Source organism: Lygodium microphyllum, chromosome 24, assembly GCF_053477565.2.
Source record: "Lygodium microphyllum isolate KBCC chromosome 24, Lygodium_microphyllum_v1.1.10, whole genome shotgun sequence".
NCBI classification, from domain to species: Eukaryota; Viridiplantae; Streptophyta; class Polypodiopsida; order Schizaeales; family Lygodiaceae; genus Lygodium; species Lygodium microphyllum.
The window spans coordinates 69,397,229-69,469,317 of NC_141158.1; the positions used below are offsets into that span (position 1 = coordinate 69,397,229).

Below are 72,089 nucleotides of genomic sequence, written 5' to 3' on the forward strand. Positions count from 1 at the left end.
TAGCCCCCCGTGTATTACTACACTAACAGTACCTGCCACTATATACTGCAGGTGGTGGGAGCCCATCACCATCACTTTATTCTTTACTCTTTATTCTTTTAGTGATAGTTTGAATAAAGGAAGGCCCGGTCACACATTGTGACTGTTGGAGTTCCCATTTGTGTCTCTCTCTCTTCTTGCTCTTGCTCTCCGCCATAGCTCACTTCCAAGCAAGCTTCGATCCTTCTCACCTTTCAAATAGAATACATAGTATCTTGGAAAAAACTATGCAATGTTGATACTGAAACACATTGAGACAAAGGAAACTTGAACTACAAGGCTAACATATACAAAGACAAAGAGGCATGTTCCCTTTGTTGATGGTCTCCAAGGGCAATGAATGACACATGTGGTGCGCTAATCGAATGCTAGATGCGTACGTAGCGAGCGCTGGAAGATCCCCTCAAGAACAAAGAACTCTACTAAAACTCATAAAAAGCAAGAAGAGAGTTTGCATGACATGAGGCAAAAAGACAAATTGGGTACAATCTCCCCCCTGCCTTGTGTGAGCACTTCACAAGGCATGTATTTATAAATTTATTCTTTTCAAAGCTCAAAAATAGCCCAAATTTATAATTAGCATGCTTTGGCTTTTATGTTTGCTTTTTTCCAAATAAAGAATAAAACGGTTGGGCATCCCAAAAGTCAAGCTGTGCCCCAAATACAATATCCAATAATGAAATATTTAAACCGTGCACCCATGCACATACAAAATAATAAGTATTTGTCGAACGCTTCAATAAATAACCACACCTAAATAAATATTAGTACCACACATTTAATTATAAGATGCGCGCCCATCAAAAATGATAATTTATTCTAGGTAATCTGAATACACGCTATCGCCTAGTGCTTCCCAACACCACCACCACCTACTCTACACATCAACAATTGAATCATTCACAATTGTTAGAAAATAATAAAATTAAACCAATAAAAGTAAATACCTAGCAATTTTCAGCTACAAAATAAATAAATAGGTTGGAACTCTGTCCTAATCTTAATTTAATATGAGTGCACTTTAAACTCATAAATGTCCATTAATTTAAATATGTATTTTGCAAAATCACCCGTTGTGGAATCACCCACGTGCACATTAAATTAACATGACACCTGAAAATGACAAGTATCCCCATCAACTTCTCGCACAAGGAATCCACCTTGTGTACGAGCCCCAGCAAACAAATATAGTTTTACGAAATCCACCACAAAACCTCACGGATTCCACCGTGGAATAAAAAACTCACGAAATCCACCGTGGTCTCACGAAATCCACCGTGGAATATGCCTCCTGGCATGATATCCCCAAGGTGGAATAGCAATTGTCCTCAATTGCTATTAGCTCAATATGGAGCAAGCAGTGACAGTTAAGCACTTAGGTCACGGGAGTGCATCCATTGGGTTTCCTCAACAAGATGATTTTTAAACTTAACCAAATATCTAGAGTATCTTTGGCCAGTTCTAGTGGTCATAAAGTCGATATCTAGAATAGTTTCAAGTTCAAGGATTTCAATTTCTTCTTCTAACAAAGGAGGTTTTTCATAGACAGGGTCAACAGGTAATTGGCCTCTAAAACGTCATAACAAATTGATATGAAAAGTATTGTGGATTTTCTAGTGTTGGGGTAGTTCTAATTTAAATACATTGTCATTGATTTTGTAAATGATCTTGAAAGGTTCCTAAAATCTAGGGGCTAACTTAACAACAGGGTGTTTCTCAACACTTTGTAATCTTCTCTTTTCAATGCGTAACCAAACATGATCATCAACTTTGCAACTCATGGATTTTCTTCTCTTGTTAGCTTGTTTAATGTATGATTGCTGGGCTTTTGAAATCATATATTTAACTTCAGCAAAAATAGTAGCATGCGTATTGGCAATATGATCAGTAGCTTTAACTTTGTTTGACAATGATGTAATAGGTGTAGGCAATCTATGTCCATAAATGATTTCAAAATGTGTTTTCTGTGTAGCTGTGTGCAGTGTATTATTGTATGCAAATTGAAGTAGATGTAAATGTGTATCCCATGTTTGTGGTTTTGAAATTGTGTATACACTCAAAAGATCTAATATTGTATTGTTAGTAGCTTCTATTTGCCCATTAGTTCAAGATGAAATGTAGATGAGAAATCAATCTTAGTACCTAAATTATCAAACAAAGTAATCCAAAATTTATTGCAAAATCTAGAATTACGATCTGAAATAATAACTTTTGGCAAATCATGGTTAGTGAAAACACTCTTCAAAAACAATTGTGCAGCTTGAGATACAGTTAATGTTTTCTTGCATGGAATGAAATATGCTTGTTTGCTAAATCAATCTACAATAGTCCAAATCATATCATGATTAGCTTGGTGGGTGTTAGAAAAACCAGTTATAAAATCCATTGAAATATGTTCCCATGGTCATCCACGAATTGGTGAAGGCATTAATAAACCATATTGCTTACCATGGTGTCGCTTGACTCTTTGAAAAATTAAACACTTAGATACAAAGTTAGAAACATCAAATTCCATCTGTGGCTAGTAAAAATCTTCAACCAATGTACGTAAAGTAGAAATAATACCTCTATGGCCTCGATATAGGGGACAATGAATTTCGTGCAACACAAATGATCTAAATGGAATAGTTACACACAACCTTTTCCCATAAAACATAAATCCATCACAATAAGACAATGAATCGATTGGAATCCAGTTATTAGCAACTAATTTATTCCAATCAGCTTGAAAATTGGGGTCTTGGTCATAAGTATATTTCATAGGGATAAGGGAATCAAAAGATATAACGGAGATATTATGGATACTTGGTCTTCTACTTAAGGCATCGGCAACAACATTCTCTTTTTCAGGTTGATATTGGATAAGTGGAGGAAAACTTTGAATAAAAGCAGCCCATTTAATATGACGGTCAGAGATTTGTGATTGACTAAGGAGATGTTTGATACTTTGTTGGTCAGTTTTGATCATGAATTCAAATCCCATTAAATAGTGTTTCCATTGACGTAAGGCTTGTACTACATCTAGCAATTTCTTATCATAGGTAGAATACTTGATTTCAGAGAGTTTAAGTTTGCAGCTAGAATAGACTATGGGATGTGAATCTTGCATAAGGACAGCTCCTATTCCTGATCCGCTAGCATCAATGACTACTAAAAAGAATGGTCTATTAAATTCAAGTAATTGCAAAATAGGGGCATGTGTTAAAGCATGCTTCAATAAATCAAAAGACTTTTGCCGATTATCAAACCAATGATATACAATACCTTTCTTTAATAATTTTGTTAAAGGTAATGCAAGCAATGAAAAATTTCTCACAAATTTTCTGTAAAAGTTAGCAAGACCTAAGAAAGAACGCAACTCGTGCACATTTTTAAGAATTGCCCAATTCAAAATTGCTTCTATCTTTTTAGGATCAACTTGAATACCATCAGAAGAAATAATATGTCCTAAGTATTCAATGTGGGTTTGGAAAAATTCACTCTTTTCAGGGTTAGCATATAATTGATTCTCTTTCAATAATTTGAAAACCAAAGATAAATATGCATAATGCTCATTCTCATTCTTACTAAAAACCAATATGTCATCAAAGAAAACAATTACACAATGCTGATACTTCAAAAATATTCGATTCATCATACGACTGAATGTGGCTGGTGCATTAGTCAACCCAAAAGGCATAATAAGGAATTCATAATGACCAAATTGAGCTCTAAATGCAATTTTGAAAATGTCAGGTGTATCCCATCGTACTTGATGATATCCAGATTTAAGATCTATTTTGTTGAAAATAGTGGCCCCTTGTAGTTTATCCATGAGGTCGTCTACCCTAGGGATCGAATATCTATTCTTGACAGTGATCTTATTTAGGGCACGATAGTCAATGCACATCCTATAGGTATTATTTTTCTTCTTAACTAATAGGACAAGTGCACCAAAAAAAGAACTATTGTACCTAATGAGCCCTCAGGTTAACAATTCTTCAACTTGGGCTTGGATTTCTTTTTGTTCAATCTTATTGTGTCTATAAGGTGCTTTACATGGTCGTTGAGAACCAGGAATTAAATCTATTTTATGATCTTCAGGACGTGTAGGTGGTACACCAGGTGGTAAATCAACAGTAAACAATCTTTAAATTGTGAAAGAAATTATGCGTGCCTGGGATGCATCTAATTTTCCTTAGCTTCAATTTCATTCACCCATATACTAAGTATGATTTGCTACCTTTTCTTAATGCACATTTAGCATCTGTATGACTAAGAAATGGAAAATTATCTAAAATGTGCATACCATGTAATGTTATTTGTTTTCCATTAGAATGAATTTTCATTGAATGTGTGGAATAATATATATCGAGATTGTATTTATGACACCAAGGCATTCCTAAGATAATGTTACTAGCTTGGAAAGACACAACCAAGAAATTTTTACTCAATATAATCGCCAATTTTAATTTCTAAATCATGAAATTCTTGTGTACCATTGTATCTAGTGCCTAAGAATGCAGCTTTTACACGATAATGAGTTGGAATAGTATGTAAATTCAATTCTTTGATCAATTTTACATAAATAAAATCATGTGTACTCCCTTCATCATACAAAATAATCTTTTTGTGGCCATGCACAAGATATTTCATCGTTAATAATGAATGAGGATTTGGCATACCTGGTAAAGTATTTGAAGTAGTACCGATATCATCATCATCTTCCATAAAATCTGGCATTTTTTCATATGGTCTTCATCTTCAGTTGCTCCCAAGTAGTTGATGTGAACAATTGGCTTTTTGGATTGACAATTCACTACTAGGTGTCCAGGTTGGTGGCACTTGTAGAAGACTATAGGCTTGGCTTTGGAAACATTATTGGTAATGGCTGGGAGTTTAGGTATGTTGGGATTTGGTTGGAAAGATGGCTTAGGATTTGAATTTGTGTTTGATGGTAAAGCAGGGAGTCGTGTCTAAGGTTGATGGAAAGAAGAAGGAACAAAGCGATTTTGATTGAATCTTCGAAAGTTAGAATTGAATTACTGTGTACCGAAGTTACCGTTAGTTGAAAATTGTTGTGGTCGCTTCTCTCATCCACGAATTTTGTCTTCAGCATCATGGGCCAAAGAAATTGTATCCTCTAGAGTCGTTGGCGTGAACATGTTCACCTCCGCATAGAAGTGACCAAGCAAACCAGACATATACTTGTGCTTGTGGATCGCCTCAGGTACATCTTCAAGCATTTGAAGTTGCAACAAGGCATTCCAAAAATGCTCAGTGTATTGCGAAATAGGCTCACGATCTCTTTGTTGCAGAAGATCCCACTATTTGTGCTTTTTCATGGAATTGAGGTGGAAGAAAATTCTGTAAAATTTTCTTTTGAAAAGCCTCCCAAGTAGTAGGACAATCAATACTCTTGTGGACAACAATCCACCATAACAATGCTCTGTCCACTAAATGGTTAGTGACACATTTGAGTTTTTCTTTTTCGACATACTGTTCTTCATGGAAATAATCATCAAACTGACTGATAAAAGTGAGAATAGTTTTTTCGTCACGTTGCCCATTAAAAGTACGGAATTTGAATTTTCTTTTACTTATCTTGGCTTCTTCCTGATAGATTATGCTTCTAGTGTCGCATCGATCATATGTCGTATAACATCTTCGAGTTGTAGTCCATCTTGATCGACAGTAGATCGTTGAAGAGTAGCCAGTTGAGCTTGCAAAGTATGACGTGCTCTTCGTTCCTCTTGAAGTTGCATCATAATTAGGTCCAATTTTTGCTTCACCGTTGGTTCCGATAGATCACCTTCGACCATCAAATCTTCCATGTTTTGATCACACATCCTGCAAAATTTCAAACAACCTCACACACTCGAAATCTTGTTAGAGGGATGAGCATAGCTCAAGTTTGGGTTTACAAGGCTTGCTTCTTTTTTTTTTAATATGACTTTTGCGATCTTTCTTCTTTTACGGGTACGGTAGTTGATAAAGGTCTTCTTCCAAATGGAAAATAAACTGCACGTGTCAGTTTGCTTGCTGGAAACTGTCTCTATTAGAGTGCAGGTATGAACAGGGGCTTGCTAAGGATTTCGAGAGTAGTTTGGGGTAAATTTGGTGTGAACAACTGCTGAGAAGGGGATTTAGGATTGAGTTTTTAAGCCTTAGTAAGCTTAAACCTTAAGCTTTATAAAAGCTTAATGACTTTTTTTTAAAATCGACAAGACAAGAGGATATCGACAGCAGATTCGGCGCCTGTCAGTACATGCTGACACCACGGACGATAGAATTTGAAGGGTTAAGCTTTTTATAAAGCTTATTAAGCTTTATAATCTCCAATTGAATAATGACTAATAAAAGTCTATGCTTCTCTAAGAAAAAAATCGTCTTTATAAGGAAGCTTCCCAAGTGGTCCTCCGTCCTCGCCAGAGAGTGGTCCTTCGCAATCCAATAGCATAGCAGGGGATTCTTCACCACTAGGAACACATTGGTATTGACGGTTCGCTAGACTGTAGAGCCCGTTTGTTTCAGGAGGTTTGCCTTCGCCCGAGATGATAAGCAATTGTTGGAATCCCTTGATCAGCTTCGCTCTGATACCACTGGTGCGCAAATCGAATGCTAGATACGTATGTAGCAAGCGCCGGAAGGTCCCTAAGAACAAAGAACTCACCAAAACTCATAAAAATCAAGAAGAGAGTTTACAGGACATGAGGCAAAAAGACAAATTGGGTACAATCTCCCCCCATGCCTTGTGTGATCATTTCACAAGGTATGTATTTATAAATTTATTCTTCTCAAAGCTCAAAAATAGCCCAATTTTACAATTAGCATGCTTTGGCTTTTATGTTTGCTTTTGTCTAAATAAAGAATAAAACGGTTGGGTAGCCCAAAAGTCAGAATGTGCCCATTACAATGTCCAATAATGAAATATTTAAACCGTATGCTCATGCATATACAAAATAATAAATATTTGTCAGAGGCTTAAACAAATAAGCGCACCTAAATAGATATTAGCGCCATGCCTTTAATGATAAGACGTGCACCCATCAAAAATAATAATTTCTTCTAGGTAATCTGAATACACACTATCGCCTAGTGCTTCCCAATGCCACCGTCGCTCGCTCTACACATCAACTGAAGCATTCACAATTGTTAGAAAATAATAAAATTAAACCAACAAAAGTGAATACCTAGCAGTTTTCAGCTACAAAATAAATAAATAGGTTGGAACTCTGTCCTAACCTTAATTTAATGCAAGTGCACTCTAAACTCATAAATGTCCATTAATTTAAATATGTATTTTGTGGAATCGCTCGCTATGGAATCACCCATGTGCACATTAAATTAACGCCTGAAAAGGACAGGCGTCCCCGTCAGCTTCTCGCATAAGGAATCCACCTTGTGTACGAGCCCCGCCAAATAAGTATAGTTTTACAAAATCCACCACAAAACCTCACTGATTCCACCGTAGAATAAAAAAACTCACGGAATCCACCGTGGTCTCACGGAATCCACCATGAAATATGCCTCCTAGCATCAATAGGGACCTCTTTGCATAAAACACAAGACAAAGGAGATGCAAGGATGCATCGAAAGTGGAAGTTTTGAAAAATATAGTTCATAGACAATACAGGTGTCGCAAGCAATAGTTATTGACAAAGTGTTGAATAAAGCTATACAGAGGGCTCATTAGATCCATGATCTAACCAAATGAAAAGAGATACTTGCATGTGTGTATCTTGCCTTTGGTTGAAGTATGCATGCAAAAAGAAATACCATTCTATAATGTATCTCGCTACCAAAATTGCCACTTGATGATAGGTGCACTTTAATTTAGAAACAAATTGTAGTGCTTATGGCCTACTGATATATGATGAGGATATGCTTGCCTCGATCAAATTGCCATATGACCATAGTTATCACATTTATTGTTTATCCTAGAGAGCAGTGATAACAAGCAATATCATCTTCAATGTTGTTCAACAACTATGGTGTTGAAAAAAGCATCACATCAACTATGCTTCTAAGTTTTCCATTGAGCTAATTATAAGTCTTATCCATGATGATAAGAAGTCTTGAGATGGTAACTAGCAATCTCAAACTGATACCAAACAAGTAGCTAGATTATAGCTACCAATCTGGGGTTCTCACAATTGCCATTTTTTGGGACTACTAGCTACCAATCTACCATTACTAGACTAGTACCTAGTTGGTAGTTATCAATCCCATCCTAGTAGCATCTAATGTGTAGAGATCCTTGGCATGGTAGATATTAGTCTACTAGTTCCAAACTAGTAGCTAAATGGTAGCTATCAATCCATAGCTTGGTAGCTACCACTGGGACAAGTAGATACTATAGATAGACTAGTACTTACTAATTTAGAATTGTTAGTTATCTACCAATCACCAACCCGAGTTATGATTCTTAGTGGTAACTACCATTTCCAAACTGGTAGATTGGTAGCTACCAGTCCCACATTGATAGCTTTCAAATCCAAACCAATAGGCTAGTAGTTATCAATCCCACATTGATAGCTATCAACACCAAACCAATAGGCTAGTAGCCATTGTCCCAATCTAGGAGTCCCCAAAGTGGTAGATTAATAGTTCTTAGTCTAGGATGAATAGCTCCCAAAGTGTCAAACTAGTAAATTGGCAGCTATCAAAATACCAATCTTTAGACTAGTGGCTCAATCTTTAGACTAGTGGCTACCAATGGGACTACTAGCTCTTAATTTAGTTCTAGTAGCTACCATTGAGACTAGTAGCTCTCAATTTGGACTAGTAATCACCATATCTAGAACTAGTTTTTTCTAGGCTAGAATTGGTAGTTGTTTGCTAGCCACCATCCTTACTATTAGTTCTATATTGATAGACCATCCTAAACTGGTAGATATCCATCCTCTACTAGTATGCTAGTACCTACTAGTCATAAACTCATAGCTACCAATCCCAAACTAGTAGCTTGCCAAACCCAAATCGGTAGCTAGCGGTCCAAAATTGGTAGACTTATAACTACAAGTAGGTATTGGTATTGGACCCAAACCAACAGCTACCAAACCCAAACTAATAGATTGGTAGCTATCATTTCTAGACTAGTAGATACCCCCATCCCATGCTAGTAGGTTGGTAGCTACTAGTCCCAAACTAGTCAAACTTGTGACTTGTGACCACTAGTTGGTACTAGCCCCAAGCTAGTAAATGAAAATATCAAATTGGGTATCTTGAGAGACTAGTAACTACATGTCTTTACATTATTTCCACTTCTCTAATTGGTAATTTATTTATTACTACTTGTGGTCGAGTGAGGAACTTGAGATAATGAAGCTCATCTCTATGTCTTGATTACCTTGTCTTCTTGTCCATCTTGGTGCGAGAGAGTGAGGGACTCAATGAGACAAAGCTCTTCTAGTCCTCCTTCTTCTCTCAATAGTGGGCATGCTCAATGTGGATGCAAAGGAGATGAGGTGTTTACTTATGGAGAGCATATCACTTAGATCATGGAACCATCTTCGAGCCTTCAAGATTTCGATTACAGTGCAATAAGATAAGTTAGTGAGTTCACTATATCTCAAAGCTGGTCTTATGCTCATTGTTGTCTTAGGGTAGAGAGAAAGGATGTATTGTTGGTTTGGAGTTCCATTGTGAGACAACTAAGTGACAAATAGTTGATATGAGAAAATTGAAGCTCTTGAAAGAATAGGAGTTCCATCCAATGTCACAATTGTTGTGTTTTTAGTCCAACAATGTGTGTGTGTGTGTGTGTGTGGGGGGGGGGGGGGGGGGGGGGGAGGGGCGGGGCGGGGGCAAGGCAAAAAGGTTATTATACAATGGATTTCTAAAATCTTTAAAAGACTATAGTGGATTAAAAAAAAAGGTTAGGGGAATATATTCACCAAGTCATTTGATAGGCACCACCTCTTCCTAGTACCCAATTGCATGGAGCACTATGTTTACAAATGGAAAAGGTTTCGCACATCCTTTGGCAAGAAGAACTTACGAGTTTTTGGTTGTGAATTTTGTTTAGCAGCGTGCTTGAAATCGAATTTCCTAAATGCCATCTCTAAACAAGTTGCTTATACTCTCACATTTAACATTGAATGACTAAACACTTTCACAAAGTAGCACATGCAACATTTGTTCAAAGCACATCTATAAGGTGCTTTTTATTATATCAATAAGACATTTAAGTGTTATTGTTGATAGATTGTTGGAGTTGTTGGGGTTGTTGGGTGGGTGGGATAGGGGCTTTGGGGTTGGGGGTGGGGGTAGGGCTGTTGGTGGTGTGTGAGGGGAGGGAGAGAGGGGTGTGTGTGTGTGTGTGTGTGTGTGTGTGGGGGGGGGGGGGGGGGGGGGGGGGGCATTCTTGGTCGTATTTGGGTTCGCAAAGATGTCCATGGAAAGTTTTGGATACATATTCAACAACATGGCCCACCAAATGGGCCATGCTCCTCATCCATCAAACATGCTATAAGCTGATGATTTGTGACATGAAGTGCCTTCTACAACATTATTCTTCTATATGCTTTCAAATGCATTACTGTCTTAGGGGCATTACACATACTTAACAGACTATTGATGCACTAAAGCAAATAGTTCGTGATATGTAAGGATTTCTCCAACTCTCAAGAATGTCAAAATGTAGTTTTTATTAACAATATGGGTTGGAAAATGTGAAGTTTTGTTGCCAAATTGTTCTGAGTACTTGATGCATGAAAGAATTTTCAAATGATTTTTCATTGTTTGTGATTATGTGCATGATAGTGGACTCGTGCTTGTGAGAATTTGTTGTGTAGTATGTGAGGATGATTTGTATAAACTGAAGGCTTTAAAGATGTTCTAATAACCCCAATCAGTGTAGATCATATCACGATCTTGATTTTAGAGTAATTTGAAATGACAACAAGACGAGTGGACTCCCTCCCTCGAGAAAAGGATTAGAAAACTCCTCAACCTACCTCAACTACAACTAATGTTCCTCGAAAATCATGCTAACAACTAGTGATATAAACCAAATTTCAAACCTATAATGACATGCATTGAACATTGTTTGACATTTAGAGAAGTATTTAAAATAAGTAGTGGAATTTTTGAAGTTGCTTACTCTCATTCAAAGGGCCACCACACTCATGAGAGCATTCAAATCAAATTATAAAATGATACGAGACTATAGTGATTGGCTCCTTTCTTTTGGTAGTTGTTGCTGCTAACAAATTTTTGTCGAATTTCACTAGTTGTTCATAACTTTGTGTGTGTGTATGTTAGCAAAAGACATATTCAACTTATAACTATGATCATGTCAACTCAGTGTATAACCCCAAAAAAATTGTAGTTAGCATTTTTTTATTCCACATATGTTGTTCTTAAAGCTACAACACATATAGCAAACTAGCAAATAGAACATGCCCTCTGTGTGTGTGTGTGTGTGTGTGTGTGTGTGTGTGTGTGTGTGTGTGTGTGTGTGTGTGTGTGTGTGTGTGTGTGTGTGTGTGTGTGCGTGCGTGCGTGCGTGCGTGCGTGTGGGCGCACATGCGCGTGCATGTGCATGTGTGTGTGCGTGTGGGTGGGGAGGGGGGGTGTGTACGTGCGTGCGCGCACGCGCGAGTGCAACTCTATTGGTACAACATGATTTGTTTGTTCAACACTAGAAAAATGTTCAAGCTTTTAAGTACTTGTGAATGTTGCAATTGGAATTAACATCACATAGAGTGTGTACTAGTTAATGGTTGTACATATATGGAGAGATGTTGACTCATTCTTTATCAATGGAAAGGCTCTAAACATTGTCATGCTACATGAGAACATATGCAACCCCTATTGTGGCCACAAAAAGTCATGAGACATGCTGGCTTCATGCCAATGTGTGAAGCGAAAAGCAAAGTCCCATTAAAGAAAATGGTGCATTAATTTGTGATAGGCTAGTGTATCTAATATCTTTAAGGCATGGCTGATGTTTGAACTTGCACTAGCCCATGGGGAGGCTTTCTTTCCTCGAAGATACAATTGTAGCATGACTCATCTTCTTCTATTGGTCCTTGCTAGCAATAATACATTTTTTTTAAAACACGAGACTATATTAGAGGATAGCAGTATCTAAAGCTTATTAAATGCTCAAATGAGTTTTTAAGCTTTAAAATGTCCAAACATGAACTTTGCAATTCTTCAATCAAGTGTAAAATCCACTGAAATACTTTCTTGAGCCAATGAACTACATGACTAGAGAGCCAATAGTAAATTGTACTATATTGGGGTTGTTACATCAGTGAAGACTTTCTTTGCCCTAGACATGAAGGTTTCCCCATCTATACAAACATGTAGTTTCAACCAAGGCTACACCCAAAGAGGTCAATGTGAAACAACTCACAAGAAACTCCTATTTGTCAAATGTGCATGGGTAGAACTTCACGATGTTTGAATTTTCATTCATTTTGATGAAAATCGACTACAAAATGGAATGCAAAAACACATATCAAAACTAGTGAAAACTAGATATCAAGCAAACTAGTCCGATCTCAAGATCTTAATTAATTGGGAAAAATGTTTTTTTTTTGTGAGCCAGGTGTGAAAAGAGGCGAGTTATAGCGTGAGTGGTTTGAGTGTGGGTGTGTGCAAGCATGGGCGAGTGCAAAACCTTGAATAAGATATAGTGGCATATTTCAAAGTTCATATCTTATGTAACATTTTTAAAAAAGAGGTGCCTCCTCTCTCTCTCTCTCTCTCTCTCTCTCTCTCCAAGCAAGGTTCGGGAAAAGGCAGGTTCACTTCAACCTAGAACTTGTTCATCTTGACAAAAATCCTTCTCAACTCTTTGAAGTTTGGAAGAAGGAAACAAATCCTCTTCAAATTTCTCAAAATATAGTTATATTTGTTAAATTTATGTATAAGATACTGTCTCAATAGGGGATACTTCCTTCTCACATGAGGATGAAAAGGATTTACTCCCTCTTCCTCAATATTTTTACCCGGAACCCTCTCTCTCTCTCTCTCCCTCTCTCTTCAAAGTTCAAACTTCATATCTTCTTATTTTCTAAGAGGCCACTTGAAGTCCTAGGACCATGCGGTTCCCCCCCCCTCTCTTTCTCTCTCTCGTGTGTTGACCCTTCTATGCACCACCTGGAGGCTGGCACCTACTTCTATTCGTTTTCCTCTGGCACATTCGATCTTATTATTATCATTGTCGTTGTGCTTCTTGTTAGTTTTCTGCTGCTTTTTTGTTCTTGTGCTTTGTTGCTTCTCTAGTCCATTCAAACCCACCCTGGACAGTGTCAAAGAGCGATCCGTTTGTCTATCGACCTTCACCCACCCCTCGCAAGGCCCTCTTTGGGCGGTTGATCCGTCCTGCGACGACTCTGTCACTGCCAACTTCGCATCAAGCCGGCCTCTTTTTTGTCTCGATCTCCTGCAATTCTGCGGTCGCTTAATGCTACCTGCAACCGCTTGACTAATCCCAATTCCCAATTTCCCATCGGCTCATCATCAGATGTTATAATCATCATAACCCATCATCGTATACCAGCATCACCCATACAGAATCCCCTCCCCTGTTCCATGCCCAACCTCCCCTGTTCCATACCCCTGACAGGACCCTCCCTCATCATCAGACATTAAAAATTAAATCATATTAACCCATCATCATCATCGTCTACCCCTGCATCCCCATACAGAACCCCCTCCCCCCTTATGCCGAAGCTCCCCTGCCCCAGACCCCTGACAGTAGTACCACCTACCACCCGCCCCCCCTCCCATGAGGATGCCCCAGGACCGCGTCCGCCTCAATGTCGGCGGGAAAGTCTTCGTCACCAGCAGTACCACCCTCGGTAATGCCGGCCCCGACTCCATGCTATCCGCACTCATCGGCGAGAATTGGAGGGCTTCGTCCAGCAATTTGCCAAATGAAGACTTCTTCATCGACCGTAACCCTGCCTACTTCTCGGTCCTCCTCGATCTCCTGCGCACCGGGGAGCTTCATGTCCCTCCTGGCATGTCAGAGAAGGCCCTTCACAGAGAAGCCCTCTTTTATGGCATCCTTGATCATGTCAGAGCAGCCAAATGGGGTCCTTTGGATGGAAACCGGCTTGAATGCACTGCGTCCATAAGTGGAAGGGCTACAGGGGATGCAACCGCCATCAGAGCGTCTCCCGATGGCGGCTGCTGTGTTGCACATGGCCCTATGGTTCATGTATATGATTGGACCATGGAGGAACAGATGCCTCTCACACTCGATTTCGTCAATGTCAATGATGCGGGCTTTTTGAATCCTCAAAGGGTGGTTATCTGCACCTGTGAAAGAGGGGACACTTCTGGCGGGATGGCTTTGTTCAATGTTAAGACAGGGAAGTTAGAGCATAGATATCAGGTACGCCACAATGGTCAGTTCAAAAATTGTACAGCAGGTGCCCTAGAAAGCAGTGATGTGCATCTCTTCTCAAGCTGTCGAGGCCGGAGCAATGAGTATGGTGTTGGAGTCTGGGATCAGGTAACAGGGCAGGCAGTAGACTTCTTTTATGATGGCCCTTGTTGGCCTCTTGGAGATGCCTGCAAGCTTCAATGGCTTCCTCACAGCAATCTACTCATGGTTGCTACTCTTTACCCTCGCATTGATGATAGCTTCATTAGCCTTCTGGACTTGAGATCAAGAAATGTTGTGTGGACTTGGACGGACTCCGAATCTTCCCTTGTTCTCAATGAGAAGGTGGTTATGGATACTGTGGCTATGGATGAGTGTTTCACAGTATGTGTGGTGAATCAATATGATAATCTAGGTTTTATTGATATGAGGAACAGCAACCAAGGTGTCAGATGGAGGAACCGATACCAACCGACAAAAAATTCAGACCTTGAGGAGCGATGTTATTCAAAACTTGCTGTATGGAATTCTCAGTTGTTCTCAACCAAGAATGATAGTGTTTACGTTTATTGCACTCCTGAACTTGATGCTGCTAGAAGCGTACAGACAGCAAGGCTGAGAAAGGCAGATGGAGGTCCAATTTCTGACATTGCTGTTGGAGGAGATCGGCTTTTTGTTCTACACAGTGAGGAAGATGTGTTTGATGTATGGGAGACCCCATCTGCATCAAGCTATACTGACACATTGTAATGCATCAATGTTTATAAGGTGTGCAACATAGACATTACAGGAAAGTGATCATTCTTTTAGTTGTAAAATCAGGATCTCAAGATGTAGATCCTGGCAGTGTCCCTCCTTGGGATTACCAAAGTTTATACCCAATTGGCTTGTGACTGGAGCGTTCAAGAAGCTTAGCTCCACAGTTATTAAACACACATTGCAAAGTCACCTTCTATAATTATTGCAGCTGTTTGGCCGGCTGTTCAGTGGTATGGGATAGTGCACTAAGAGTATGCCATGGGAACAATACTTGCTACTATGTTTTAAACTCGTAAATGTATGCATGACAAGTTCATGCATCTGGTTTGCTTTGGGTTTTTACCCACTCATTGTTTTTGCTTCTTTGTATGCTGTAGATTGGACAGCTGAAGGTTATCTCAATACATGTTTTAAAGCCTTCAACAGACTTGTTGCATCACCCAAGTTCTGTCAGTTCCAATCTAGTACAAGCATGATCTTTACCTTCAACAATACATTGGGCATATTACAGTTTGGGACTAATTGTGACTACTGTGTCTGCATCTTTACATTTCTATGGTGACAGGTCAAATAAATTGATGAATGTCTAGTGGCTTGCATCTTCTGCACTGCACGACGACTGGCAAGTAAATTGGTGGTCGACTCAGCTTGTTTGAGACTACCTGTTTCATTCTGAAGAATCTAGAATTTCTTATGTGCAGAAGTTTGTTGTGCTCTATCTGTGGAAGCATTGATGATCTTTTGAAGATCTTGTTTGAAGAATCACCATCCAATGTGGAACAATTTCAAAGTTGCTAGACCTTCCTTGATTAAATTCCTAATGGGATAATTTCTGGTTGCCCTTAGGACACACCTAAATTCAGTATTGCAAATTAGAGCAAGCATCTAACCCCATCATCCAAATTATTCTAGCCCTTTACACAGCAAGGAATTGAAAATTGAAACATCAATGCCCCCACGTGTCATTATTATACTTTGTCTCTTGCTATGTATTTGAATTACTTATTTTTTCCTTACACACCCAAATGCTCCAGCTGGGCTCCAAATACTAGTTATGAAACAACATAGGCATCTCCTATGGACACCAAGGATAAGCCATTAGCTAGCTGAACGATGAAGCTTGATTGCAACTAGGATCATGCTCCTTGAGCTACTTGCCAAGGACGATTGACCAGAGTATTCAAGGGACCAAGAGCCTTGACCACACAAATACTCAATGAGAACATATGTATCCCTATCCATGATGTACCTTTCTTGAGCTTGAACCCACAACCACTAGGTTACAAAACACAAAACTTTACCATTAGGCCATCACTTTGAGGACTATTTGAATTACGTCCAATTATTGTATTCTATTTTTAATATCCCGGGGTACATACTTGAATACCCTTGTGGCTCCTTGGTAATGTATTGTACACTTGCTAGTGCTTGCACCGGGCTTGAAAGTATCTTTATTGGTTCTATTTGTAAAAGCACCAAGGAAATACTTTTTATTGCATATGTATTGGAGCAAGAAATGCATGTTAGCTCTTGGATGTGTTACAAAAATCAATTAAGTTGATTGTTACTAGCTTGTTCAATTCTCTATGTCTACATTGGAACAAGAAATGCACGTTAGCTCTTGGATGTGTTAGGAAAATCAATAAAGTTGATTGTTACTAGCTTGTTCGCTTCTCTATGTCTACATTGTGTTGCACTTTTGAGCAAGGTCATTTTACGTCGTGCCCAACGTCTCATATTGTGTATGGATTCACATGGCTCTTGCTTGACCTCAGCAACTTTTAAAGGGATAACCCTCCTCTCCTGAGTACTCTTATGTGTTTGGTTCTCTTGCATGTTTGGAAAACTAGTAAAGTTGATTGCTACCACCTTGTTTAATCCCTTCTCTATCATTGTCACACTAGCAGGCAAGGTCACTAGTGTTGTGCCTAGTGTCCCATTTCCTATATTGATTCAAAAGACACTTGCATAATCCTAGCTTAACTTTGAAAAGGGTAACAACTTTCTATGACATGTACTCTACTATGTTCTCCCAATGGTTGCATGCATTTTTGGGGGGGTTCTAAATCCTCTATTATTGGCTATTGATCAACAAGCCCGAAGCTAGTAAAGTTGATTGTTGCCACCTTGTTGAATTCTCTATCTACATTGTGTCATAGTTCAAGCAAGGTCATATATCGTGCCTTGCCAAACTTTGAAAGGGATAATAACCCTCTATTACATGTACTCTGTATGTCCTTGCAGTGGGGGTGCAATTTTTTTCTTTGGAGAGCAAGGTGTAAATCCTCTATTGTTGATCAACAAGCTCCCAACACTCCTCTATTTCTTGAAGTTCAATCTTATGCATGTGTTATGAGTTTCATTCCCTCTTGGTGGTTCTAAGAATATACATTGTTGTGGGCAAAACATTGGATTCAACTTTATGCTTGTTAAGACTACTTCACTCAATTCGAAAGAGCTCAACCAATCAACTAAAATAATTAAATGAATCACGCTTGTACTTTTTAGAACTAAAATAACAATTACCCATTTTCAATGGTTTGCATAGTGTCTAAACAATTAGCTCTATGCAATGGACTGGTTATATTTTAAACAATCAACTTGGAGAGCTTTTTGCATATGCATAGAGAGTTTTAGGGTTACCACAAGCAACATGGAAAAGCACCACCACTTCAACTAAGTGAATTTTCTTAGAAAATCACACACACACACACACTCTCTCTCTCTCTCTCTCTCTCTCTCTCTCTCTCTCTCTCTCATGTGAAGTTTATTGGCCTTCACCAAAGGAGTAGGAGGCCATATTATTATAAGGCCATTGTTAGCATCATGTCATATGATAGCTTTACCTTCCAAAATAAGGCATCCTATAGCCTCTCAATTCACATTTGATCATCTAGGAATGTGACATCCTTCACGAATAGTTCGTTCTTTCTTCCACAATGACACAATTCACATAGGTTGAATACTTTAACTTATTAATCAACTCATTAAATTTATGCAAGCAACATAAATACTCCAGGTGAGCCCATGAGCAAACAAGCGCTTAGCATGGATACATCTATAAACTTTGCAAAACAAGTAGTCCATGATATTTGCAACTTCCTATACAATAGTATCAACTCAAAGGAAGAAAACAAAAGCACCCACTACCAAGTGTTTTCAATTCATCCTTCTAAAAATGAAGGATCCTTCCCAAATTCTGCATGGTTGGGGGCCACTTCCCCATTAAATATCAAAGTTTATATAGAATTATAGTTTCTTAAAATACAAGATAGCCAATATATCTTGACGTATATGTGGTTACAAGGAAAAAGGCCAAAATTAGCTAGGGGATTGCTATGGCAAACATCCCAACATGATTAACCCAAGACTAGCCTTGCTTAAAGATGACCTTTCATAATTTATAGTTGCAAATTTTGATTGTGAAGCCCAAACAGTACATGAAAATTGCATTGTCATATATTGCCAGCAAACAATTAGCCAACCAATGAGTGAATTCTATACAATTGCATGCACCCACACTTGGACAAGATGTGATTTAAGATGACTTTTCTTGTTCTTTCACAATAATTGGTACTTGTCATCTGCCTCACTTTATTTTGAAAAATGGTTCACATATCTAGCATACTATCTTAACGATTCTCCTTCAAGCATAACAGTAATTAAGATGCATCTTGAGATAGTTACCAAATATAATCACTAACTAGATGTGAACCAGACTTTACATGGGCGTAAAAAATCCACAGGTTTTTCCTCCCTTTCATTTAATGATGAAGGCACAATGTTTAATATATAAAACCAACATTTTAAGTTCTTCAATCAAACCTGGGTCGATTATTCCAATAAGCATAAAGCTTATGGAAATAAAAAATCCAAGAGGATTAATCTGTTGAACAATACAAGGCAAATCATATAACCTTATTTCAAATTGGGAAATGATTTGAATTTAAGCTCCTTGTTCCTTCTGGAAGACATGACAAGTTTCTCCACACTCCTGCTTCAGCTACCACATTGCTTGCCATCAAAGTGTTATCGATGAACACCTGATACAACAGACCATTAATGAGATTTACTTTCAATTTAGAATAACAATGACTCCTCTTACTCCACCAATACCAAGAAAAGTGGAGTAAACTACCTAAATAAATGAAGTAAAATGACATTAATTATCAAATCAAAGAAAGGCATGTTTTTCTGGGAAGGTGTCCTTCATTAGGTCTATTGGGCAAAATCCAATATTTGTGTAGCTAACCAACCTGCAACGCCATGCAATTTCGCTTGATGGGGTTCTAACAAGGGATATCGTTTCGAATGAGGTGGCATTTTCGCCTTCCTACAAAAGGATTTGATCCAAAAGTTTTTCGACATGCTTGAATGAGACTAGAGTCCACTTCCACCCAAGACTAAGATTTATTTATCAGTTCACTTGAGGTCCAAATTCATAACAGATTGCAAACAATGTCACCAAGAGTCCATGAACAAGATTATCGGACCAGTTTCAGATGTGGAAACCAATTTTGCAGAGCTTTAGGAACAGCAAGAAACAAGTCTTGCACAAGATGTTATTAATATACGACAATTACGAAATACACTACCTAGGATTATAGAAATAAAGTACCTAGGTAGTCAACATAGACAACTTTCATGAGGACTTGGAAAACATATTTAAACTTGATTTAAGAAACATTGATCCCTAAACAAGATTCCAAAAACAGATCTAATTTCAGGAGAAATTTGTTAGGTTTATGAATCAAAAGAGTCCAATATCCATTGATCATGACTAATAAATGGATCATGACTTATGATCCCAAGCCAGTTCCGATCATACATCAAACATATAAATGGATTGCTTGTTTGTGCATGGTGAGATATATTAAGCGTACTTAATACTTATTCGTTTGGCTTACATTATGGTAACAGTTTGCTTTTGCAAGGGTACACTGACTCTGATTGGGTAGGATATCTTGACATCTGGCGTCTCCATGGTGGTTACATCATCACCCTACGTACCGCTCCCATTGTTTGGTCTAGCTGTAAACAAAATATGATAGCTACCTCCACTATTGAGCCTGAATATTGAGCTATCTATGATGGCACCACAGAGGCCATCTACAAGATGAAGCTTACTAATAGATGAAAGGTCCACCCAGGATCCAAACTCCACATGAGAGATGACACAAGATACATCCACGAACATAAAGGAACTACACATTAGACTCACCTCCAAATGGACTCATCCCCAAGCCTAGGAGCTAGGCAATACTCTAAGTCATGAGCATCTCCAAATGGGCTCATCCCCAAGCCTAGGAGCTAGTAGCACTTTGAGTCTAACCATGTCCCAAGGACTAGCATCCCATATCACCATCCCACTATATGAACGCATTTGCTTACAGGACGAGAATCCAAGAACTGGTGATCACACAAAGAATGTGCACAATAGGGCCTTGAGTTAAGTAAGACTATACTACCCTAAACCCAAAATGTCCTTGGTGCATTCGCACTAAGTCACTGTAGTGACCGAGAGGCACGAAGATCGAAAGAGTCGGTATTCGTTAGCAGCAGCGAGATAGAGAGTGAGAGAGAGCAAAGTAGAGAGTGTGCACGATTTGTGGGTACAATGATAAGTGTACCACTTTAGGTTTTTAGATAGATATATATGTGTAAGTACAAGTGCTAAGGGTGTGTTCACACCCAAGCACATTAAAAGGCACGAGGACCTTTACTCCCAACAACCTCCCACCTAAAGGCAATGTGCCTTAAGAGGAGAAAAGAATCAGCTAAGTCTAGGTATGTACAAAGCTGAAATACATATATCTATCCAACTCCCATCATCTATCAGCAATGAGCAAACCGCTCTGCTAGAAGACCCTTTGTGAGAAGGTCTGCAGGATTATCATCTGTATGCACTTTGACAAGCTCAATGCTCTTGCTGTCAAGTACATCTCTAATGAAGTGGTACTTCACCTGTATGTGCTTCCTCTTCGCATGAAGGACGGGATTCCGTGCTAGCATGATAGCACTCTGACTATCACAATGGAAAACAGCCACATACTCTACCTCTGTAGTAGACAATGCAACACACTTTTGTAGCCTAGAAATCCAAGAGATTGCTCCTCTTATGAAAGTAAACACATACCCAGAAGTGGACTTTCTGCAATCCGCATGACCAGTATAGTTCTGTAAAGCCAACAATAGATGCATTTTGCTTTCCAAAGCAGATGCACAACTCCTTTGTGCCTTTGAGGTATCTCATAATACCTTTCACTGCTTTCCAATGCTTTTTACCAGGATTTGCCATGTATCTACTAACCACTCCCACTGCAAAGGCAATGTCAGGACGTGTAGCAACCATAGCATACATTAAACTGCCAACCGTTGAAGCATATGGTATCTTGGCCATTTCAGCCTTCTCATCATCAGATGTAGGGCTGTCCTTTGCACTGAGTTTCACATATGGAGGCAATGGAACGCCAATTGTTTTCTCCCCCTCCATATTGAAACACTGCAAAACCTTGGAGATACACTCCTACTGAGATAGATAGAGTAATCCTTTTGACCTATCTCTGAGTATTCGCATGCGAAGAATGTGATTTGCATCACCCAAATCCTTCATGTCAAAGCTACCATGAAGACTTTGCTTCAATAAGTCCAAGGCATGAGTATCCCTGCCAGCAATCAGCATGTCATCAACACACAAAACCAAGATAATCAAGCTGTCATCTGTTGCCTTCTTAGTGTACAAGCAATGATCGACTTGACTTCTATGGAAACCTTGAGACTGCATGAATGTATCAAACTTATGATACCATTCTCTTGGTGCTTGTTTCAGCCCATACAAACTCCTTTTCATTTTACATGCCATCTTTTCTTTTTCTTTTTCAACAAACCCTTCAGGCTGCTGCATATATATGTCTTCATGCAAATCACCATGTAAGAATGCAGTCTTTACATCCATCTGTATGAGCTCCATATCTTCAGCTGCAACCAAGCCCAAAATGGTTTTCAAGGTAGTCATCTTGACTACAGGAGAGAAGATCTCATCAAAGTCAATTCCATGTTCCTACTTGTACCCCTTCGCAACCAATCTTGCTTTGTACTTTTGTGAGGAACTAGAAGGGACCTTCATCTTGTAAATCCATTTGCATGAAAGTGTTTTCTACCCTTTAGACAACTGCATGAAGTCCCAAGTGCCATTTTTTCCAAGAGATTCCATTTCTGACAACATGGCTTTATACCATTTCTTGCTGTCCTATTTGTCCATTGCTTCCTTAAAGCAAAACGGTTCACCACAATCTGTCAACATGACATAATAAGCCACATTGTTTGCACCAAGAATGAATCTATCAGGTTGTCCAATAGCCCTAGACGATCTCCTAACTATTCCTGCAAATTTCCATTTTCAGCATGTTGTCCTGGCATTTCAGCCTGCAAATCAGCATTAACAGCTTGCTGTCCTAGCTGTTTCTGCACATGTAGTGGCTCATTATCATGGGCAATAGCTGGCTGATCATTTCCAACATTATTTTCTGCATTTATTGGTTCATTTCCAACAGGTATTTGCTGTTGTACAACGGGCACATTTTGCTGTCCAAAAGGTATTTCTTCCCGGAATACAACCCTACGGACGTCCTCAGTCTTTTCGGGTTGTTTATGCATGCAATCTTCCCGGAAGATAACTAAAAGGTGAGAAGGATAGAAGCTTGCACTTGAGAGCTATGGCGGGAGAGCAAGAGCAAAAAAGAGAGAGACAAGAAATGGGAACTCCAACAGTCACAATGTGTGACCGGGCCTTCCTTTATTCAAATTGTCACTAAAAGAATAAAGAATAAAGTGACGGTGACGGGTGCCCGCCACCTGCAATGTGCAATGGCAGTGACTGTCAGTGTAGTAATACATGGGCGGCTAGGCGGAGGCGCCTTTACCCCCAATAACCTCCCACTTAAAGGCGAATCTGCCCTATTGAGGAGTGAAAAGAAAAATAAAAAAGATAGTACAACATGTACACATGTACAACAGGATGAGGAAAGACGTCATCTCATCCCACGCCCATCAACCTCCTAAGAAAGGCAAAGCGCTCTGTAGAGAGGCTTTTCGTGAGCAGATCTGCAAGATTTTGGTCAATCGAGATCTTGACAAGATCAACAAACTTGTCCTCAACAACCCCACGTATGAAGTGATACCTCATCTCAATGTGTTTCGTCTTCATATAAAAGACCGGATTCTTGGCTAACTGAATAGCACTCATAGAATCCGAATGCAGTGTAGGGGTAGCATCAATACCAAGGTCAGCAACCAAACGACCCAACCAAATGGCCTCCTTGCAAGCCTCAATGGCTGCAACATACTCGGCCTCTGTAGTGGAAAGGGCCGTGCATTTCTGCACCCTGGACATCCAAGAAACAGCACCTCCAGCATAAGTAAAGACATAGCCGGAAGTGGACTTTCTACTATCTGCATGTCCTGCATAATCAGAGCCAGTGTACCCCACGACTCCTGTATCCTGGCTGCCATAGCATATGCACATATCTACAGTGCCTTTCAGGTACCTCATAATACCCTTCACAGCATCCCAATGCTTCTTGCCAGATGTAGCCATAAAGCATGCCACAACACCAACTGCAAAGGCAATATCTGGATGAGTGGCGATCATGGCATACATAAGACTACCCACTACGGATGCATAGGGAATCTTGGCCATCTCGGCCCGCTACTCATCTGTCTGCGGACAATCAGCCTGTAATATCTTCACATAAAAAGGCAATGGACAGCCAATAGGCTTTACATCCTGCATGCGGAAGCGCTCAAGGACTTTATGAATGTACTCCCTCTGTGACAAATAGAGAAGTCCCTGATGCCTATCGCGTCTAATGCGCATACCAAGTATGTGAGAGACCTGTCCCAGATCTTTGATCTCAAAGCTCTTTTTGAGATGAGCCTTAAGAGCATCTAGCTCATCATGAGCTTTCCCTGCTATTAGCATATCATCCACATAGAGTACCAAAATCAATAAAGAACCATCACCGACTTTCTTCGTGTAAAAACACGGATCCATAGCACTCCTGCTGTAGCCCTGTGATTGCATAAAGGCATCAAACTTATGATACCACTCCCTAGATGCCTGTTTTAAGCCATAAAGACTTTTCTTCAATTTGCACACTAGGTGCTCCCTGCCAGGTTTTGCAAAGCCCTTAGGCTACTCCATATGAATCTCATCATGCAAGGAAGCATCTGCTGCAGCTGTAGGTTGTCCAACTGGCCGTGCGGGAGTTCTCGGCTCCTCCTGAAATATGACCCTGCGGATCTCAACAACTCTCTCAAGCTGCCTGTGCATCTTGTCTTCATGAAAGACTACATCATGACTACGGATGACTTTCCGCGCCTGCGGATTCCAGAGACGGTAACCCATCTCGTCTGTATCCCCATAACCAAGGAAAATGCATTTGACATTCTTAGGATCCAGCTTACTTCTCTTGTCCCTGGACACATGGCAAAATGCCTCACATCCAAAGACACGGAGATGCGCATAAGAGGGAGGTTTTCCAATCCATACCTCCTCGACAACCTGAAAATCCGAACCACTAGAAGGTGATCTGTTTATGATATGCACAGCTGTACTAATTGCCTCAGCCCAAAAGTTCTGTGGTAGGCCTGCATGGCTAAGCATACTACGTACACGCTCCTGGATAGTTCTATTCATCCGCTTAGCCAAACCATTCTGGCGGGGAATGTAGGGGGCGGTCAACTAACGCTTAATACCCCTCTTATCACATAACTACTCAAAAGCACGTGAGACATACTCACCCCCATTATCTGTCCTTAGGCATTTTAGCATATACCCAGACTGGTTCTCAACCAATGGAAGCCATCTCTGAAACACAGCCAAGACATCGGATTTCTGCTTAATGGGATAAGCCCAAACTTTCCGTGAAAAATCATCTATGAAAGTAACAAAATACTTGGCACCACCCATAGACTGACAAGTCATGGGCCCGCAAACATCCGAATGCACCAATGCCAAGGGCTCACTCATGCGTGGCCTACCAGACTTCTTATGCGTAGACCTAGTTTGCCTGCCATAAAGACAATGCTCACATGAATCAAAATATGCATAATCAAGGGGTGGTAAGTACTGCAAACCAGAAAGCATTTTCATTCCCTTCAAAGATATATGGCCCAAACGGGCATGCCAAAGAGATACATGTGGGATAGAACCCACAGACAAAACATGATCAAGGGAAGAAGCGGATACAATCAAGGGATAAAGGCTACCAGCCTTGGCACCTCTCGCAATCACAAATCTACCATGAGCAATCTTCCATGCAGAGTCTCCAAAAGATACATGATAACATGCGTCATCAAGCTGTCCAACTGACAGGAGACTGCGTGTCAAAGCAAGTACATGACGTACATCCTGCATAACAAAACTACTATCAGAAGGAAACTGCAACTTAACATCACCAATGCCCACAATATCAAGAGAGCTGTCATCACCCAAGCACATAGAGCCCGAAACAGTACGATATGAATAAAACCACTCTTGACAAGGTGTCACACGAAAGAACACACCTGAGTCCAAGAGCCAACACTGTGCATACATGAAAGGCCCTTTTTCCCACAATGGTGACAAGTAACATATGCATTCCTGCCACGGGATTTGCTACCTGACTTCCCACGAGACTTGGACCGAGATTTCTGAGAATCCCTTCCACGGCCACTGTCATTGTCATGCTTTCCATATCCATCATTCCTGCCTCTAACTATCATAGCGTGCGACACACGACAGGCATCCAAATTCTTACGGTTAACCTCTTCCTGCAGAAGAGCACTCTCAACATCAGATAATTTCAAAGTAGCAATAGAGGCACATAATGCAGTGCGGAATATATCCCATGACTCATTAAGAGTACCAAGCAAGAAAAGAGGAGTGACATCCTCTGCAAAAGTGATATCCTGCAAAGTCAAGTTCTTGAGTATAGCATGGAACTGGCTCAAGTAAGCAAACATAGTCACATTCTCCTTCATGCACAGATCCATAAGCTGCTTCAGCCAATACATCTAACTCGCTGGACTTTTCTTGTCATAGAGATTCTTGATTTTATCCCACAACTGCCATGCACTCTGTTCTTTCTCAAATACATTGTAATGAATCTGTTCTGTGAGAGAAAATACAATAGTGAACTTGCATAACTCATCAAGCTCAAGCCATTCCTCATCTGGCATAGTTACAAGCGGATGCCCACTCAACCTCAAAGGTTTGATCTGCGATTTCTACACCACCACCTGCCAAATCTTGCTCTTCCAATAAGAGTAATTCGTACCATCAAGCTTAGTGATGTTGAAAATAACATGATCACTGGACGAACTCGTCATAATGCAGGCTGGAAGACTGCAAACAGTTTTAAACTGCTTGTTTACTGCAGAAAATGACCAAAAAATCACCAAAATCGAGAGAAAAATGACGAGAAAAGTGTAACCAAAGCTGCTGCCTACCAAGTACTAGTGAAAGTACATCATTTCAGAATATTTCAGCATGAAAAATCCATGTCAATCCGGACTTATATGCTTGCTGTAATAAAAGACAGCAGGGTACTGTGAGAGTCAATTGCTGATCAAATCACTGCACCAAGTCAATAAATGACAACCAAGACATGACCAGCCATAAACGGGCATAAATCAACACCAAACAATCATCAAGACCCTGAGCAAACACCCAAACATGTCACCAAAGCATTCGTCAGTGGGTAGGCAACACTTGTGAAATTTGGCAACATAATAGTACAATTACTGACCCAAATCAAGTTGACCAGGAGAGGAAACTCTGCCCAAGTGTGAAACTTCTGGTTGGAGTGCAGAATTGACCATTTCAGCCTGCTGAAATTACTAGTTCAAACCTGCAACTCTGCTGTAATCACTGGTTCTGACCTGCAATTCTGCTGTAATTACTGGTTCTGACCTGCAATTCTGCTGTAATCCAAGATATCAGTGCATGAACCATGCAACATTTAAGTGTAAGAGATCCCAAAGTCTCAAGTATCTGCAAAATGCTCAAAATAGCACAAACCTCCTGCTCAATGTCGGTCAAGCATACAAGATGCTCCCACTGGCTCAAAAGGCGGATAAACGAGCTCAACAGCTCAAGCAAACCAAGTTAAAGTACCAAAGGCATGTAACCAAGACAATGCCTCAATAGCATCCAAGGTCGTAATGGAAAAAGCCAAGTCGTAACGGAAAAATCCAAGTCAATGTCCAACTGCTCAAGGGAATACTCAAATGAATGTTGAAACGAGCTCAAACAACTGTCATCCACAGCCAAAGCATAAAGCATTCACCAAGACATCATAACCCGTACTGGGTAGCCTAGGCATAAACCATGTCACAAATGAAATGCCAGCTGCAAAGAAGTGACAGTCAAAGCCAAATCGAGCTCTAATCTCAGTTCAAAAGCATTCCGGAGCATAAACAAGACATGTGGCATAGTCCAAATACATCATGACATCATACCGAGTAGCCAGGAGCACCCCGTGACCAATAGGCATAACCCAACTGTAGCATAAATAGCTTCAGCCCTGAAGTTTCCAGCAGCATATAACCTCTATAAACTGAGCAAATCAGTGCTCAATCCAAGCTCAAATCCATAGGCAAACCATAGACATACATTCCCGTATGTATAGGCAGCAACCGGACATAATTGAGCATCAAATGCCAAGACCTGTAAGCATAAAATTGAAGTAACAGGTGGCTGCCCTGTTTTAAACAGATCTGGGATTGTTCAAAACAGTCAATGGCTGAGCTAAATCAGCTCCAAATGCGTCTCACATAATAGGCATAACATCCACAAGTGATCCGGTATCAATAGACATCAGTAAAAGCATCACATAAGCCATAGGCATACAAATACATGCTGTCTCAGACCTGAAATCTGTTGCAGAATATTTTGTCATCAGAATTTGACAAATCCGACATCACCATCGCATCCGGAGCGTGCCAAAACCCCAACTTAGACTCTTATCTTGCCTGAATCGGGTTCCGAATGCCCGAGATATAACAAAAAGAGTGATTTTTGGGTTAGATTTTGAAGCAGGCGCAAAAAAAACATGAGCTGGCTGGGGGGATCTGCTATCCCACGTGTCAACAATGGGGCACAAATGGGGGCCAAAGAAGGCCTACACCAAGCCTCAGCAAGCCTTGATAGGCTGGAAGCAAGATCCACGTGAAGGAAGCTCCAAGAGGTGTGAGCTATGGTTGCCCACAACCTGTGAAAACCCTGTTTACCTAGACCTGTGGACTAAAGTAAAACTCTGAAATAATGAAGCAATACCTCAATGTCAATGCCCTAATGGTGCCTCAATAGGCCGGGAAGAAGCTCGGGAAGCCGGGAGTGACGGGAGCTCAAGAGAATGAGCTATGGCTGCCGAGAAGGAGACCCAATGCGAGTGGAGAGTCAATGGGAAGCTGAGAATGCCATGAGCCAAGCTCAAGAGTCGAGAAGTTGTGCTCTGATACTAGTTGAAAGGTGAGAATGATCGAAGCTTGCACTCGAGAGCTATGGCGGGAGAGCAAGAGCAAAAAAGAGAGAGACAAGAAATCAGAACTCCAACTGTCACAATGTGTGATCGAGCCTTCCTTTATTCAAACTGTCACTAAAAGAATAAATAATAAAGTGACGGTGACGGGCATCCGCCACCTGCAATGTGCAATGGCGGTGACTGTCAGTGTAGTAATACACGGGCGGCTAGGCGGAGGCGCCTTTACTCCCAACAATAACATCATTGTTGCATACTACTTTCCTTTTCTTAAGATCCCATAATCTATACCCCATTTCACCCTCGTCACCATATCCTAGGAAAATGCATTTCAGGACTTTGGCTCAAGTTTGCTGCATTTTTCTTTACAAATGTACACAAAGGCCTCGTAGCCAAACACTTTCAAATGAGCATATGAAGGTGGCTTGGCCGACCACGCTTCTTGAGGATCCCCCTCCTAAAAAGATATGTTTGGTGATCGATTAATCAAGTGTACAGCTGTCATAACAGCCTCTATCCAAAAACATGGGATAATGTAGCATGAGACAGCATCGTACGGACCTTACCTTGTATGGTCCGATTCATACGCTCTGCAACTCCATTTTGGGGTGGATTTTGAGGGACAGTGAGCTCCCTCTTTATCCCTTTGCTATCACAAAATGCCTGAAAGGCCTTGGATGCATATTCCCCACCATTATCAGAGCAAAGACACTTAAGTGTCTTACCTATCTGATTTTCAGTATTCTTGGCATTGACTGAAAATCAGATAGGATAAACCCATACCTTCCGTGTAGCATCATCGACAAAGGTGATAAAATATTTCTTTCCCCCTAAAGATAATCCTGGCATCTGACATACATCTGAATGTACTAACTCTAGAGGAGAAGATTTCAACGAAAGAGACTTTTTATGAGACGTCTGTGCATGTTTACCATAAACACAATGATCACAATGCTCAAAATCAGTATAACGAAAACAAGGCAAGTAATCCAAACGAGAAAGCACTTTCATTCCTGTTTGACTCATGTGTCCCAACCGGCCATGCCACAAAGAAACACTTGGCTGCTCAGTCACGGCAACAACATAGTCACGCATACTAGATACATGAAGTGGATAGAGAGTATCACTCTTGCAACCTCTGGCAATAACTCTAGATCCCTTACAGATCTTCCATTTCCCATCACCAAAGGTGGTATGAAAACCATCGTCATCTAGCTGCCCTGTGCTAATCAAGCTCTTCTTGAGCTGAGGTACATGCCATACATTCTGAAGTGTGAAGACAGAACCATGCTGGAACCGCAACTGCACGCTGCCAATACCTGCAACAATGTCACATGCATAGTTGCCCCCAAGATAGATAACACCATGTCAACCCCCTGTATAAGCAAAGAACCACTCACGATGACAGGTGGCATGAATGGAAGCACCTGAATCAAAAATTCAGGTATGCATGTCATCATCTGTATCTACAAGTAAAGCATATGCACCAAAGTGTGAAGAGACCAAGAGTACGTCATTCCTACTGTCACTGTCATGAGTGACTACATTCACCTCTTCAATTTTGACACTGCTCTTCTTAGGTTGACCCTCTTTCTTCTCTTTCTTGCTATCATCTATCTTCTTGTCCTTTCCTTTTTGTTTCTTCCATTTGTATTAGTCATGTTTAAAGTGACTCTTCTTGCCACAATGATGGCATTCAACATCTTTGCCATGTGATTTACTGCGTCCCTTGCTATCAGATTTGCCTTTCTGCTGTAATCTCCCCCTAGAATGCAAAGCACTAGAAGACTTACTAGATGCATTGTTCTGCTGATTCATTTCTTCCATGAGTAGAGCACTCTCTACATCAGCATACAAAAGAATCGCATTAGAATTGCTCATACCAGTCCTGAATGTATCCCAACTCTCTGGAAGAGTGCAAAGCAAAAACGTAGCTTTAAATTCTTCATCAATCAAGAACTTCAAGGCAACCAGCTGGCTGAAAATGGAGTTAATGGAGTTAAACTCACTCAAGTGAGTAGACATTGTTGTACCCTCTTTTATACGCAAATCCATAAGCTTTTTCAGCCCACTTTGCTTACAGCACTCTTCTGTGCATACAGTTCCAGTCGAGTCCAAATAGCATATGCAAAATCCAAACCTTCAATGTTGAACAACAAGGCATCAGAAATCGATAGCTCGATGGTTGAGCGTGGAAGCTCATTTAACTCATCCCAATCGTCATGTTCCGTATCTGCAGGCTTTGCCTCTTTGGTTTTAATCGGTTTTGCCTGTTTCTTTTGCAACAAGATATTGTAGCACTGTTTTTGCCAAACTACGAAGTTATGTGCTCCTTCAAGCTTCTTTATATGCATGAGATTACTGCTGTCATTGATGCCAGCCATGATTTTCAGCCCAAATGTGACTGAAAATTCAGCAAATGCAAGCCCAAACTATCACACAAGTGACCAAGGTACAAACAAGTACCAACCAGCAATAAATGACCATGTAAAAGCAGAGATTTCAGATCTGTGATTAAATTATCAGAAGCGTCAAACCATGTGCTACAGCATTCCACAACTGATTACAGCTGGTCCAAGGGCAAATGCATCACATTACATGAGAAATCCCAAATTTTAGCTGCAATTTCTGTCGTACATGTACCCACGGGCATAAAATTTGACACGCACGGTCAAAAGCCCCAAAATTTTTGTGCTCAAAGCATCGACCACAAATCTGCATTGTCTCTGGCATGTATAGAACAAGCCAATTTTGCCAAAATAGAACAATTTCAGCAAAACCCCCAAATTTTTCCAAGTGTTAGATGTCCAAATTGCATGGAATTAAACCCGCATGTGCATAAAATAACCAAATGGCGCACAAATTTTTCCCAAACTGCAAAAGCCCCAAATTGCATGGGGTCCATTGTGCATCAATGTCGAGAAATTGGGTAAATTTCAGCCCAATTTTTGCATGTACATGAAAAGCCCCAAATGTCGAAGGTAAAATGTCACAAATTCCTGCAAATTCTGAGACAGATATCACTGTTGTGTCTTGCTCATACAAAATCTAGACAAATCCCCAAATTTCTCAGGTCCGGTTTGCACAAATTTCAGTGAAATTGAAAGAATTTCACTAAAATATGAAAAGCCCCAAAATTCCCCAGCAAATGTGCACTGATTTTGCAATTTCTAAGTCAGATTGTCTAGTTCTACGTTAAGGTTCTCAAATCAGGGAAAAGCCCCAAATTTCTAGCACAAACCTGCCCAAAATCCTGGCTGTGCTTACACACACAAACGCTCGTCAGTGAGCAAAAGGCTTGTTTGCAAGGAACCTTTGAAAAAATTAAAAATTTTGTAAAGGAAAAATGACAAATCTGCCCCGTTGACCCGTTGTCACGACTAACGGACCGTCCGCCACATGCCTGTTGCTCATCTCGTCGACCGTCAGGCCCTGGCTGCCATCACGTCCGCTGTTCGCCACACTACCATGCCTACTCCCTGCTAATCGCCGTTGGTCGTTCGTCCTGCAGTCGCTTCTGTACCAGTCGACTGCTTCTTCTACACTTGTTGATTGTCAATTGCTGCTCGTCAAGTCCACCTCGGACTTCTGCAACACCTATCATCTGCTTCGTCCCGAGAAGCGTGCACTCCTTGTTGCTCTGATACCAATTTGTAGTGACCAGGAGGCACAAAAATCAAGATAGTCAGTGTTCATTAGCAACAGCAAGACAAAGTGAGAGAGAGCAGAGTAGAGAGTGTGCACGATTTGTGGGTACAATGACGAGTGTACCACTTTAGGTTTTTAGATAGATATATATGTGTAAGTACAAGTGCTAAGGGTGTGTTCACACCCGAGCACATTAAAAGGCACGAGGGCCTTTATTCCCAACAGTCACTTCAGGACTGTAACCAATGCTACTAGTGACCATCTGGATGTCAAGGATGTAACAATAGAGCTATAGTTTCCATGTGGCATACCAATTGTTGTCTTCTACGACAACCAATGTGCTATTGCACTAGCTAGCAAACCGATCATTAGTCTGAAGCCAAAACTGTTAGCTTGCCTATTTTAGGGTTGTCAGTCGATCACCTCCTCATTGTGAACTCTTGTCAAAGTCTGACAAAGACATGGAGCTCTAGCATTTTAGTGTGCATTTCTTCTGTATTGGCCACATTTCCTATGCTTGTCAATTGGACCTCCTACTAGTGCTTGCCTATCTCTGGACTACCCAAGATGCCACATCATCATTTTTCCGATTTTTGTGCAATCAGACTGCATGTATTGCAATTACATGCCAACTTATGCAGGTCACTTGCATTTAGGGGCCATTATGGCAAGTCGGCCAATTTTGGGGATTTGCAACTATACATAGCTCACCCTCCTCACTTAGTAGACACATTCTTCTACAAGTTGATTCGATCCTCTATCTCCAACGTTCTTCTGCGTCTCTGATGCTATTGCTGCCATTATCATTCTCAGCCTCATCTAGTGCCCTCACTGACACCTTGAGCTATGTGCAAGGACTGATCAAGCCACACTATTGTATTCAACAGTCATTTTCAGTCTGTGCAGATTTCTTCCTTCTTCCTCTTGTTGTCTCTCTCCTCCTTTCTCTCCGTGTTCATTTTTTTCTTTCATTGTGCACTCTCACGAAAACATATTGGTGTACCATTTCACCAGAGAGCAAGTTGAGCTACGTACCATCTCCCTCAAGTTTGTGTCTTCATCTCACAATTTTACAAATATTTTCACCAACCCAATCAACAAACCCATTCTTCAGTATTTGCTTCATGGATCGACATGGGTAATCATTTCCCCCTACTTCCAACCTGCTAGGAAGAGGAGATCCCTTACAACTTTTCCTTCCACCATCCGATGGTGAGACCATGACAGGGAGCAACTTCTCTTCATGCTTATAGGTTTTTAGCCACCATTTCTCCAATGACATATGTACTTTTTATCATCATCCATTTGGACAAGTGAACAATTCCCCTTCAGGAACATTGTCCAAGTAGCATTGTTGCATAGCATTTTGCTTGAGCATGACACTCTTCATTGCCCCTTGCATTACCCCATGCATCGGCATTTTGTTCTTGTAAACATGCATCTGTGCATATTTATCCCTTTTCTTTCAATCAAAGACTAGTAGACTTGGATCCACCATATTCATGGCAGCTAACATTGCAATCTCCATGACAAGACTATTAAGCTTTAAAAATGCATTATAAACCGATTAGCTCTTTACTACAATCCCAAAACTCAATTATTATCAAACTTTCATTAAAAAACACATTCCTAGAGAGTGACTTGTGTCTCACAAGATAAACTCTAATTTGGGAGGATCCCTCATCTATAAATAGACAAGCTATCCATCACTCAGCCCATCCTTGTTTTTAAGATTGTTGGCACTTGACTCTGCTATCCACACCCCATCCTAGTATATATCTCAGTTTGAGGTTGTTGTCCATCAACTAGCACCTACATCCAATCCTCTATTAGCTGGCAGCTGTTTTCTACCCTCCAAGACTGCATTTACTAGTATGCAGCCATCAAGCACCAATTTCCAGCCATCATCCACTACCTCTGAGATACCAGACTACTGCACTTGTTGTTGATCAGAATCTGCAGACTACATTCTCAATCCAGCAGCTGTTGCTGGAATACCATGTCATCGTTACTACTATGTTTTGCTGTCTACAGCAGTCACATGCATCATTCTAATAATTTCTACCCTGCTACCTACTCTTCCAAGTTGTCCAAACCTGTCCAACATTCATCTAGACTCTCTAGATCTGTGTTTGCTACTATCACGAACGATGTCCGAGAGATGAGAGAGAATGTTGTAGAGAGAAATTTCGGAGTTTCATTACGAGAAATGTTGAAAAATTGTTGTTGCCTTGCTCAAACAGCCATGAAAGTTGTCACCTAGAGCTTAGGATCACTAAAAAGATTATTGCCATCTCTTGTATGCTGTTACCATAATACAAAGAAACACATTTTTTTTGAGTTTGAAACTTACGAAATGTTTCTTAAAGTAAGAAACGTTTCTAATAGTAAAAAACATGGTTTTTTTTTTTTTGAGGGAAAACCTAAGAACATGGGTTTTTTTAACAAAAATTGTTGGGTAATGTTAAACATGATCATGATGATGAGTAATGATGGGTGAAGACTCAAGATTTTGGATGACACACTTACTTTTTTGGGATTTTGTTTAGTTATTAAACTCTATCTAATCTTGTCTTGAGAGTTGATTATCATACGACTTTAGTCTTATTTATAAGTTGTTTATGATATATTACGATTCATTTTGGATTTTGATATTTTGTCAACTTGTTTTGGAATGAGAATCATGATGTTGCAACTTAACTCAATCCATATTGTACATGAGCTATTTACATATTTATTTCAATTTTCTTTTTGTGATATGTATGAATCATAATTTTTGAGGTTTGAACCATAGTATAGCTTGTCTAAAGACTAACTTTGGCATAAGTCAATAATGAATCATGGATATGTAACATATTATTCTCAATTGACTCTCATGTATTATCACTCAAGCTCAATTAGCATTTCTTTGTTTAAGAGAGAGTTCCATAGAGGTTCAAAACCTCTTTCCCTAGTTAAAACTATTAAAAAATCCCTATATAAAAAAACGCGTGTTTCTTATTTTAACCCCTCTTGAAAGAAACTTACGACACACATTTCTGACGTTTTTGGCTGCTACAACTATCACCTGCACTAAAAGGACCTTAGGTTGGTGGCAGGTGCTCTTAAAGGGCTCCAAATTGTTGTCACTTGGTGTAGGACTGGTCCATGGTGGTTGCAAATCACATCAAGAGTATCTCCTTGGTCACCAATAGTTGCCTTCTCTCTTACAATGGCTATAATAGACTTCCACCAGCCCCTAAAAACGTTTTTTCCACTTGGATGGGCAAGTTTTGCCAAGTAGCACCCTTCTAATCCTATTTTTCAGCATTATCCAACTTATTAAATTAATATTTAGAATATTTTTTAAAATTAATTTAATAATTATTCTAGTGCATAGAAAATCAATTCCATGAACCAATAATTAAATTGGCTAAGCCAATTTGTCTTTCAAGTATCCTTGAGCACTTATTGACCCTTAGACCAACATTAATTAATTAATTAATGCCTAGTCTCGAATCTCACCACTGACATTAGTGGCCAATAAATTGTTCTAGGCTGAAATCTAACATTGGGTATCACCTAGTACCTGTTGCCTTTGATATCCACTATAGCCTCGAGGTCCTTGGCCTGTTACTATGAAATAATTGCCATGTGCATCACATGTGCTAAACAGCCTTGCACAATTGATTAATATATCTAAATCAAATATCATTGGCAAGATTAGAGCAATCTCAGCAGTTTCTAGCTTTTCGAGCTATCAGAGGAAGAGATTTCAGAGAATCTCAATATAAATTAGGGTTTTGATAACCACCTTGAGATGAATGCTCAATATTGAGAGCTTAGGACTTGAATTCTAGCTATTGAAATTGAGGAATTTCAAAGAGATTCAAGAAGCCAGTCAACCAATATCAAATTTGGAGCTGAATTTGTCCACCGCACTTTCCTCAGTTTGCTTTAGTTATCTAATTACCTAACACATTACGTTTTGACATGCAAAATCAGCTCCCTTAATTAAACAAATTAATCAAAGGTTCCTTCACGTAACTTAGGCACTGACACAAAAACAATGTCAAGCAAGTTCCTTTTTCTCAAACATCTGTTCTTTATTTAACATAATTCCGGATTACATCCAACATCATGCCCGAAGGCCATCCCAGCAATCTACAGGATCGCTGCTCCAAGTTCTGCCCGTAGAATAGTACATGGGCCTCAAGATTCCATCTCGAGTCACGTCGACCTCTTGTACGGGATCCGAAGGCAAGGGATTTACAGCCAGAGCCTCCCCTGGCACCCAAGCGTCCTCCCGCTCCAAGCAGTACCCACGGAGAGACCTCTCGCAGCAGAGGTCTATATACCCGGCGCGGCTAACATCCCCCTTGGATAGAGCCAGGCAGACAGTCGGAGGTAACTGTTCCTGCCTCTCCCTCCAGGCTTTCAACCTGAAGCATTAAGTGTTTTCCTTGAATTAGTTTCTTGAGCAAAGAAATCAAATAATGTATCTAAGTACAAGCACGAACATTTCGGAGGTCGTTTGTGCGACCAACTGCTAAGATATGACTCTCTTTTTTCCCCGAACGCTCCCAGCACCCGATCTTGGGTCTTTTCGCAACTTGGCGAGATCCCAATAATTTCAACAAGAGCAAATGGTCTTGGCAAGTTGGCTTATACTTGCCCTTTTTTCCTTGGGGCTTTTTTTCTTAGGGTATCTTAGTCCCTAACTCGAGCATTAGCTGGTCAGTCAAGGCAATGGACATGCCTTATTCACAACCCAACCTAGGGTCTTTTAATCTCTAATTCTAGCCAAGCTCAGTTAACACACATGGCAACACATGATTTCTCATTTAAACTTCCAAGATGCGGTTTAGATGCATACGATTCTTCCAATTCTCTTAGTGCGGTTCTATGCAGGATTTCCCAACCATCATGCACGTTGTGCATCTAGTATAGTTGTCCCCTAAACGGCTTTTCTCTCTCTTTATTCCTGGCAATGAGTACTCATCTCTAATGCACCGGATCACATGTGACTTGCGTCTATGAAAGTCGGGTTTTTTTTCCCTAACGAAGCAAGTGTATCTTATGAACAAAAATTAACATTTCATGCGTTTCTTTTAACCATGATTGCGCAACGTGAATTCTAAATGACTATTCATGCACTGAACTCGTTGAAAAAACTAACATTTTATGTGAAATAAGGCGATAACCCTATAATTTTGTGTGTGTAGAAGCTATCATTTCATGAGAGGTAAGGTGTTAACCTTATCATTTTACCTGCGTAAAATCTTATGTGAGGTAAGGTGTTAACCTTATCATTTTACGTGCATAAAATCTTATTTGGTGTTAACGACTCCTTGATGATTGATCATTATTTTACGTGCGTAGAATAATGATCAATCATCAAGGAGTCGTTAACACCAAATAATTACATGTGTAAAAGTTAAACAAAAACTTATTTGTATTAAGACAAAAACCTGTTGTGAAACAAGGACTTGCCAATTTTATCCATATACTCATATAGAAGGCCCAAAGAACTCCCCTCCATATCAGTGATACGCAATACAATGTAAATAGGAGTAAGACTTTTTATCAATGCCTCTACCTCAATCCACCAACTCTCATTTAAAATACTATGCCTAAAAGCAAGAGCCTTCGAAGACTCTCTCACTCCATGTGAGCCATTCTTGGCATACAATGGTCCGTATCAAATTTGGATGGCAATACAATAAACATATAAGCAAATCTAGTGGTAGAGGACTTCAATAGCTCAAGTGTGCTATTAGCTCGAAACATGCTTGTGGCAAATGGTCTTTTCTTCACAAATCTTACCATGCTTGTTGCCGTCTTGAAAATATCATCAACCTAAGATATTTACCCAACATCTTCAATAAGCAAGTCAAGGCAATGGGATGCACATGGAGTCCATACTATGCTAGAAAACTCCTCCTCAAGCATACGTCCCATAACCACACAATTGCTTCAATTATCTATCGCCACCTACACCACATTTTGGACTCCTACATCCATGTAACCGATCGCATGTACTCCCAAATGAAAGCTTCTGTAATGATAAGACATGAGACAGAGGCATCGATGGCCTTAATAAGCATGGTACCTTTACAGGAAGATACCAAAACATTATAAATATTCCTTTGGTGCATATCTGACCATCTACCGCATAATATTGTGCATCCATATTTTACCCATGTCTCCTTCGAGGGCTCCAATTGAGCCTCTATGGATGCTTTTTCATTTCGAAGCTCCTGTGTGCGTAATACATCCACGGATGGGCCTTGCCACTAACACCCTATGCAACTCACTGCCCTGATTGTCTTCTTCCATTGATGTGTAGTGGCCACATTAAAAAGGGATAGCACACCAAATAAATAAGCATGTGAGTTCCCTAGTTGCCTCCATAATTTCCTGTCTCTGAAGTCTTGCATGGACACTTGCACCATGCACGGAGCCCTTTTGCCCACCACCACTAGAAGATGACAATGGGGTCTTTTTACACTTAGACCCGATACAGATATGGATGCACTTCTTTTTTATGGGCCACTGGCACCTCCAATTTGACTAGTATCACTAAGCCCACTAACTTCTTGCTCCATTTGTGCTTCATTAGTCCGATGTGGTGTTGAATGAGAGGATTCATCCTCTTCTAGCTCAATATCCATACGCTTTCGGTGCCAAAGATGGAGACTTATCGTTACTTCTGTCAGTGCATTTGCGTAAGGCCCGATGTCTTTGTTTGAAACGCATGCCAAGTGGTCTTTCACGCGCGTTACACTCCCTAAATTCTCCAATCCACTTCTTTGATCTGCCAGAGCCTCGTATCCCCCTTGATTGGAGTAACATGCCTCCAATATGGATCCGACACCATGATATTATGATTAGCCTTTAGGTAATGGATTATGGGAAGAAGAAGAAAAAGAGGAGGAGGAGGAGGAGGGGGGCCACGGAAGCTGGAGTGTACGCACTACGGACTGGGATCGCAATTCGAACGTGATCAGCCCTTGGATAACGCAGCCTGAAACAAACCCCAGGATGCTAAAACAATGGTCTACTATTTTCGTTTCAGTCCGAAACAGCTGGTCTATTTCAATATCCCCAAAATGCCGTTTTGGGGTACTATGCCACATACAGAGATGTATGGCACTACTCGTTAATAATATGCTGCAGCCAATGCATGGTGTGCAAGGCCCAATGTATCCAGGTATCGCTGGTAATATGTATAACCCCATGTTGCATATATACAACCCACTATGTTTGGGACTCATGGTATTAATGTTGGTCCTGCAAAATCTCCGTATAGCATTGGTCATAAGGAAAAATGTAACTAGTAATGTATGCAATGTATGGAAAAATATATGTTGGTATAGCTAGTAGTATGCAAATTCCCATGCACAATCACATTGCAATGGTCCAAAGTATGCAAACAAAAATGTTTCCTAATGCATCTAATGCTCCTAGCGTGTCAAGTACACACGAGGGGCTAATCAACTAGATGCATTGTTGCATATTAGTTGAGTTGGAATTGCAGCAATTATAATAGTATAAAGCATTGCAATGCTTAAGGAGAAGAAAGGCCTACAACCTAGTGGAGATTTACTCAAGTAAAGTTAGAGATAAAGTTTTATATGCTTCTTCGTCAAGCTCCAGCATTGTTTCACCAATAGATACAAAGTAGATGAAAAATGATGACTTGACAGACCGTCCTCACATGTTGCAAATTTACCAAGATGCCTTTCAGCTAGAGCCAACTTTGGTCGAACTTGGATAGGTTCAATAGAGCAAGTGTTCGGAGCGTTGCCCGATACTCAAGGAAAAGGCAGCAATTCCAATCCTCCAATTGTGGACAACTCTCATATGTAGCGCACCTTGGATATATTCAACATGCATCCATGGTACTCTGCTGACAATATGTTGGCCATGGGATCACTACGCAATGTAAAAGTCACTGTGAGTTATATGTAGATGAGTATGGGTATTACCGCAACTCTGAGACTATACTTTTGAATTAGTTTGAAATGAGTTTATGATTAGTTAGACATGAGCTTTTTGCCTCAATTTTGAGATAAATTTCTGATCAGTTTCAACTCAGTTTTTTATTAATTTGAAAACCGTGTATGGTCACTTTTTGGATCAATTTTTGCATCAATTGCTCATCAGCTTTTGCAATCGGTTTGTGATCAGTTTGGGATCACAATTATAGTAGTTTGTGATCAATTCTCCGATCAGCAAGTAATCAATTTATGATAAGATTATGCTCAATTTTCAATGGTTTACAGCTAGTTCCATGGACAGCAACATATTAGTAAATACCACTAATAGCTTCAGCCATGGTTTATGCTGAGAATATGCTTTACTATGGTTCTGAAGTCAAAACTATTGAGAAACATGAGTTATGGATGTATCAAAGGGTTTCTAGCAACAGTTCTAGATTATTTTTCAGATTTATGTCATATTTATGCTAGCTGGAAATTTTCAGTAAGATTTGGGGCACGTGGCATGGTACTTTACCACATTGGCACTGTAGGGGGTTGTTAGAATTTGCCAATTCTTTGGGCAGTGCCCAATGTTTTAGTGTTTAGTTCTTTTTCAGTTCTTAGTTCTTGGTTCTTAGTGTGAACACAACTTAAGTCATAAGTTGGGTCACCACTCTTAGAGTTATTAGAGTTATTTAACTCCAGCTGAGTTAGAGCTAGATCTATCTTAGACCTATCTTGTACCTTTCATTCTCATTCTTTCAGTTCAACAAGTACACTTTACTCTTTTGCTTCAGCACACTCTCATTGTCTCTCTTTTCTCTCCTCCATAGCTGGCTGTCATTTTCCAACAATCTTTTGTAATATGTCGGCCACATCTCTTAGATCATTGTTATTTATTTTCCTCTTCACAAGTTCATAGATATAGTATTGTATTCTTCATTTTCTGTCATTGTATCATGCTATTCTAACAAAATACACAGGTAACAATGGCTTCTAAATAGAAGCTATTCACAACTGTATGATGATTCACTGGAAACTCAATGCTTTCTTACCTCTTAAGTACACTGAATTACAGTATAAGCCTTATGTAGAATGCATGAGTCTCTAGCTCCTTTAGCAGCGGCCCAAGCATATAACAATAATAAGAGCCAGCTTCCTTCCTTTGATATTGAATCATGCCCTGCTTTCAAGTAGAAAACGATGTTACTTATGTCAGCTCACTATTGAATACTTCAAAGTACAAGCTTGCAATAAATTCTTCTGCAGAGGTTAAGCACCTTGCAGCAATACCAACTCTGCTTATATTAAATTAATATAACACTGCACCATACTGAAGTCCTGGCTATGAGAATGTCTGCTTTCATGTATAAAATGATGTTACTTATGAAAGCTCACTATCAATACTTTGAGCTTGCAACAAATTCTTTTACAATGCTTATGTACCTTGCAGCAGTACCAACGCTCCTTTTTTTTAAATAGACACTGCACTGTATTGAAGCCCTAGCTGCGATAGCATGTCTCTGATAATGTGCATCCTGAGACGCTCACAAAAGAAACATTTGTCAGCATTGCAGGAACGTATGTTGATGCAACAAGGCACTCTTTAATACCTGCTGAATTACAGAAACATCATCAACTTAAATGTAAAAGCACCTTCTAAAAGATTACCCAGGTTGCTGCTTTGGTATAGTGACGTCAACTTCGTGTATATTGCTGATCAATCATCAGACGCTGTCCTACATCACCTTACTCTGCACGGATCTTAATAAACCAATCTTTGTATTGCTTAAGAACCATGGGATGAAACAGCAGGCACGACCAAGTAAATATCCGTTCATGCCCCTGTTCAGCACAAAACCATGACTCTTCAATCTCCACTTCTTGATGACAGATTGCTTTCCAAAATTTACTCTAATCATGTGTTTGAGGATAACATAAGAGCTGAAAAGTTCTCTGGTTCGAGCTCAAGTATATGACTTGCAATTCGCTCTGTAAAGACCTTATCTCCAAACATCCTGCAGGCACTGAGCAATACCATCCAACAAGCAGCAGTAGGCTGAAGTGGCATGTTGTCAATAAATTTCAGAGTTTCATTGAAGCATCCTGTACGGCTGAGAAGATCTGCCATGCACATAAAGTGTTCAATATTTTGTACCGTCTTATGGTCTGCCAACATTATCTTGAAATACTCATAAGCTGCATGCAACAGACCAGCATGGCTGCAGACTGACAAAAGAAAAAGAAAGGTGATGTGATCTATTTCCAGGCCTTCCTGTTGCATCTCTTGAAACAGTTCAAACGCCTTTGTAGCTTTTCCATGCTGGGCATATGCTCCTAACATCACATTCCATGACACCAAAGTTCTGGAAGGCATTATTTTGAAAATGTTCATTGAATCCTCCAAACTTCCACACTTCGAATACATGTCAACAAGGGTGCTCAATACAAGCACATCTGTACCAACAGCAATTTCAACAACATGCGAGTGGAATAGTTTGCCTTGATCCAGCATTCCTAGAGCAGCAGAAGCCTTGAGCATACTAATCAAGGTAACCTCATTGGGCTTGAAATGATATTGCATCATTTGTCCAAAGAGTTTCAATGCCTCATCTGCAATCCCATACTGTGTATAGCCATCAATTATTGAACTCCAAAAGATAATATTTTGTTTGCCTGATCTGTCAAATAGATTCCGTGCCTGCTCTAAATCACCACACTTCACATGGAGCTCAATCAAACTACATTGTAGAAAGATATCAAAACCAAGCCCAAGTTTGAGGGCATAGCTGTAAAGCTTCTTACCATCCTCCAGACGATTGAGTCTGGCACAAGACTTGATGGCATAGGAAATAATAACAGCATCTGGCCTCCAGCCTTCCTTCAACATTAGCCAAAATAGCTGCAATGCCTCATCATCGTCCCCATTGTTGACACAGCCTGTGATCATGGTCGTCCATGAGAAAAGATCTGGACAGTCTGTTGTGAAGAAGATCTTCCAAGCATCCACCATACTACCGCATTTACAGTACATGTTGATAAGCATGTTCACTAATTGGATGCTTGACTCAGCACCACTTTTCAATAAGTGAGCATGAACCCTTCTGCCTTCAGATAGGGCTTGTTGGTTTATGCAAGCATGCAACAAGTTCAGAAAGATGTCAATGTGTGCCTCAATTCCACGCTCTTCCATGATACTCATAATGTTAAGTGACTCCTTGACTCGACCATTTCTGCAAAACTTTCTCAATTTATGACTGATGTTGTTGGTGCTCAGATTGCCGCAATCATTCAAGACAACATCTTCCCAGAGAAATTCCTGATGAGGATCCTCTTGCTTTTCAGGAATTGTTCGAAGCTGATTGAATCTGCAGAATTGGCTGAACAGAGTTTGCACCTTCCTTCCGGTCAGAGAACAATTTACCTTATGAAAAGATGTCAAAATATGACAACATTAAGAAAGAAAACATATTTCCCTGATCGAAAATGTATACTTTGCAACAAAGACTACCAAAACCGAGAGACAACCTAGAATGACATGCAGAAACGATTCTTCTTTCAATATGTATTTGAGATAGGTGTTTCGAGACCTCTAACCAGGTTAACGTTTCAAAGTTTCAACCTGAAAAACTATTAAAACACACGCTACAATGATCATACACAGACCTTGGAATGAAACAAAGAAACCGTTCCTTTCTTTTTCAGGATACAAAGTAGAGCACAATCGAAAAAACAGGAATCCACTGTGGGTGTAACCTGGACTTCTTATGATCTCCATCGTTGGGATTGAGTGTTGCCGTGCTCATTACTGCATCGGTTGACAGCGCTGCACAGAAGCTTAGTAGGTATGAGCTAGTCTGTTCATGTACAGCAAGGAAAAGAAAGTTAATGCCATGAAAGTACACAGGATGCATGCGACTGTGTGTGTGTGTGTGTGTGTGTGTGTGTGTGTGTGTGAGAGAGAGAGAGACCTTCGCAATTTTGTCAGCGATAACAACACGCCACATTTTTACTGACAAGATTTCTCCCTTCTTCACAGATTACTTCCATACTATAAAATCACACATCCTAGAAGCACATGTAGACACAAATGGAGCTTTGGATAAACTGTTAGGGCACATGCTTTTACAATCGTGCTAGGATGACAATAGGATGGTACATTGAATTGAATCATTACAAGTTGAGCTGATGGAGCTTCTCTTTTTTTTCTCTCATTTTTTCATGTAAAAATTCAAAAATCTATTTTGCACTCACATAAATATCCATAGATATGAAGAGAACACTTACTATTGTGTGTTAGCATTGCCATTTAAGGCATATGCTTATATTGTAGTGCGGTGACAAGGTGGTACAAATCCCCAAAAAATTACCCGATACACTTAACTTTAGTTAAGTGATTCACTTGGCCTTGAAATGTATGAATATCTTATTTTTTAAGAAATAATAGTTTTTTTAGAGAACATTAAAGAAAAGGGTTCTCTCTTTTTTTTCTGTAAAAAAGGGCTCTCTCTCTCTCTCTCTCTCTCTCTCTCTCTCTCTCTCTCTCTCTCTCTCTCTCTCTCTCTCTCTCTCTCTCTCTCTCTCTCTCTCTCTCTCTCTCTCTCTCTCTCTCTCTCTCTCTCTCTCTCTAAAAGGGCAATGCTCTTATTCACAATAGTGTACCCTTGTTTACTTTAAACTCGAAATGGAACAATTGTTGCTACTTTTGTTGCTGAATGGAGCGCTTGTTGCTTTTGTTGCTGGAACGCGCAAAGAGAATCAAAATGTTGCTACTTTGAAACACTTGTAGCTGCCTTTGTTGTTGGAACACACAAAAAGAATTGGAAGAATTGCAACATGTAAAAACCGAGACAACAAGTGACACATGAGTAACAAATACATGAGCGAGATGCAAGTAATAGAGTATAGTAAAAGCAAGATGACAATAAGAATGACAGAAGAGTTGAGATGATGAGCAAGACAACGACGAGGAGCACGCTTGTAGGTACACACCAGTCTAGCTAGTCAATGACAATGCAAGAACAGGAGTGTGGTGCCTTCCCCTATAATTATAGAAAAACAAAGAGACCAGTACCAACTATTTGGCATGCTACTTGTATAGCATGTTTATCTATTTATTTTTTGAATTACTTTTTTTCAAATTTCTAAGTCGAGTGTTAAAAAAAAGAATTAGTAAAATCTAAGACCCACCAATTCTCAATTTTTGACCAACCAAACTTTTCTTCTTCAATTTTATCTCTTGCAATGTATTGCTTATCAACATCACATCTCAAGCTATCAAACAAGTTCCTAGCGAAATCCAACTAACTTCAAAAACTTATGAGGATCTAAACTCAATCAATGCTTCTTTAAGTTGTAACTTTTCTAATATAGAAAGTAAGATCGACAAGTACATTTAATGATAGAAATGTATTTTGCTAATAAAATACACAACAATAATGGACTCTATGCAAATGTGAAATCGCAAGGCCTTAGTAAAGTTGCATGTGCACGCACACACATTGGATAACCAATTGTACAAGCATCATTGGGCTACTAACAATGTGCACATGTTGGAATAGTCACTAATATGGAAAATCCACTTTACTTGTCATTTTGTATGTTGCCAAGTTGATCATGTGATAAATCTAACATCCCAAATATTAAATACAAACAACGTTATTAAAACATAAAAGAATAAAATAAGGTCACAAATTCAAAAAGAATAAAAGAAAACGCATGATAGGGCTCAACCTCCCCGTGACAAAACCCATGGTTTGCCATCCTCTATCATGAAATGTTGATTACACAACTATCATATATCTAACTTTAAAGAAAATACAAATATCATTCATATTGCTAAGTATTATGAATTAAGGGGTTTCCTGTAGCTTGTTGCAATTGTTGCAAAAAATTTATGTGTTGAATTATGCCTTTTTAACATCACTATCATGGTTGAAATGTGTCAAAACCATTTAAACAAACTCTGAAAGCTCTAAATTTTGACTCTTAATAAGGGAGAGATAATAAAACTAAGTTTTTTTTGTATTCTCGTGTTTTGTGCGTGACCTTGTTGCTTTTTTAAAGAAAACTTGGAAAGCTTTCTAAAAATAAAGCACATAAGAAAAATGGCAAAGCTTCCTATAGATAAAATTTATTTTAATAAAAATGTATCTTAAATTAAATATTATAATATTATTTCTACTAAACAGATTAAATTAAATAAATTAATGATATTAAATATCCATATTTTAGTTAAATTTATCATAAATAAAGCTTAAACTTGTAATTCACAAATAAACTAATACAATATCATATAAATATATATTATTATACATTAGGCTTATTATATAGATTCACCTTAAGATAATTTATACGTAATAATTCTTTTAAAATATTAATTTATTTAATTTTACCTAATAATCTACTCACTATAACACTAAACATATTAGTTTCCTACCATCTATCTACTAAACACAATATGACCAATGTTCGCCATTGGCCATCTTATTCCACAAAGTGAAACATAACATCCCAATCTACGATGCATCCCTCAAAGTATTATCAATGAGGTACCTCAATCTCTACCCTTAGCCCACTTTCACATAGCGTAGGGCTCTCTCCCTCAATCATAAGGAACTACAAAACTAGTTTCAATAATCATTCGATTAACTATTCTCTAATTCAAAGTTTATATCCACACACACAAAGCATACACACATTGTGTACGTGTGTGCGTGCGTGTGTGTGTGTGTGTGTGTGTGTGTGTGTGTGTGCGCGCATAATCACGCGCACGCGTATGCATGTGCTTTTTTAACATACTAAAATTGAAACTTTCACAACTAAGATTGTAGCACACTACAATCTCGAGCTCTCTCAACTACAATAAGCAATACAAAAAGGCACAACCTCAACATGCAATCTTGAACTCTCAACCACAACTAGTAATAACCATAACATGTGATTTGCTCAAACAACCTAACACATACTAAACAATATGAAAATCCAGACTTACCCTTGAGAATTAAACAAGTTGATCAACTTAAATATTCCCCAACCAACACAAAACCAAACATTCACTTCAACAAGTAAATAAAATATTCCCCAACCAACACATAGCCAAACATTCACTTCAAATAAGCAAGAAAGTGAGATTCATTGCTAGTCATTCAACAGCAACAAAACTTAAACAAAACAAAGCACAAAAGAACATGATTTTTTTACAAAAGGCATTGGAAAAGGATGAATCCATATTGTAGGATTAAACTCGAGTCATGGTGACATTAGATATATCTATAAATGTTTCGATGCTTTCTTTGGTGGTAAGGTAGCACTCGTGTAGTGTCCTTCTTCTTGTGTAGTGAAGTTGCCCTTCCTTTTATAGCTTCTCTTTTTATTGCTCTCCCAAAAATTGGCATTGCTTCTCATAGCTTTCATTTGAAACCACTCCCCTTCTCTTCTCTCCAGCTTTTGCTCCAATTCTCCACAAGCATGGGCCAATTCTTTTGCTACCCATTCTTTTTTTGTAGGTCTTTCTCGGGTCTTTTAGCTACACAAGCTATTTTTATGCCCTAGGACATTGCCGTTGATAATTGTCAATGCTTAGGAGATTAGTAACCTTGCCAAAATTTATATGTCTAGCTTGCCACCTTTCACATCCTCTTACCATTAATATTGGCCTATTTACAATCACTTGGGGATTGCATAATGTGTGAGCAACATAGATTGTTGTGCTACCATATCAAACCATACAATATGTTATCTCACAAATTTAATTTTTCTACTTAGCTAATGAGGCCTATGGACTCACGTATGAAGTGTAAGCCTATTTATGTGAGGCTCCATGTGTCTCAATAGGTAGAAAGAGATGTCCAAGGAGAAAATGGCACAATGCATATGTCAATGTCACACAATGATCGAAGCACCATCATGCAATGGAAATGCACCCATCCATTGTACTCAATGTAGCATAAGACGGAGTGTATCCTTATGCAAGGCAATGTATGTGCCATTTTGAACATAACGATTCATGTAAAAATCATTGTTTTTCTCATATATATATACATACATGCATGTATATATATATATACCTTACACATCACACTAAAGGTTATGTGTTAACCACAAGCAACAAGTAGCCTAAGGAACATACCTTTAAGATCCAATCATGCCATGACAAATCAAGGATTAATTGGTGTAATGTACACAAGGTAGTTGCACAATTAAATCGCAGAGTGGTTACCCCATCTCTATTAATTTGTCACGAAAAATCACAAGTAGAGGCTTGTGACCCCGTGCAATTTGTAACAGTAGTGTAGGCTCCTAAGAACTAAGAGCTTCTATCCACTTCTCACCATAGGAAAATCATGCAATAAAAGATTATCGATCAATTGGGTCATCTATACTATTAGTTAACGAGAGGTGGGGGCGGGGGCCACGTGGCAGCCCCCCACCTCCCCCACAAGAAGAAAAAGAGAACGTGGGGCGGGTGCCACACGTCCAGCACCCGCCCTTGCCCGCAAAAATTGCACCCACCCCCGCGCGAAGAGCCGGGGCGAGACTAGGCGCGGAGCGCCTAGTTGGACTATTAAAAGACCTGGATGTCTGAGGGGGATGAGGAAACCCTAACCTTGGAATTTGTGCATAAAGAGAATGAGCATGACTAGAACAAGCTATTCATGTGGGTGCAAAATTATTGTACTTGCTCTTTTCCTTCTTATCATTGAGAAAGAGTGTATGTGAGGGATAGGAAATGAAGGAGTGCATTGTGAGTCATGGAGTGTACAAAGAGCATCTTTCATGGGATTGAAGCCCGATCATGTCACTCACTACAAATGAATAGTTGCATTCATATGCAAGAGGTTACATGAGAGGTAGTCATTGATAACGTGATAGAAGCTCCTAAAATTATAGGAGTATGTCCAAACAGCCCAAATACATTGAGCACATGTAGCCCAATATTTTGATTTCATTATCAAGACAAAAGGACACTTAGACTAGGAAGCCGCTTGTATGGTTCCTTGTTGCGGAATAGAAGAGATACTAATGTATTGACTCCAAAACATACACAAGGAGTAGTTAGGTTTTTTTAATTTGTTCTTTTGTTGTGGAATGCAAGAAACACGAACATGCTAACCGTGAAACACTTGCGACAAGTAGGTATAAGTAATAATAATAATATTATTTACTCCCTTGAATTTGATTTAAAAACCAAAAAAGAAGAGATTAAAAGAAAGAGAAAAGAAGAAGAAGAAAGGTTGGGGTAAGTAAGGAGAAGTACAAGAAGAAGAAGAAGAAGTAGGAAAAAAGAGGAGGGTTAGTGTAAGAGAGAAGAAGATAAAAAAAGGATTTGGGGGGGGGGGAACGTGTGCAGGGAGGAGCAGCCCTCCCTCCGCCGTTATCTCTCCACCTCCATCTCCGACGCCCTCCTCCCCCATCTCCACCGCCTCCCTTCCTCCATCCTCCATCTCCCCCACCTCCTCTGTCTCCCTTTTCCTCCCGCCTGGCTGCCCAGCAGCGGGCAGTTGCGCATCGCCTGTGCTCCCGCCCGGCCGTCTCCACAGGCCTTGCCACTGCCTCAGGCTCCATCGCCACGCCATCTTCGTACCCTGCTTCTGCCACAGGCTTTGCCGCCATGCCGTCTTCGTGCCTCGCCACCATGCAAAACTAGGCCACATGCTCCACCATCAACGGCCTCTCCTACCAATCGCCTACTCCATAGGGCCGCTGCGCGCCGCCTATGCTCCCGCTTAGCTCCACAATCCCACCGCCTCCACAAGCTCCACCAACACCCATCGCCATGCTTGCATGCCACCCCGCTGTGCCACTCCACCCATCACCACACCTGCGTGCCACCTCGCTACTCTGTGCGATCGCCGTCGGTTGTCCACCCGCCACTCATATCCGCCAGCGTTATCCCAGCTGCTTTCCTCGCCTGTGCTCCTGCCCTGTCGTCCACCTGCTGCACCTACACACACACACACACACACACACGGACACTACTCACGCATACACACGCACCTCACACCACGGTACACACGAACTAACTCACACACTAAATACACAACACACACCTTGCGCACTATACACTAGCTTGAATCACATCCCTCCTAGATTTAAGCATTGTCATGGATGAAAATATTAGGCTCATGATCTCAAAAGGATTGAATCACATCCCTTCTAGAAATTGTAATGTGAAGGAGGCTCATGTCACTCTTTTTGCAGGTTTTATAGAATTATTACACTATCTTTGTATTGAGAGTAGTGAGTACCATGACAAATTCTCGTGCTATATAACGAATAAATTAGACTCAACAACTTCTTCTATTAGGTTTGTCCATGTTCGTAGATTCAATCCCAAAGATATCTCTAAATTACTTGAGGATTTCTATATAGTTGTAATTGACCTAAAATGAACACATTGAGATGCTGTGGAACCACAAGAAGACCACCAAGAGGAGGAGGAGGAGGTCAATGCCCTAGGAGGGAGTTCAGGGGAGTGGAGTGTAATTCAAGTGATGCTGCTACAGCCAAAGATCCATCCGATGCCTAAGGGGTGAGCGAGGAACACAATAAAAATACAATTCAATCGCTAAAATCTCCAACTATTGTGCTTCCACTACAAGGGATTTTGCTCTACTCGAACCACATCTAAATTCTCCTCTGTATACTATATATGAGCATCACGTTCAAAGACTCTCACCTCAAGGCCATAAATCAACATTAGGCGTTTAGAAGCTAGTGTTTTCGATTGAGTGAGATGGCCTCAAAGCAATGCAACTTCAGCCTTCAACTTAATATCAGCCTCCACTTGATCCTCCTTTTTTGACTTTGGGCCCTTTGGTCTAGAGAGTTCATCTTGCCGCTAAACTTCTTCATATAGACTTATTGGTTGCACCCTTTCTTAGAGCCTTGCCAATGCAAAATCTGAGTCCTTGTAGTTCAGAAGGCGATGGAGTTGGACCATAAGAATCTTAAAGCATAGGGACAAGTCCTCTTTGCTGCCTCTTGCTCTCTAGCCTCACTTGAGACACATGTGGAATGTGCTTCTAGAGATATTGCACATCAACCTTCCACTCTTCCAAGACTTAGTGGAGATCATTTGTAGCACATCCACTCTTCCCAAGGCATCGTCCTGTTGAACCATAACAACTTTATAGTTCTCTAGTAGGAGTAACCACTTGGGGTCATCCAAATTTTTAGCAACTAAGAAATCAAAGAAATCAGGCACAAGGGGCTTGGGAGAGGGGTCATTATCATTGATGAAGGGAGAAGCCCAAGTGGAAGCATGAGCAAGCGGAAGTAAGAGAGGTGTGAGCTATGGTGGATGGAGCAAGAAAGCAAGAGAGAGAGACAGAGAGAGAGAGACTCAAGATATGGGAACTCCAATAGTCACAATGTGTGTCCGGCCTTCCCTTTATTCAAATGTCACTGAAAGAATAAAAAATGAAGTGACAGTGATGAGCCCTCATTGCCTATAGTATGCATGTGTGGGTGCTGTCAACATAGTAATACACGGGTAGCTAGGCCTAGGCACCTTTACCCCCAACAACCTCCCACTTAAAGGTGAATGTGCCTCGAGTGAAGAGGGAATAAGAAAAAAAAAAGTGACAAAGGACAATGTGTACATAGAGCACAATAGGATGAGGAATAGAGGTCATCTCATCCAATGCAGGACTTTGGTCTGTTGAGACTTTTTGTGAGTAGATTTACAAGATTTTGGTCAGTTGAGAGCTTGAAAATATCAATAGACTTGTCCTCAATGACCTCTCTAATAAAGTGGTACCATACCTCAATGTGCTTTGTCTTCGCATGGAAGACCTGATTCTTGGCTAATTGGATAGCACTCATAGAATCCGAATGTAGTGTATGAACCATGTCAGTCATACCAAGGTTTGCCACCAGATGGCCTAACCAAAGAGCCTCCTTGCAAGCCTCAGTTGGCTCCAACATACTCGACCTCTAAAATAGTAAAGAGTTCTGTGTATTTCTACACCTTAGACATCCAAGAGACAACACCCTCAACAAAGGTAAACACATAGCTAGAGGTGGATTTTCTATTGTCTACATGTCCTCCATACTTAGAGTCACTGTACCCCATGACTCCTATATCTTGGTAACCATAACATATGCACATATCTGTTGTGCCCTTCAGGTACCTCATGATACCCTTAACGATATTCCAATGTTGCCTACCAGGGTGTAGCCATATAGCATGCCACAAGTCCCACTGCAAAAGCTATATCAGGATGAGTGGCTATTATGGCATACATCAAACTACCCATTATGGATGCATGAGGGATCTTGGCCATCTTGGCATTTTGCTCATCAGACTGTGGACAATTGGCTAGGCTTACCTTCACATGAGAAGGAAAAGGACAACCAATAGGCTTAACATCTTGCATATGAAACCGCTCAATGATCTTTTGGATATACTCCTTTTGTGACAAGTAAAGTGTAACGTGCCCGCCTATTGGCTGTCCAGGGACGTTTTTAACAGTCTATTGAGAGACGAGTCTAGGCGACGCCGCTCGATACTCCCATGGAATGTCACAAGGTTTGTCACTTAGGGTTTCCCGAGTCCGCCTTGCAATGGAATGTTCGTGGTCAAACCCACTAGGATCGACCTATAATTTGGGTCCCTATCACTCAAGGTCTCCTGATGGCATTCTAGCGAGTGGGTCTTGGACGTCCTACTTTACGTAGAGATACCCAAGCCAAAGTAGACCTATGCCACACTTGGTTCAAAGAGAATGGGAAATGAGAGGGATGCGTCGCTCAACCTCTCTACCTGTAGGGCATAGTCCCATTCCGGTCCCCTAAAACAACATGAATCTGGTTCTAACTTAACATTATCTAGAGGTCGTAAAACCTTGTGAGAAGCCTCCCAGTTCTCTGGGACCACCCTACCATAGGATGACGAACCCATCGGGGATTCTGCCCACTCGCTTCCCTCAATATGTGTTCTTTAGTTATCTAATTAGGTCCTATCACATTTATGTGTGACACTTAAAATCAGCTTCCTTAATTAAGCCCTTTAGGGAACATGGTTAATTCACATAATTTATGGCACAAACATGAATACAGAGCAAGCAATCCTTTGATAAACAAGCTCAAACATATTCCTTAACTTATCTTCATGTTAATCTTTATCTCCTGTCCATACAAGAGAAAATATACTTCCATTCTGCCTCGTAGAAGTAACTAGTCCAAATCACATGGCATCACAAATTCCATTCTTTATCTAGAATAGGATCTTCCAACGCCACAGATGTTGGGTCCACGGCTGTCTTCAACTCCGTTTCGAACTTGGCAAGGGGTGTCCAGAGCTCCACCTGACCCTAAGCGCCCTAGGAGTGAGACATCATTTCCGTGGTTGGCCTTTTCACCACTCGACCTTCAACCTATGAATCGAGCAGTGCCCTTCTCGAGTTGAAGTATGATGTGACCTTGGAGATGATCCACACTCGCAAAATATCATTTCCTTAATTAATCCAGTTAAGAATCAAGCACAAACAAGGCAATCAGCATAATATCATCTTCCAAGAAAACATTCCTTTATCCCCATGGCAACTTGTCATCATAGACCCCTACCATGAATTTACCACCAATCACAAGCACTTGGAATAACCATCCAGACAACAATCCAACAATTAGTTGAATGTAAAAGTATTTAGGACATTGTTTGATCAACAAAACAATGGTATTATTTTCCAAACATTGCAAGAATAGTCGTGATAACCTTTCCATTGTATATTTACTATCCCCCTTGGGATCTAAGTGATTTTATGCAAAATTTACTTAACACTTCCTCCCTTCGACTAGAGCATATATCAAAGTTTCAAATGTTGCACAAGACATAAGTTCTAATAATCACTTACTTTGATTGTTAACCGAACCTTCTTCCCAACAAGTACAAAAGCATCAGTCTTTCCTTTGACTTAGGGTTTCCTAATTCCTTGAGCTCTTCATTTGTCCTTGAGTTGTTGTTTGCATCTAGCCCAACCCCGAATAGGATTGATAAACATAGTAGCTATTGGACGGATCTCAAAGCATCTACTTTTATTCCTTATGGTCGTTGTTTGTATTAACTACGCACATCATCAAGACCCCAATGAACTAACGGATTCGTGATATTAGCGAGAGCTTGGGCAAAGATCTTAGAGATTCAAGATTGAATTTGTCCTAGGCTAGATTACTTACTATGCAATCCATCAAGTGTGCAAGCTACAATATACTTTCAGTGTGGGGAAATACATATCTATTATTTTCATGAAAAGAAGAGTCAACAATACCTTGGAATGCTATTATGCTATGTATAAATTTGTCGCATAACATCTAGATGCAATTTACTTCTCTTGATACCCGCGCTTTGCAACTCTATCTTTCGAATGTATGAGATGAAACCTATCCCTTTCCATGATCTATTCTCGTGCGGCATCTAATGTACCTCATGCGGGAATCAAAATAAGCATCTTATTAATTTGGAAATACATTACTTATGACCGGTATCGCAATTGGATTGGTAGTGATGCCCTCGCCCAAGGCTTCATTACTTGTTGTGGGGTTGCCATCCGCGTGTGATATTTTTCGCTAAGGGCCCATTTTCGATCTTCGTCTCCCTTAGACGTGAATTGCACAAGACTTTTGCACCTTGCACTCAATTAGTGGAGGCCAATTGGGGAGTGAAATGAGCTTGTGATTGAAGGATAATTTTGCGGAAACAGGGTATGGATTCGCGGCCTCGGGAAAAGAAAGGACACGTGTGGAGACCCTCTAAAGAGGGAAAGAGAAGGAGATATTTCAGAGAGACTCTCTCTCTATCTCTCCCTCTTCTTCTTCTTCTTGTGTCTCTCTCTCCCTCTCCCTCTCTCTCTCTCACACACACACTCTGCATAGCGGCGGGAGCATCATCATTTCCATCTTCAACTTCATCGTCTCCTTCTTCTTGTCATAATCACTTCCTTCCCCTTCACGTCAACATGTTCTTCCTCCCATTCGTCATCACTCACATCAACTTCCTTGTCAGTGTCGTTTTTCTTCTTTCTGTTGATGTCAGCACACTGCCCCCCCCTCCTCGCCACCTATTTGGCGTCGATGGGGGGGGGGGAATATTAAAAAAATTTCAAATGACTTAATTTGTTTAGGGGGGTGGTTTCTATGCGTGAGTGGAACAGAATCTTACATAAATGGAATCTTATATAAAGAAGCCCCTAAGAGCAATCACACATAATGTGCATCCCAAGAATATGTGGGACTGGTCCCATGTCTTTCATCTCAAAGCTCTTATTGAGCTTACTTTTTAGAGCATCCACCGTGTTAGGAGCTCTCCTAGCAATCAACATGTCATCCACATAGAGTGCCAAAATCAAAAGGCTGCCATCATGAGCCTTCTTCTGTATAAACATGGATCCATATCGCTGCGTATATAGCATTGTGAATGCATAAAAGCATCAAACTTATGGTACCATTCCCTAGGTGTCTGCTTAAGGCTATAAAGGCTCTTTCTCAATATGCACACTAGGTGTTCCCCACCTTTTTCCTCAAAGCCCTTAGGCTGCTGGATATAAATCTCCTCATGCAAGTCCCCAGGTAAGAAAGCTGACTTAACATCCATTTGATAAAGGTCCAGATTTAAGTGAGCAACTAATGCTAGTACCAGACGTAGGGTAGTCATCTTGACTACATGAGAGAATACTTCCTCCAAGTTAATACCATGCTCATATTTAAAACTCTTAGCAACCAATCTAGCCTTATAGGCAGGCTTGGGGCGTCTAGGGGTGCTCTTCAACTTGTACACCCACTTGCATCGCAATGCACAATTTCCACCAGGCAAAGGAACCAACTCCCATGTACAATTTTTCTATAAACAGTCAAACTATGACTGCATAGCCCTCTCCCAAGAGTGACTATCACCACGATGCACGGCCTCATCATAAGTGAGAGCTTCACTTGCATTTGTCACCATCACATAATCAATGGAGGCCTCAAGCCGCTCAAGAGGATGTCTGACTCTTAGCAAAGCATCTCAAGGCAAGCTAAGGAGCCTACACATTTTGTCTAACATCATGGTCATGGGCTATTGGAGCATCAGTTGCTACTGTAGGTTGTCTAGCTGGTTGTACGTGAGCAAGAGGCGCCTCCTGAAAGATAACCCTATGTATCTCGACTATTCGCTCAGGTTGCTTATGCATCTTTTTCTCATGAAAAACTACATCATGGCCGGATGACTTTCTGAGCATGTGGAACCCATAGGTGATAGCCTATCTCACTTGCATCCCCATAACCAAGAAAGATGCATTTCATGGACTTAGGATCAAGCTTTGTGCGCTTGTCCTTGGGTACATGGCAAAAAGCCTCACAACCAAAGACATGCAAATGATCATATGAGGGAGGTTTTCTAGACCACACCTCCTTTGCAACGTGAAAGTTAATAGAACTACAAGGAGATTGATTGACCAAGTGTACAACAATAGTCATTGCCTCAGCCCGAACTGTTATGGTAAGCTTGCTCGGCTAAGCATACTACGGACCCTTTCCTGTATTGTCATGTTCATGCGCTCAGCCATACCATTCTTGTTAAAATATAGGCATAGGAATCCACCCTAAGCAAGGGTCTATGAGGGTAGATGTATGTGAATGACCTTAAGGGGAAGGGAAAACCCTAACCCTAGCTTGGTAGAGGCTATATAATAGCCTATGGGTCACTATCATGAGTGAGAGAGTGTACCCAAGTTGTACTCTAAGCAACTTAGTAAGCAAGATTTTGTTCTCATACTTTGAGCTCTCTTCTCCCTCTTGTGCACATTCTTCTTGCTGCAAACTCTGATTCTCCACATGGTATCAAAGCCTCCTCTGATCCTTTCAGCTTCCTCTATCCTTAGCTTCACTAACTGCACAGGAGTATTCATCATCTTCATCTTTTCCTTCTTACCTCCATAGCCAAACCTTGACCCCCTGACCTTGGAGGGCTTGGGGAGAATAAACGAGGAGGTTTCAGCTCAAGAGTTTTTCAAAGAAACTCTTCCTCAGCTCAAGGCGACCTGGCGTGGCACATTAGAGGGCAACATAAGGCATCATGAAGGGCAGCATTACACAAATCGCAAAATCTGGTGTAGAGTTGTGACTAATATGAGCCAAAGCACGATCTAGAGAAGGTGCAATCATGGCGGGCTTCTTTGGGCAATGGTAGCCCCCCAAGTGGGCTTCCTAACCCTAAAAGGGTTTAACAAAATTCCTTCTCTGCTAGCCACACAAAGGCAAACCCTAACTGCCTGTTTCCTGGCAGCCATAGCCAAATCTCAAGTTTTCTTTATATTTCAATTTTTTCACACTATTGCTATCACTAACAGTGATTCTAATCATTGATTGATCTTCTCCAAAGTTAGTTGAAGATTTGAAAGCTCTATTTCAAAGTCTCTTACCCTCGGTGGACCTCCTTAATTCATCAAACAACCCACATTTCACATCTCAAGTGGCATAAACTTTGAGATGAGTGCTTGTAAGTACTAATGTTGCATTTTACAATCATGATGCTAGCTGGATATTGACTCAATCATCTGGTGTTTTTATCAGAAAATTAAATCCATCAAGTGCTTTATGTCATTAACCTCTTCTTGCTTGGTTGTAAGGCTATGTGTACAACTATAAAAACATAGAACATATCCCAATATTAGTTTACTGCTGGTAAATCAAAGATATGAGTATTATTGTACTCTCCTCTGATTCATCCCAGAGTATAGAGTTGATTGATAAGCCGTGCTCCACCAAGAACTCCTCTAATAGGCCACATAATCAAGAAGAGCCCGAAGTCACTCACCTTGTTGAAACCTAGGAAAACAATAAAGCTTAAATCAAGAGTTGTTCGAAGAACATGACCTCCTAAATCCTATCTTGAGATATTGCATATGTATGATTTCCAACCGTTTTCAACTCTACAACTTTAAAAGTTGGCTATCAGTTCTATTATTCTGTTGTACTTGGCCACCTATAAAGGACTAGACATTGCCGTTTCTTAAGGCAATAGGTAAGGCCTTCCTATAATGGCCATGGCCTATGCAAATGTAAGGCCTCAAATTTGCAAGTTCAATGGAAAAGATTTCCATCCTTGGCAAGTCCTGGTAAAATACAAAATGATGGAAAGAGGCTATTGGCCCTTCATAAAAGGGACCAAAGTTATTGACCCATCCAATACCCTTGATGTAGAAGATGATGAAAGAGCTCAGGCCATCATCACACTTCATTTATATGAATCTTTAATTCATCATATTGACCAACTCTCCCATGCCAAGGAGAAGTGGGATGAACTTGAAAGGCTCTACGGCGCTATAGGGAAGAATTCCAAGATCTTTCTAAATATTGAGTTTTTTTAGCTTGGAGTATAAAGAGAGAGAAGATCTAAGCAAGTTTTTTTCACATATGAAGGGGCTTATGGCACAGCTTGCCTCCGTTCAAGCACCCATTCATGATGAAGTTGTCATTGCCATCCTTTTGAAGTCTGTAAAGAAGGTTTTTCCAACCCTTGTGACTACCCTAACTAATATCCCGAACCCAACCTTGGTAAGTACCATCTAGTCTTGCCTGGATGAAGAGAAGAGAAACCATACTGAAGGGACTTTAGCATTTACTTCCCGTGAGCAAGTGTTAGTCCATACTGCTTCTACTAAGTGCTCCTTCTGTCACAAAAAAGGGCATATTGTAAGCAATTTCTGGAAGAAATATCCTAACAAAATGAAGTGCAATAAATGCAAAAAACTGGGCATATCATTAGTAAGTATCCCAGTATTCTAGAAGTAACTAAGGAGTTGGAGGCCAACTTTGCCTCCCAATCCACAGATGACCGACTCTTTTGAGTCTTATAACATCCTCTACCTATGAATATCCTTATAACCTGATTTATAAAGGCATCCCATTTGATTGAGGGGGGAACTTTAACATGTCTTGTGGTGCAATGCCACCCAGTGTACCAAACAAGGTGTCAAGTCTCTTCCATGTATCCTTGAAGTATCACAGTTATCCACATGGTGGATATAGCTATCGTCTAGCTCTGGTTTGATAATGGCATGAGCCTTATCATCATTTTTTTGCCAAAGGACGGAAAGATCTGCATCATGAGGCTTCTTTTCTTTTCTAGTAGTAATGGCCCAGCGGCCCTTCTTCATTAGGATGATGTAGGTCTGCCAAGTATGAAACCTGACTCCTTTGAAGCGAGCAGTTGGAGATTCTTTTCCCATGTTGGAGTTTCAAAGGCAGCAGCAAATCAACTCCAAGAATTCTCAGTTTTTTAATCTCAAAGGTTGATCTTGAGTGTGCACAAGTGTCAAGAGACACTAGATGAGTAGTATCAAGAGATACTAGTTATGACAAACTGAGTGTTGCTTGCCTTGTTGGACTTGATGTCTTCAAGAGCTGATCTTCAAGGTTGTATTTCCCTCCTTGATTTGATGCTGGAAGAGAAGCTTGAATTGCTTGCTTTCTCCTTTCCCTTGCTGATTTGAAAGAGGCACTAATTAGATTTGATAATCAATGACTTGGTTAACTTGAGGAACTTGGAACTTGAAGTGAAGTTGAAGCTTTGGAGCTCAAGGCTATGGAGTAGGTTTAGGGTTAAACAGACCCTTATGATTTTCCTGTCGCAACAACACGTAGAGACAATGTTTTGGCAAACCCTTTGGTGGAGAGAGCTTACATGTGGTGCTTGAGAAGCCCTATGATCACAGGTTGATGCGCGCAATGTGATGGTCATGTCGATTGTATGACCATCTCTGCGTCTTTTTTTTGACAGCGAGCAGCTCTTCACTCAATGTTGGGATAGAGAGGACCCAATGTCAAGCTTTGAAGTGCTAGGATGGAGCGCCTTGAGTCTAGGAAGATATACCAAGAAGGAGGCTTTAGCTAAGAAGTCTTGATTGAAGGGATCCAAAGGCTCCAATGTGACTGGGTCTTGCTGGCTATGGCAGACACATAGAGCAGCAACTGTGAAGAATCACAATGCTGAGCTTGAAATGGCCTAATGTTGAGCTCTGAGGTGACAAAGAGGAGCTCCAGGATCAGGACTACACTTCTCCAGAAGAAAGTTTGTCAAGATCTTGTTTGGTTGAAGAGCTATAAGAGCTTGAAGCAGGATAGGTGTAGGTTGGCTATGGCTGCCTCAAGGTCAAATGGAGAAGAAGGAGTGGGAGATGAGGTCATGAACTCAAGCTGAGTTGGAAAAAGACAAAGAAAAGTTGGAAGAGTAGAGAGAAAACTAGGCCATGCCTGACTGGGCTCTGATACCATGTTAAAAACTCGGATCTAGGACATGGCTATGACAGAAGCTATGGAGGTTGAAATAGGAAGAATGAACTCATGAAGACATTGGCATTGACAAGTCAAATTGTCACACAAGTGAATTAGGTTCCAAGATTGAGACTTGGACTCACAAACACAATCTTGTGTGTGGATAGTGACAAGGACACTTTATTGGAAATAAAAGAGTACTTTCATTACATTGAAAAAGAGTGCAAGTACAATGCTTTATAGGAAACTGAATGGTAGCACTTCTCCTACTGTGCATATGGGGTTCTAGTCTTGAGCCCTCATTGCTCCTTACAAAGGGACTGAAGTAGGTGTGATTGCAAATATCTCAACAAACCCTTTACTGATTCTTCCTTGTAATTGCTCTATCAACGAATAAGCCATATGCAACTAGGTGCAATTAGCTTCCCTTAATACATGCACTTTGCAAGCTCCATCTTTCGAATATATGAGATGAAATTTATCCTTTTCGATGACCTATACTCGTGCATCATAGTATGGGGCATAACGTATCTCATATGAGAATCAAAGTAAGCATCTATCAATTTGAAAATACATTACTTACGCTTGTATCGCAGTTGGATTGATATTGATGCCTTTACCCGAAGCTTCGTTACTGGTTGTAGAATTGCCATCCGCACACTACATTCTTCGCTTGGGGGCCATCGTTCGCAAGTAGATTCGAGAGATAAGGAATGAATGGATTTTGAGATGAAAGAGCGTAAGAGAATATGGCTTAGTCAAAGATCGCGAGATAGGGGGAATTGAGCTAACTCTCTCCCTTGCACCCTCTCAGGGTAACTCCTCTCTCTCTCTCTCTCTCTCTCTCTCTCTCTCTCTCTCTCTCTCTCTCTCTCTCTCTCTCTCTCTCTCTCTCTCTCAAGCTCCTTCTCACAATCTCTTGGAGGAGTATCCTTCTACCTCTCTCTTGCAGCCTCTCGGGGTCTCCTTGTATTCTCTTGTGCCTCCAAATGTCTCATACTTATAGTGAATTAGAGAAGAGGGCATGTGGCTGAGAAAATGAGCTCTTGGTGGAGGGGATCTTGGAAAAATCAGTGATCTGATGCTCAAATCATAAATCTAATGGTTTCATTGGCTCCAAAAGGGGGTAAAACTACAAGACACTTTCTTAGAAATCTTTCAGATCACTCCTTCTTTTTCTCCTTGTTCGAAGTGCTATCTACTGCTTGCAAACTGCGATCGCGGTGTGCACGATTTCACTAATCTCTCTCTTTTTTTTTCTTTTTATAAAATCTCCAAAACTAACTAAAATATCACTTGCCTTTTTTTAAAAATGGCATCAAGTTCTAGAAATCTCCATATCTTTTTAGGATAATATCTAAAATATCTAAAATATTCTAGTTTTTTTTGCCCAAAAATCTAATATTTTTGGACCATCCATACTATACACATTAATACTAGTGATTAATATGGCTCATAACTCTCGTTCACGTTATAACTTCTGTGAAGGGTGGCTACTGTCCTTGTCAATTCGAGAAAAATATCGGATTATGGCTCGTTTTTAAAAAATATATACTTTTAATTTAATAAAAATCGTTAGTTATTAATGTTAATTAGTTTTTACTTTAGTTAGTAATCTTACCAACTTATTAATTGACTAACAAACTTTTAAACTAACCAACTAACTTTTAATTGTGTAGAAATATTACATCCTCCTCCCCTTAGAGAAATTGAGATGTCCTCATCTTGAGAGAAACTGGGGGTTTCATTCTGGAACATGTGGGGTAAGACCCATCACACATTCATTGTGACACTCTGACCACTCATAAGCATGTGGTCTTTTAGAATAACAACTTATTGTATTTGATTTATTTGAGTCTAGATTACAAGAGAAAATTTTATTATAGTTACATCCCATGAATATCTTCTAGGTTTTTCCTAAGTATTAGATAATTTCGTGTAGGCTTTAGATCACTGAAGCTTGTGCAACCTCATTTATTGTAAGCTCGAGTTCTCTTCAAGTCTTGTTGGGACAATGGACGTGGATATGTCCAATGCTGTAGCACTCGGAGCATCACTGTTTAGGGTGCTTTGGATATCCCCTTTTGAAATGACCTAGCTCTTTGTAATAGAAACAACGCAAATCTTTATCACTTGGAGTCACAAGATTCCTGGTCGTCCTTGGCAGTACTTTCTTCTTTAAACCAAATTGTCCTAGGTTCCTTTCAGGAGATTGAAATGGTCCTTTATCGCAGAAACTTTGTTTTCAAATTGTCCTCTTTTTAGATTTGGACTGAGGTCCATGGTCAATCGATTTTGCTTGTAATATTAAAGAATACTCCAAAACTTTGACATTCTGGCAAGACCCAAACTATATTAGTTGAGAAGAACACTTAAGGAAAATTCATTGCAAGTTATAACTATCATTCCTTGCTAGAGTATCTCTGATCATTTGCAAGTTCTAGGCCCCAAATAGATGCAACTCATATTACTTGACTTAACTATGGTTACAAGAGTAAAGTTTATTCAAATACAAGTTGGGTTACATGTCTATAGAACTTCTAGGATTTCTAATCATCCTAAAGAGGTGTAATAGGCTCTAGGTCTTCGTCTGCATCTGATTCCTCTATATATCTATAGACTGCTCCTGTATAGCTTCGTTTTCTTGGAGGCTCAATGTCCTCTGGACTTAGATCAAGGCAGTGTGCTTGGATGTGTCCTAGCTAATTGTAATGGAAGCATTGACGATAGCGACATCTCCTACGGATGTGTCCTATCTCACCGCACATGTGGTATCTCTTGTTCAGATCTCGGGAATCATCTTTATCACAATTGTCTGAATTAAGTTCTTGGATGATTGGCTTTGCTCGAAGTAATGCATCTTGCAAGTCTGTTTAGCATATTGCTTCAAGACAGTGGTCTAGAGGACTATTCAAGCCATGGCAAAACTTGGATACTTGCTGCGTAATATCCATAGGCGGTGCGTATTTTAGTAGGGTTACAAACTTTGAGTAGTAGGCTTCCAAGGTTAATTTCAGTTGCTTGAGCTTGAAGGATCCATTCATCCTTAAAGTCTGATAGGTTGGTAGAAGGTATCGTCCGCATACAACATCTTTCAGTTGAGCCCAAGTGATAGCAGCTTTAGAAACACATTGATCTTTGCACCATTGCTTCCACCATATCTGAGGGCCAACTAAATTAAGTTTGGTTATCATTGCTTGATTGGCAGTTCCTGTTCCGAAGCATAGAAATAATCATCCATCGACTCAATCCATATCTTTGTCTCTATTGCGACATCTATTCCCTCTCCATCAAACTCGGGTGCCTTAATTTACTTGAGAAGGAATTTCATCTCTTCCATGTCAGCATTTGTGGGTGCAAAAGGTGCCTGAAAATCAAGCCATACCACTTAGGTTATTTTATTTAGGATATGTCTACGAACCATACATTAATCAATTACATATCATTACAAAGTTTCACTCTAATACCAACTGTAGCGTGCTTGCCTATCGGCTGTCTAGGTACATTTTTAGCGGTCCATCGAGAGATGAGTCTAACCGATGCTGCCTGGCACTCCCACGGAATGTCACGGGGTTTGTCACCTAGGGTTTCCTGAGTCCGCCTCACAACAGAATGTTCGCGGCCAAGCCCACTAGGATCGACCTTAAACGTGAGTCTCTAGTGGTGAATGTCTCTTGATATCATTATAGCGTTAGGTCTTGGACATCCAACTTTATACAAAGATACCCAATTTGAAGCAGACCCATGCCGCACTTGGTTCAAAGAGAATGGGAAACAAGAGGGATGCGCAGCTCAACCTCTTTGTCCATAGGGCATAGTCCCATTCCGGTTCCCTAAAACGGCATGAATCGGGTTCTAACCTAACAATACCTAAAGGTCCAACTACGGTAAAACTTTGTGAGAAGCCTCCCAGTTCTTTGGGACCACCTTGCCATAGGACGGACCCGTCGAGAGTTCCGTCCACCTGCTTCCCTTGATAACTTTAGTTTTCTAATTATGTCATATCACATCTATGTGTGACATTCAAATTTAGCTTCCTTAAATATGCCTTTTAGGAAACAAGGTTCATTTGTGTAATTTATGACATAGACACAAATACATAGCAATTTGACAAACAAGTTTAAACAAGTTCCTTAACTTATCTTCAAGTTAATCTTTGCCTCCTGCCCATATAGGAGAAATTATGTATCCCTTCTGTCCAACAGAAGTACTCAGTCCAAATCACATGGCACCATAATTTCTATCCATTATCTAGAGTAGGATCTTCCAATGCCATAGATGTAGTCTCTAGCTCCGAACTTGGCGAGGGGTGTCCTGAGCTCCACTGACCCCAAGTGATCTAGAAGTAAGACACAATTTCCGTGGATGGCCTTTTCACCACTTGACCTTCGATCCGTGAATCGAGCAGTGCCCTCTTGGGTTGAAATGTGGCGTGACCTTGGAGTTGATCCACTCGCCTAAAATATATTTCCTTAATTAATCCAATTAAGAATCAAGCACAATCAAGGCAATCAACCTAATATCATCTTCCAAGAAAATATTCCTTTATTTTCCATGGCAATTTGTCATCATAGACCCCCGCCATGAATTTACCATCAATCACAAGCACTTGGAGTAATCATCCAAACCATAATCCAACAATCAGTTGAATGTACAAGCATTTAGGGAGTTGTTCGATCAACCAAAAAAAACCAATTGTATCTTTCCCAAACAATACAAGAATAGACGCGATAACAATTCCATCGCATATTTGCTCTCCCCCTTGGGATGAAAGAGCGATTCTATGCAAAATTTCCTTAACACTTGTATGCACAATTTTTAATGTCATTATTTTTACTATAATACCATGCATAACCACTGACTGATTCTTCCTTGTAATTGCTCTATCAATGAATAAGCCATATGCAACTAGGTGCAATTAGCTTCCCTTGATACATGCACTTTGCAAGCTCCATCTTTCAAATATGTGAGATGAAATTTATCCTTTTCGATGACCTATACTCATGCATCATAGTATGGGGCCTAACGTATCTTATATGAGAATCAAAGTAAGCATCTATCATTTTGGAAATACATTACTTATGACCGGTACCGCAGTTGGATTGACAGTGATGCCTTTGCCCAAAGCTTTGTTGCTGGTTGTAGGATTGCCATCCGCAAGCAAAATTCTTCGCTTGAGGGCCATCGTCCGCAAGTAGATTCAAGAGATAAGGAAGGAATGGATTTTGAGATGGAAGAGCGTAAGAGAATATGGCTTAGTCGAAGATCGCGAGATAGGGGGAATTGAGCTAACTCTCTCCCTTGTAGCCTCTCGGGGTAACTCCTCTCTCTCTCTCTCTCTCTCTCTCTCTCTCTCTCTCTCTCAAGCTCCTTCTCACAATCTCTTGGAGGAGTATCCTCCTACCTCTCTCTCGTAGCCTCTCGGGGTCTCCTTGTGCTCTCTTGTACCTCCCCATGCCTCATATTTATAGTGAATAAGAGAAGAGGGTCTATGCTGAGAAAAATAGCTCTTGGTGGAGGGGATTTTGGAAAAATCAGTGATTTAATGCTCAAATCATAAAATTGATGGTTCCATTGGCTCCAAAAGGGGGGTAAAACTCCAAGACACCTGATTAGAAATCTTTCAGATCACTCCTTTTTCTCCTTGTTCAAAGTGATGTTTATTGCTTGCAAATTACAATTGTGGCACGCGCGATCTCGCCAATCTCTCTTTTTTAAAAATTTATAAAACCTCCAAAACTAACAAAAACATCACTTGCCTTTAAAAAAAGAAAATGGCATCCAGTTCTAGAAATCTCCATATCTTTTTAGGATAATATCTAAAATATCTAAAGTATATTAGTTTTTTTTTGCCCAAAAATCTAATATTTTTGGACAATCCATACTATACACATTAATACTAGTGATTAATATGGCTCATAACTCTCGTTCACGTTGTAACTTCCGTGTAGGGTGGCTACGGTCCTTGTCAATCCAAGAAAAATATTAGATTACGACTCTCGATTTTTTAAACATATATTTTTAATTAAATAGGAATTATTAGTTATTAATGTTAGTTAGTTTTTACTTTAGTTAGTAATCTTACTAATTTATTAATTGACTAACTAAATTTTAAACTAACCAATTAACTTTTAATTGCGTGGAAATATTACACTTGCAAGCTAATGAACATTGTCTTAACAAAAGCTAGCACTTCTAGGGGATTACACCATCTTGTCAATATTATTTGCAAGAGCCCTTATGCTAAAGTTGATATGCTTCCATACAAAGATGAGAATAACTTAATTCATGTCAAGTTAATTTTCATAAATCAAGTCTTTAGAGCCATTGCATAATTTTACTTGGCTATTTTGAGGCTTTATGCTTCTATGTAAATAATACCTCAAGGTCCTTAGTTCGGCTTCTCAAAGAGAGAGAGAGAGAGAGAGAGAGAGAGAGAGAGAGAGAGAGAGAGAGAGAGAGAGAGAGAGAGAGAGAGAGAGAGAGAGAGAGAGAGAGAGAGAGAGAGAGAGAGAGAGAGAGAGAGAGAGAGAGAGAGAGAGAGAGAGAGAGAGAGAGAGAGAGAGAGAGAGAGAGAGAGAGAGAGGTGCCCTCAAACACCCGTCCACCATGCAAAGCAGCAGTGTTTCTCATGAGATGGGTGGTCACCAAACACTTGTTTGCCACCATGCAAAGCAACAGGTGTTCCTCATGAGATGGGTGGTCCCCAAACACATGTTTGCCGCCATGTAAAGCAATAGGTGTTTCACATGAGATGGGTGGTCCCCAAACATCTGTTTGCCATGGAAAGTAGTAGGTATTCCACATGAACCCCCTCTCTCTCTTCCCCGTTGCATTTATCTCATTTTGGCTTGCCTTTGATTGAAACACAACTCATAGATTATTGTCATATCGAGGCCATAGATTATAAAGGAAAGAGGATATCATGCTTATATATCCTCAAATCACATGTAATATTGATAGAGAAAAAGCAAGGCAACCCCCAAATTGGACCATTTGCAACTTGATTAGCATGCCAAACCCATGTGATTGGTTTATCACGATGAGGACGGCACCTTCCAAATGCATGCAAAAGTTGTGGCAACTCTACAATTGGTCAAAGGTCCTCTTGGTATTTTTTGGCATGTGGTTGTGCCCGCCAATGCAAAAAGATATGTATATTTTATCCCAAATCAATTCCATTACACATTAGATAAAGGAGGGGTAAAAGATTGTTGCTCTTGCCATGGAACCTTAGGCCTCTCTCTCTCTCTCTCTCTCTACACACACACACATGCACACACATATTTTCTATACATTATTTAGAAGTTTGGCTTGGTTGTTTTGAACCAAAGATTCGAAGTTCTATTTTTCAACCCAAGGCTAATGGAATGCTCACAAATTTCTATGCAATTTTTTGTGCTCACAAAAACTCTACCAAAAAATTTGAAAAATAAAGAAAGCACTCTTCATAATTTAAAGAAACCTCTTTGACAATTGAGAGAGGGAGAGAGAAGAACCTTAGATAGGCTTCACATCTTTTGTTCGCATCTCTCTCTCTCTCTCTCTCTTCTATCCATTGCATGTTACTCATCCTGAAAGCTCAAAAGATTATCAATGCCCTCTTGAGAAACAAGGTGGGGGCTTGCTAAAGTAGGTTAGCAGTGCACAGAGAATCAAGGAAAAAGCCTATTGAAGGAGGCAAGTAGGTTTTTAAAAGAAAGAAGGGGAAGGCAACCTGCTCTCTCTCTCTCTCTCTCTCTCTCTCTCTCTCTCTCTTCTCTTTCCCTTTCAATAAATGGTTGCAAGTAGTAGAAGGCTGGAGGTGAGCGACGTATCATAGACATGTAGGAGGTAGTGATTGAGCAACATCATAATCATCTCTTCTTCTTCTTCATCATCATCTTCTACTCCTTTGCAAGTAGTAGCACGATCATCATCATCTTCTCCTTACTTGCATCATGTCCCCCCTCTCTATCCATTGAAGAAATGCTATTGCACACTTGTGTGCGTGCATGTGTGTGTGCCTCTCTCCATTGTAGCAATGTGAATGCATACCTATACTCTTTTGACTAGTGACATATTATTATAGCTATGTTAGCTAATGTATGATTAGAAATACCAACAAGTTTGATTATAGCTATTATAATTTAAACTTAACTTATTCTAATGCCTCTTGCATTTATGTGGATGCAATCAAGTGCTCTATGAATCGGGTTATTGCATATATGATCAGTTTTAGCCATGTTGAGCACAATCATTTCAACTATTCTCAATTACACCATTTATGAGGCCCTAAAGCAAGTATAATACATTGACCATCTTGGAGGGCATAGGCTATTTTACATGTATTTGTGATAGTAGAAGGCCTTAGCACATTGTAGCGATAGATTTTGGAGGTAGCCCTCTTCATTTCCTTCCACCCATAGCTCTCTCTTATCCTCGACCATGAGTCTTCGTTTGGTAGCCTTGGCATGGATATTAATCCATGCATGGATATCTAGCCATTAACTTATCAATCAAATGTTGGAGATGCATTTGCTTCTAGTAGACCTATGTTGAGCACCTTAACAAGCTTCTACCTCAAAAATCTTAGATAGAATGAGGTGTGTGTGTTTTTTGAGAAGGCTCAAACATTTCAAAGGTCTCCAATAAACATATGGGAGAAGAGATCATATAGAAGGCTCATACATTTCAAAAGTCCCCAATAAGCATATAGAAGAAGGATCATGATTTATCTAATGTTGATGATGATCAAGCACTTCGATTAGCCTAGGGATGTCATAGCCCAAAACGTGCTCTTAAAGTTGAACATATTTATAGATATCATTTGCATTTCAAGCATATAAGACTACCTAACTTCAACATGATCGATGCATCTATAGCTCCTTATAAGAAATATGTTACTCATGGAGAAATGTTGTTCACCATAAATAGTATAAACTCTTACCACTACATGATGAAATGGTTACAAAAGATATTTCATGCTCAACCTCTATAGTAACAATTCACCATATATGGTAAGATTTTGAGAGAGAGAGAGAGAGAGAGAGAGAGAGAGAGAGAGAGAGAGAGAGAGAGAGAGAGAGAGAGAGAGAGAGAGAGAGAGAGAGAGAGAGAGAGAGAGAGAGAGAGAGAGAGAGAGAGAGAGAGAGAGAGAGAGAGAGAGAGAGAGAGAGAGAGAGATGCCACAACTACCTAAAACACTCCAAATTAAATGGATCTATTTGCATAAAGAGGTACTACAAAGGAGGTGGATATGCCATGTTTTGAAGTGAAGATATTGTCATAATGAACACTTTTGCTTGCTGATGAGCTAGAATATGTGTCTACTTATGGATGCATGTATATATGTGCTTATTTGCATTCATGAAGCATGGGTATCTCAAGAGGGTAACCCATAAAATCAATGATATTATATTTCAAGAAAAGGTTTCGTGTATAATAAAGATAAATGGAACATATTGCGTACACAATGCCTGCATCTTTAGAAAAACAATACAAAATACACTTACAAATGAATACGCTTCAAACTTACAAACTTCATGAAGATATGTTATGCCATTTTTAATGAGTCGTAAATCCATAAGCAAATAGCATTTGCACTTTTGTAATATGAAGGGGTTAGTTGGACTTTAAAAATTTTTGAACTATTACATGTAACATCATAATGCACATCCCTTACTATTTGGGTGTTTGTATGTGCTACATATTCATATGTTCTTCTTCCAAACTCTTTTACCTACCTTCTTCTGTGCATGATTGGTTGTCCCAAGAGTTTCGTTTTTGAAATGCCACATCAAATGTTAGATAGGGCAAGTTTTTATAAACTCTTGATAGTTTTGAGCAAGGGTTAGAGACTTAAGATGCCAAAATCAATTCGAGTTACCATGCATGGTGCATAATTCTTATAATGTTAACTCTATTATAGGGAGGCATGTTGGAAACAACTTGAGAAGCTATGTAGGTAATTATCTAAGGTTTTGAGTTGAAAAGTTGACCACATAGGCTAATATCTAATGACTCAAGCTCAAAAGTTGGTCACCTACTAGATTAGCAATGCTTTCAATCAAAGAGTGTCTTGATGGCTTAGGGCATGAAGTGACTCAATTTAGAAAAGTGCTTCATAATAATTTGAAATGCACACTTGCAATAACATTGTACATAATTTTACTATATGGATTAGCAAATACACCTGATATGAAGTAATACATGAATATCAACAAGCTACATAGATACAAGAGTCCAAGGTAAACTGGTGTGAAGCACTAGCCTAATACAACATGAAACACCAGGAGAATCAGTGCTACACTCCAAGGTCACTCACAAAACCCATCTAGCATCACTTGCCACTGCCAAACCAAGGGAGGGGCCAACAGGGGATTGGAATACTCTATGAAGATTTGCATTTCAAATACTCACTAATAGGGAGGTATGATTTGCATGTATGGCTACCCACCCTATCTACTTGGGATTTCAGCCTCAGGTTGATGTGGAAAAGAAGAAGACATGTAAATCGTTTGCTGAAGCTATGGCAAGGTTTCAAACATGTAGGAAATTATTTCATGGACTCTTGTATTCAAATTTTGATGATTTGAGAGAGAGAGAGAGAGAGAGAGAGAGAGAGAGAGAGAGAGAGAGAGAGAGAGAGAGAGAGAGAGAGAGAGAGAGAGAGAGAGAGAGAGAGAGAGAGAGAGAGAGAGAGAGAGAGAGAGAGAGAGAGAGAGAGAGAGAGAGAGAGAGAGAGAGAGAGAGAGAGAGAGAGAGAGAGAGAGAGAGAGAGAAGAGTAGTTTATTATCATCCATGGAAGGCCTAATTATGACCCATGGGAACTTTCCAGATATACAATGATTCTCCTCCCCCATGGTAGGAAAGGGGTAGCTACAGTGAAAGAATGATCTATGTAGCGTGGTTCTCCACATGCGGGTGATGAGAGCCCCTAACTTCAATATAGGAGTAGTGGTCAAAAACTGGTGAAGTGGCCCCTATAAAGGGATATCAAAGTTAGCCTGTATGTGTGCATATGCTGGGCATGTCATAATCATGTGCTCCTTTGATTCTACACTTTGTTGATAAATATGTCATATCCTATGGCTGTATGTATCTAAAGTACAATCGTATGTAAAGTGTCTTTAAGTTTGGGGCATCTATCTTTTGAGGATACCATTTTGTGGGTGTGGACTGTTGGAGAAATAGACAAGAATAATGGAGGAGAAGATGACATTGAGCTCCTGACCTCTCATCTGATTGACTTCATGAAAACTCTCCACTTTGGCTTCATTTGGTATTAGAGCAAAATTTGAGGATTGAAGTGGACTACAGTAACATCAGCTTCTTACCACCTCCTTCGTTGAACCACACCATGCATTTCGTCTCTTGTGTCATCAACTGATTTCATGAGACTTCTCTATTGATTTAAGCTTGGTTCACCACAGTCCTCATCGGCCACATTTGCATCCTCTGTCAGCTCTTTCGTGGCTTCGGCCATTTCAGCATCAGCATCTGTGCAGAAGGTACGTAGCTTGTCCCTCACACCGAGGCGCAGGAATCTATGCAGAAGGTACGTAGCTTGTCGTCTTGCTGTGGTTGTT

The 72,089-nt window shown here is 40.1% G+C and overlaps 2 protein-coding genes across 10 annotated transcripts; one reads left to right on the forward strand and one right to left on the reverse strand.

Annotated features, from left to right (window-relative positions):
• The first annotated feature begins 13,145 nt into the window (after nucleotides 1-13,145).
• Nucleotides 13,146-16,509, forward strand: LOC148015214 (BTB/POZ domain-containing protein At2g24240-like). Its single transcript, XM_087665777.1, has one exon. The coding sequence runs from the start codon at nucleotides 13,766-13,768 to the stop codon at nucleotides 15,116-15,118; it is 1,353 nt and encodes a 450-aa protein (XP_087521903.1). The 5' UTR covers nucleotides 13,146-13,765; the 3' UTR covers nucleotides 15,119-16,509.
• A 2,319-nt stretch (nucleotides 16,510-18,828) lies between these two features.
• Nucleotides 18,829-44,381, reverse strand: LOC148015215 (pentatricopeptide repeat-containing protein DOT4, chloroplastic-like). Of its 9 annotated transcripts, none has more exons than XM_087664966.1 (6): nucleotides 44,234-44,381; nucleotides 44,019-44,119; nucleotides 41,919-43,630; nucleotides 41,709-41,800; nucleotides 41,318-41,445; nucleotides 18,829-19,170 (listed from the first exon to the last, which is right to left on the reverse strand). In XM_087664966.1, exons 1-3 carry the CDS (start codon nucleotides 44,267-44,269, stop codon nucleotides 42,181-42,183), a joined length of 1,587 nt encoding a protein of 528 aa, XP_087521092.1. In that variant the 5' UTR covers nucleotides 44,270-44,381; the 3' UTR covers nucleotides 18,829-19,170; nucleotides 41,318-41,445; nucleotides 41,709-41,800; nucleotides 41,919-42,180. The 9 variants fall into 9 exon arrangements, with proteins under 9 accessions (XP_087521092.1, XP_087521091.1, XP_087521094.1 ...); XM_087664965.1 differs by having other exon boundaries at nucleotides 41,919-43,642; XM_087664968.1 differs by having other exon boundaries at nucleotides 44,019-44,088; nucleotides 44,234-44,370.
• Nucleotides 44,382-72,089: the final 27,708 nt, after the last annotated feature.

Bases quoted from the DNA above. Each gene is read 5' to 3' on its own strand.
- LOC148015214 (XM_087665777.1), top strand. From the start codon at position 13,766: ATGAGGATGCCCCAGGACCGCGTCCGCCTCAATGTCGGCGGGAAAGTC.
- LOC148015215 (XM_087664961.1), bottom strand. From the start codon at position 44,176: ATGCATCCTGTGTACTTTCATGGCATTAACTTTCTTTTCCTTGCTGTA. The intron at 43,643-44,018 runs GTTACACCCACA...AACTCTGTTCAG, and splicing joins GGAGATCATAAGAAGTCCAG to CCAATTCTGCAGATTCAATC.